General features: G+C 35.1%; 6 protein-coding genes and 1 long non-coding RNA gene across 15 annotated transcripts; 5 read left to right on the forward strand and 2 right to left on the reverse strand.

The window, feature by feature from the left end:
• Nucleotides 1–1,891: 1,891 nt before the first annotated feature.
• Nucleotides 1,892–14,686, forward strand: LOC127801623 (protein DEFECTIVE IN MERISTEM SILENCING 3-like). 5 transcript variants are annotated; one of them, XM_052336914.1, is made up of 9 exons: nt 2,319–2,465; nt 3,079–3,222; nt 5,220–5,363; nt 5,477–5,591; nt 10,803–11,040; nt 11,444–11,635; nt 11,728–12,048; nt 12,756–12,978; nt 14,100–14,686. In XM_052336914.1, exons 2-9 carry the CDS (start codon nt 3,202–3,204, stop codon nt 14,121–14,123), a joined length of 1,278 nt encoding a protein of 425 aa, XP_052192874.1. In that variant the 5' UTR covers nt 2,319–2,465; nt 3,079–3,201; the 3' UTR covers nt 14,124–14,686. The 5 variants fall into 5 exon arrangements, with proteins under 5 accessions (XP_052192866.1, XP_052192860.1, XP_052192874.1 ...); XM_052336923.1 differs by having other exon boundaries at nt 2,339–2,465; nt 3,056–3,222; XM_052336931.1 differs by having other exon boundaries at nt 2,340–2,465; nt 3,113–3,222.
• A 1,070-nt stretch (nt 14,687–15,756) lies between these two features.
• On the forward strand, nt 15,757–25,178 carry LOC127801643 (CLP protease regulatory subunit CLPX1, mitochondrial). Its single transcript, XM_052336943.1, has 15 exons — nt 15,757–16,488; nt 16,956–17,014; nt 17,352–17,452; nt 17,954–18,033; nt 19,237–19,287; nt 20,777–20,851; nt 20,960–21,037; nt 21,923–21,979; nt 22,781–22,851; nt 22,948–23,047; nt 23,230–23,334; nt 23,510–23,572; nt 23,814–23,936; nt 24,717–24,872; nt 25,004–25,178. Exons 1-15 carry the CDS (start codon nt 16,027–16,029, stop codon nt 25,070–25,072), a joined length of 1,650 nt encoding a protein of 549 aa, XP_052192903.1. The 5' UTR covers nt 15,757–16,026; the 3' UTR covers nt 25,073–25,178.
• Nucleotides 25,179–28,577: 3,399 nt separating this feature from the next.
• LOC127804671 (E3 ubiquitin-protein ligase SINAT3-like) lies at nt 28,578–46,865 on the forward strand. The gene is made up of 3 exons (XM_052341594.1): nt 28,578–29,146; nt 45,621–46,007; nt 46,298–46,865. Exons 1-3 carry the CDS (start codon nt 28,940–28,942, stop codon nt 46,658–46,660), a joined length of 957 nt encoding a protein of 318 aa, XP_052197554.1. The 5' UTR covers nt 28,578–28,939; the 3' UTR covers nt 46,661–46,865.
• On the reverse strand, nt 38,607–39,687 carry LOC127804679 (uncharacterized). Its single transcript, XM_052341607.1, has 3 exons — nt 39,397–39,687; nt 39,205–39,318; nt 38,607–39,107 (listed from the first exon to the last, which is right to left on the reverse strand). The coding sequence occupies exons 1-3, from the start codon at nt 39,541–39,543 to the stop codon at nt 39,027–39,029; spliced, it is 342 nt and encodes a 113-aa protein (XP_052197567.1). The 5' UTR covers nt 39,544–39,687; the 3' UTR covers nt 38,607–39,026.
• A 525-nt stretch (nt 46,866–47,390) lies between the features above and the next one.
• Nucleotides 47,391–49,907, reverse strand: LOC127804666 (pentatricopeptide repeat-containing protein At3g49240, mitochondrial). The gene has a single exon (XM_052341581.1). It carries the CDS (start codon nt 49,899–49,901, stop codon nt 47,835–47,837), a length of 2,067 nt encoding a protein of 688 aa, XP_052197541.1. The 5' UTR covers nt 49,902–49,907; the 3' UTR covers nt 47,391–47,834.
• Nucleotides 49,908–58,252: 8,345 nt separating this feature from the next.
• LOC127805555 (uncharacterized) lies at nt 58,253–62,382 on the forward strand. The gene is made up of 4 exons (XR_008024177.1): nt 58,253–58,510; nt 61,161–61,256; nt 61,713–61,870; nt 62,163–62,382. It is a non-coding gene; the product is annotated as an uncharacterized LOC127805555 (long non-coding RNA).
• A 3,241-nt stretch (nt 62,383–65,623) lies between these two features.
• LOC127805560 (calcineurin B-like protein 4) lies at nt 65,624–70,069 on the forward strand. 5 transcript variants are annotated; one of them, XM_052342319.1, is made up of 10 exons: nt 65,641–65,790; nt 65,918–66,376; nt 66,954–67,153; nt 67,851–67,942; nt 68,088–68,147; nt 68,460–68,568; nt 68,695–68,747; nt 69,023–69,103; nt 69,187–69,299; nt 69,649–70,069. In XM_052342319.1, exons 3-10 carry the CDS (start codon nt 67,075–67,077, stop codon nt 69,710–69,712), a joined length of 651 nt encoding a protein of 216 aa, XP_052198279.1. In that variant the 5' UTR covers nt 65,641–65,790; nt 65,918–66,376; nt 66,954–67,074; the 3' UTR covers nt 69,713–70,069. The 5 variants fall into 5 exon arrangements, with proteins under 5 accessions (XP_052198274.1, XP_052198283.1, XP_052198288.1 ...); XM_052342314.1 differs by lacking the exon at nt 65,918–66,376 and having other exon boundaries at nt 65,624–65,790; XM_052342323.1 differs by lacking the exon at nt 65,918–66,376 and having other exon boundaries at nt 65,624–65,790; nt 67,851–67,933.
• Nucleotides 70,070–71,114: the final 1,045 nt, after the last annotated feature.

Below are 71,114 nucleotides of genomic sequence, written 5' to 3' on the forward strand. Positions count from 1 at the left end.
TTGATTGATTCCATATAAAATATTGTAATAATTACACATTTTCTATGGTAAATATGTGCAATCAAACACACTCTTATTGCAGTCATGTGCAAAATGTCATTTCTTGCCACAATTGAAGCATTTCACCTTTATTATGTTCTTTCTTTTGGGGGATTGTGAACCAATCCTTTACCTTTTCTAAGGTGATTCTCAATTCTCTCAAAATGAGCATATTTGGTTTTATTTGAGACAAATTTTCCTTTATTTCCTTTATGAATAAATTTTCACTTGGACTGAGGAGCACATTTGAAGTTAGAATCCATCATATAAATGTCAGTATTAGGCTTGGAGACATCAATATGGTCCTCCTCTAGCTCTAAATGTTATGAAGCATCAACTATTATCTTGATGTTTATATTATGTGTGAGATATATTTTCCTATATTCCCAATTATGGGGTAGGGATGTTATAATAGCTTGTATTTGTTCATAAGTGAGGTTTACACTATCATTTTCATTGACCATATTGGTCATTTCTTGAAGATGTTGTCTTATATTGTGGTTTGAACATTTTTTGTATGTATCAATTTTGATACTTAGTTATCTTACATTTGCAACATAAGTCACCCCAAATTGCTTCTTAAGAGCGATTCATATTTTATTCGCTAGCTTGCATTTTATGAACTCACGTAAAATGTCATTCTTCATACTGTTAAGTAATATAATGCAAATAGTTAAATTATCTTTTTTCTAGGTATTGTAAGCTTCTATATTTTTTTTATATTGTGTAGTGGTTCATTCTACAAGTTCTACCATGACTTGATTTAGAACTTCTATTGACTCCTGTTATTCAATGAAGTATTAGATCTTTATATCCCAAATCTCATAATTGTCCCCATTAAATTTCTCTCATTTTATCAAATTAATTATGATATTTTTTAAAGATGCCATATTCAAAGGATGATCTACACGAAATATATCTCATTAATGTTCTCAATTATTGTCTAAAAACGGGTTAGAAGTTCACTATGTTCTCAATTATTACCTATATTTCAATTGTCAAAATATTATTAATTTTATTTTTCTATTCATTTCAAGAACAACATTTGAGATAATTTAATCCCACTTATTAAGGTATTATTGTAATATATTTAATTACGAATATTAAATAACTAACAATAGAACAATTCATTTCATAAAATAATTAACATATAATTTAGAAATTTGCTCTAAAAGCAAAACTAAACTAGATATATGGATTAAGTCATTACCTAATAATTTTAGTCATAAGAGAAAGAGAGTTAATAATACCATAAAGAATATACTCTAAAGCTTTAGTATTAATATTCTTAGTAATATCTATTAGAAGGTTATATGCGTACATTGCCCATATATTACATCTCTTCATTTATGCTCTCTTATAAAAACACACATTATTCATAGAAATATTTTATTTGAGAAATTTAATTCCTAAATGTTATTTGTTAATTCCTTATTATGTAACATCAATGTGGTAAATAAAGATTAAAACTTATATCACATATAATAATGATGTGTTCACATATACTTTGTCCATTTATTATTTAATAATCTTCTAATTATCTCTTTATCTTCATGATTCGAATTTTTTGAACTAGAGTTTAGATGAATTCTAAAATTTTAATTTATATTATTTTTTAAAAATAAACTAAAAAAAATAACAAACTAAGAATTTGACAAATTATGGACTCATTCATTTGAGATGTATAATTATGCCACGATGTTAACTAATACCAATTTTTTTAAATTATTCAAAAAAGTGATTGTCATTAATTAAAAATTTTTATTTAGGCCAAAAAAACGAGAAGGCGTTGGCCAAACATGCCTTTAAACCAAAAATCGGCGAACAGGGAGGGACATAAGGCCAAATATTCAAATGCCAAATAACCTAGCCAAACAGCGTTTATTCAAATCGAGAAACCCTCTTTCCTGAGAAACCCTCTTTCGGTTTCCACCGCCTTCGTCGGCTACTGCTTTTTTCTCCCGTCGTCTCCTTCACATCCGTCCGGCATCGCCGCCGCCGCCGCCTTCGTCTTCACGGAAACCACTGTCGCAGCTGTCGCCGTCGTCCTCAGTCGCAGTTGCGGAGGACAAGGCGGACATTCGCAGTCACAACCGTCGCCATAGAAGCGGGAAACCGACCGCAGTCACGAAGCTACTCGGAGAAGGCGAACGGTCGCAGCACGGAGAAGATAGATGCAGGCGGTCGTCCGGTTGGAGAAGGCAAATCAATTGGAGACGGTTAGAGAAGGCGAATCAGTCGGAGAAGGTGAATGCCCGCAGGCAATCGCAGGAGGAGAAGGCGGGCGGTCGCACTCGGTCGTCCTCACGGAGAATATGACCGTCATCGGAAACGGCACGGCCGGCTTCTCCCCCCGGCCCTTCAAACGGCCACCACCGGCTTCTCCCTTCGGTCCTTCGTCGCCGACAGCTTCCGGCCAGTCTCCGGTATTTCTCCGACGGATCTTTTTTCTGCATTTTGGTTTCTTTTCGTACATACATACAACAGAGTACTTGTACGAACTACGTATTTTTCTTTCATATACACGTATTTAATCTTGTATTGTACATACATATATATACCTACTATACATTTATACTTCCATACAGTATGAACAGAGTTATATATGTATACTGGTATGTATATATGTATTACCCGACACACACATACACACTGTTTTAACCAGAAAACAACCTTACTGCTCTGATACCAGTGTTGGGAAAATTGAACGGAAGCGGTATACAAAAAACCATAAACAAATGCAATAAAACTTACCTGTTTTCGCAGCCGAAATAAATTAGATCTTCAGGTTCAATCACTGGTTTGAAAACGAAATCATAGAGAATGGAAATCGTTTTTAACGCACAACCTAAAAGCCTAACTTCACGGAGAATGCTTTTTGAGAGTCTGCTTCTTTTCCTTCTACACAAGAAATCACAAGAGCACAATTCTCTTCACAGCCTTTCCAATTGTATAATTTGATATGTATACTAGCACACTCACGAGTATGCACATTTGATTCATCTGATGGAGGAAGTGGGTTCAACTGCAAAATTGCAGTTGTTCCTGATACTACTGCACATGGTGGTTGCAGATCCGGATCTGGACTAGAGCCCTTTATGGGTGGACTGACCCTGGTCCATACCCGTATTTATTACAGTTAGAAATCAAAGTTTATTCACCATGTTTCAGCCTAATCATCAGGTAAATCTCTCTGCAGCTTTCCTTAAGGTTTTGAATTCCTTTCTCCTGCTATCTTCAAAATTTGATCATGGAAAAGCAATGTATGATCTCTATGATTTTTTCTGTAGCTGATAAATTTTGTATATGGCATGTTTTCTCTTAAAATGTACAGCAGGTGCATTCTCTTTTCTAGTTGCTGGAGTGCAACTCCTGCTGGGTTTTAGGGCTTTGAAAATTTGTACTAGTGTTGCGTTGGTGCTATGTGTGTGTGTGTGTGTGTTACATCATTCATCTGAATTTTGGAGAGGGCTTTCTGTGTGTGTCTATGTGTATCTCTTTAACAAGAGTTGGGAGTTGGGTTTGGATGTGGGGGGTTCCATGCATGGTTATCTGTGTATACTTTTTCTTACAATAGATAATATAGTGAGACTCAAAATTGAGTATCTGTTATTGGGGAATGCAATCTTAGCTGCTAGCCTGCTAGGATCCCCTCTTTGGCTTAATTTGGGAAAAGCTGTGTTCTAATCCTGGGAACAAGCTGTTGTACTATTTTAAGCACAAAGCTCTTCAACCATTGATGGAAAGTTGGATGATGAATTGATCATATTCAGCTGAGAAGTCAGACCAACTTCTTGGGCTGAGTGACCAAAAGGTCACTCCCCGAGAAGTCAGCCTGACTCATCAAGCTAAATAACATTATCCGCCAAAGTTATGGTCCAGGGAAACAGTTAACCAGAGGTAAGGCATTTCAAAAAGCAGGATAAATGGATTCAATTATTTTTTATCAGGTTTGGCAGATAGAAAATTCAATTTAAAACCCAAGATTGCATTGCCATGGATTTGCCAAACATTACTAAAATGGTAAAAATTTAGTTGACAGATAAAGCGTGCTGCTAATGTTGAGACTGTGACAAATCTTTGGAGGGATATTTGCTTTATTAATAGCATCGTTTGGTCAATTGATGCATCAAATATGGAATTGGATGGGGGGCTATTATTTGAATACCTACATTTGATGTTGTTTGCATGATATTTTTGTGCAACTGTAGGTTTGCATTGCATGTGTTCTTATTTGCTTATTGTAAGGGAAGTAGAGTTTATAGTGAAATGGACAGAATTATCAATCATTTCTGTTTATCGGTGATTACATGCGCATGATACTCCTCCCCCACCCCCTGGTTGAAGGAAAAAGAAAAGAGTGCTGAAATAAAAGAAAAAAGATTGATATAAAAACTACTATTAGTGAAGTCAAATGACTTAGCAGATGATCAACAATTTAGTTCCTAATGTGCATTGCATCATAGCACGACTCTGGAAATGTTTGTTATAGCACTTAATTTATTCTGGACAATTTTTTCCCTCCTGACTCTCGACACTTCTATTCTTGTTGCTTGTTCATAGTTTACATGCAGTTGCCTCAAAGCAACACTTGACATTGATGATCTGGTGTTGACTGTTGGCAATATCAAGGAGAGAGTTCCTAATCATTTGTCATATACTTTCTATAAACCCACTCCCTTTTCATGGTTGGCATAAAAACAAAAAAGCATTTAGGAGGGAAAATGAAAATATCTCACACAGTACATAAAATAACATATCTGATTGATTAAACATTACACCAAAAGCAAGGAAATGCCATTGTGCTGGATGCATATCAATTTTTCAATGCAAACTGCAAAGTGAATGTGCCTGGAACTAGAGCCTCTAATTATGATCTTGTGGTGCTCGTCTTAGGAAACAGCTCTTAACTTTATTAGAGCTTTTCAAATCTAACTGATCTGTTAAGGATAAAAAGTTTTGCTGATACCCGAAGTTTCTTCAGTTATCATCTGAAAATAAAGCTTCTTAATTTTTTGAGAGCCTTGTGTTTGTGTGTTGATTAGGGCCTTCATAATTTATTTCTGTTTCTATTGATTCAACCTCCATTTGATGCTGGATGATCTTCACTATACAAGTATTATTTGGTTTAGAAGAAATAAATTGTTCCTATTAGATTCCTGATTATTTGCTTATTTCAGCTTCCCATCCATACAAGGGCTTTACCCATCCAAATTCCAACAGCACTGGAAAATGAGGGTCAGAATGCGTCCTCTCTTATTTCAAAGGATGGAATGCAAAATGGAGCTCTGTTTCGGCCAGAGACAGTTATATATACTTCTAAGGTTGTTGAGTATTATTTGGAAATTGCAGTATCACAATATTTTGATCAGTGGATGTCTGTGTTCATTTCTTATTGGTCAACTGGAGTAATTTAATGTTGCTGTAATCCCTACAGAAGCTCCAGGATGATCTAGAAATGCTGGGAAAAATGATAAAAAAGCACGAGGACAATATGAAAAGTTTAAAATCTCAGAAAAGCAGCATAGAAGAATCCATTCTAGATATACAAGGTATCTTTCTTTCTGTTTCTCATTTCATGTCACTGTTTGTGTATATCTATTTTAATGTTTAAAATACATGGTTTAGAATATCATTTTTGTTAAAAAGATATTAGATGGTTAAGTAATGAATTTGGTATTATCTATTTCTAATTTTGCTTTTGGATTTAAGTTTACCACTTGGGGTGACACAATTTCAAGCTTTACAATTTTGTCTTGATTCCTTCGTGCTAAAATCGTATGGAATAATAACTTATTCCATTGTATCTTGATTTACTAGATTAAGGAAATATATATATAATAAATCTCCTAAATAATCTCCAAGAATAACTCCTACTAACTCCTACTTTCTAGGAATAGATTTTACAATATTTAAATACTAATTTACGGATTAGTTGAGATAGATAATTGATAAATAGTTGTTGTTGATAGCCCTTATTTAGAGCCCATCTTCTCTTTATCTTCCAACACTCCCCTTCAAGCTGGTGGATAGATGTCAATCATTCCCAGCTTGCCTTTGAGTATTTCAAATCCCTGTTTTTGCATGGCTTTGGTTAATATATCAGCTTCTTGATTCTCTGTTGGTACATATGTGAGTCTTATGTCTCCTTGTACCAATTCTTGCTTGACAAAGTGTCTATCGATCCTAACATGTTTCATTCGATCGTATTGCACTGGATTATTCACAATACTGATGGCCGATCTGCTGTCACTGTAAAGAAATTTAGGAGATGTTGCTGGCATAGATAGGTCTTTCATTAACCGTTCTATCCATATTATCTCACAAATACTTTGAGCAATTGCACGATATTCAGCCTCGACACTACTTCGAGCAACTACCTGTTGTTTTTTGCTTCTCTAAGTTACCAGGTTCCCCCATAGCTTGGTACAATACCCTGATGTTGATCTACTATCTTCAATAGATCCTGCCCAATCAGAATCAGCAAAATCACAAATACTTCTATCTTGATTTTTCTTGAAGAATAGCCCTTTTCTTGGTGTTCCTTTAAGATACTTGAGAATGTGATAAGCTGCTTCCAGATGTCTCTTAGTAGGGAGATGCATATATTGGTTGATAATACTTACAACATAGGCAATGTCTGGCCTTGTATGAGATAAATAAATAAGTTTCCCTACTAAACGTTGGTACATTCCTTTATCAACTGGATACTCTTCTTTTCCTTCTTTATTCTTCCAATTTGGCTCTAGAGGAGTGCTGGTAGGTTTACACCCTAGTTTGCTTGTTTCCTTTAAAAGATCTAAGGTGTATTTTCTCTTAGTTATAAATATACTTTCCTTACTTCTCGCCACTTCCAAGCCCAAGAAATATCTCAATTCTCCAAAATCTTTTACTTCAAATGCTTCTCTCAGTTGTTGCTTTAATTTCTCTATCTCATGGTGGTTATCACCAATGATGATAATGTCATCAACATACACTATCAACATCGTTTTTCTGCCATCACTTTCTACCTTTGTAAAGAGAGCATAATCTACTTGTCCCTGCTAGTATCCCAGTTGATGTAAGGTATCACTGAATCTTTGAACCACGCCCTAGGAGATTGTTTGAGGCCATACAATGATTTTTTTAACCTGCATACCTTGCTTTTAGCATAATTTTCTTCGAAGCCTGGAGGTATTCTCAAGTATATTTCTTCTTCTAGCTCACCATTTAAGAATGCATTTTTTACATCCAGTTGATGTAATTTCCAGTCAAGGTTGGCTACCAAGGATAGTAATACCCAGATAGTATTTAGCTTGCCCACAGGAGCAAACGTTTCCTCATAGTCCAATCCCTGAGTTTGAGTGAATCCCTGAGCTACAAGTCTGGCCTCGAATTTGTCAATACTTCCATCAACTTTGTATTTTACAGTAAATATCCATTTGCTGCCCACTGTATGCTTGCCATCTGGTAAGTCCACAACTTCCCATGTTCCATTCTTTTTCAAAGCCCGCATTTCTTCCAGAACTGTAGCATTCCACCTATCATCCTGTAAGGCATGATATATATCCCTTGGAATAGCTATATTATCCAGGTTAGTAGTGAACAATTTGAATTTTGGAGACAACTTTGAATACCCCAAAAAATTAGAGATGGGGTGTTGTGTGCTGGATCTCACACCTTTCCTTAGGCCAATTGGAAGTTTAGGATCACCTGGATTATGTTCTTCATGCTCCACTCTATTTTGGATTTCAACATCACTTGAACTGTTGTTTTCTGGACTTATCACCGATGGTTCAAATGGTTTGGTATGCTGAGGATCGCGCGGTTTGCGTGAATACACTTTTAATGGTGGCTGATTTGCTGCTGGAACTATAGTGCTTTCTTTCTCTCCCCCCTTGATGGTGTAGGGTAGAGATATCAGACCCGGAACCATCAACTGTATTAGGTAGAAGATTAGGTAGAGTAGCAGGTATGAGACTGACCGGATTGCAATTATGGTCAACCTCTTTGGGGTTATTTTGGAAATATGATTGATGCTCGACAAATGAAACATCACAGGTGAATGAATTTTCGTGTAGGAGGATGATAACATTTATATCCTTGTTGTGTTGGAGAGTATCCAATAAAGATGCACTTGAGGGCTTTAGGATCCAATTTTGACTGAGGTTGATTTTGATGTATGAAAACATTGCAGCCAAAAATCTTAGGAGGAAGAGAGTTCAAGATTCTGGTATGATGGGGAAAGTTCTCAAGAAGAACATTCAAGGGTGTTTGGAATTTCAGAACTTTGGAAGGAAGTATGTTAATGAGGTAGGTTGCAGTGAGAACTGTTTCTCCCTAATAAGTATAGGGAACTGATTTTGTAAACATCAAAGCCCTGGCTGTCTCAAGGAGGTGACGGTTCTTTCGTTCTGCTACCCCATTTTGTTGAGGGTTGTATGGATAAGAGTTTTGGTGAATAATACCATGCTCGAGGAGGTATTGATTGAATTTATTTGAAAAATATTCTCGGCCATTATCAGTCCGCAAGATTTGTATAGCTGATTGAAAGGCATTTTGGACCATTTGGTGAAAACTTTTGAATAAAGAGTAGGCTTTGGATTTGTCCTTCATGAGAAATACCCAGCTAACCCTAGTATGGTCATCTATGAATGTAATGAACCATCTAGTGTTAGTGAGATTAGGAACCCTAGCTGGCCCCCACACATCACTATGAATAAAATGAAATGGTTTTGAGGGTTTATAGAGGTGATGTGGATGAGAACTCTTAGTGTGTTTTGCAAGGATACAATTCTCACACTTAAAATGCTGAATTTTATTGCTGGAAACCGATGGGTACAAAAAACGAAGATACTCAAAACTAGGATGGCCTAATCTTTGATGCCATAACATAATGTCCGAATCTGAAAATGTAGCTAAAGAAAATTGAAAGTAAGACCTATTTCCAGTAGAATGATCAGGACTTGAGATCTGGTAGAGCCCCCTGCTTTCCTCAGCATTGCCAATCATCTTCCCCGATGATATGTCCTGAAAAACACAAGAAGATTGAGAAAAAATCAGTGCGCAACCTCTTTCTCTTGTTATTTTTTTCACAGAGAGCAGGTTACATGTTAAATTGGGAATATATAGAACTAATTGTAACACTAATCCAGATATATATGTAGTCCCTCTTCCCTTAGCCATAGAGGTTGTACCATCAGCCATAATCACAGCTATTCCTTGACCACTTGGTTCAAAATTAGACAAAAGTTTAAGAGAACCTGTCATATGGTCTGTTGCTCCAGTATCTACAATCCAACTGGTAGAATTGGACATTTGAGATAATAAGGAATAGCTTTTGTTACCTGTTTTTGCAAGGGAAATAGCTGAGGGGTTTTCACCTTCTGCTTGCTGGATTTTTGTTTGACTGAGTAGGTGTTGTAAGGCTTCAATTTGGATTTCAGTTAGAGAAATATTTGTTAGCGTCCCTTTTTCAGCCTCAGTTACATATGCAGCTGGTCCTCCTCGCCTTTGATTCCTTGGTTTCCATCCTGTCGGTTTACCATGAATTTTCCAACAGGTTTCCCTAGTATGATAGGGCTTATTGCAGTGGTCACACCACTGCCTATCTTTTTGGATTTCACCCTTAGATGCTGTTGGCTTCATCCGATAAGTGTTTACGGTAGAATTTTGAGTATTTGCCTCATATAGATTGAACAAAAGCTGATAACATAACCTTTCTCCTGCTTTCTTCACGCCTTACTTCAGCAAAGGCCTCACGCAGGGATGGAAACGACTTTGTCCCGAGCAATCTTCCTCTTACTTCATCCAATTCCAAATTCAAACCATGAAGGAAATTGAAGACTTGTTCTTTCTCCACTATCTTGCTATACTTCTTGCTATCCTCTAAACATTCCCACTTGATCTCATAAAAGAGATCCATCTCTTGCCATAAGGTTGTTAGAATGTTAAAGTATGCTGTAATAGAATTAGAGCCTTGTCTGGTGGTTCGAATATTTGATCGAATTTGGAATCTTTGGGCGGTGTTCTCTAAATCAGAGTAAGTCTCCTGAATTGTTTACCATATCTCGCTTGCTGATTTGTAAAACAAATAAGTCCGTCCGATGCTACGTTCCATGGAATTAATCAGCCATGCCATGATGATGGCATTCTCGGCCTCCCACACACCGGAATTGGCTGCATCAGAGCTGGGCTTTGGGATATCCCCTGTCAGGTAGCCCTCGCATCCTCTTCCGTGGATAACCAACAACACGGATTGGAATTACTCTCTGAAGTTGGTTCCATCCAATTTGTGTTGGGTGATCTGAAGCGAGTGACTCTCAGTTGCCATTGGGTAGGTTGGAACTTGGGTGGTCCTCGTGGCCGGAAGAAGATTCAAAGCTGTGCTGGCTGATGGATTTTCTGCCATATCGCAATCAGAAGAGGCTGATATGAACTAGAGCTCCAGCGCTCAGAAGTCACAGGTAACACGCTCTGATACCATGCTAAAATTGTATGGAACAATAACTTATTCCATTGTATCTTGATTTACTAGATTAAGAAAATATATATACAATAAATTTCCTAAATAATCTCCAAGAATAACTCCTACTTTCTAGGAATAGATTTTACAATATTTAAATACTAATTTACATATTAGTTGAGATAGATAATTGATAAATAGTTGTTGTTGATAGCCCTTATCTAGAGCCCATCTTCTCTTTATCTTCCAACACTTCGCAATCATCTTTGATTGACTTTTATTTTCTCTTAATTTTTGTCCCTGACAATTATCATCTCAGTTAGTCTTGGGAAATATTATTCATCAAGTGTTCCCATGATGAATGACGAGGGTCATGCCCATGAGGAAAGTGAGGAGGAAACAGTACAAAATATATTAAAGCACGAAAAATCTGCAGCTGGTGTTTTGTGCTTGCTGAAAGCTCGTCATGGCAGTCAGGCTTCTCATCTTCTGTTGACCAAGGATGTGCTGGGCATTGTTGCTACCCTTGGACAAGTGGATGATGACAATCTCAGCAGGTTTGTTAAGGAAGTTGCAGTTGATCATATTTTTAATTGTTTACTCTGGAATATGTAAGCTGTTGATTGCTCCTATGTTCTTAGTTGCAATTGATATTGTCAGCTCTGTTTGCATGGCCATTATAAAGAACTAATTTTTCAACACCAGTTATGTATAGGGTTATCGATCTAATATCTTTATGTGGAAAGTATTCCATATATTGTTAGGTTTATGTTTATTTATTTGGGCCTACATTGATGTATTGCCAGTTCTCATGTTAAGCTGGCTCTCTAAGTCTCTGACTGTAATGTGTCATGTATTGTGTCATATTGTATGCTGGGAACTGGTACTCATGGAATCTCATTGTTAGTAGTAATCTGTAGTATACTCTGACATCCTTTTGTTTTCTAACTCTGGAACCAGACTTCTCTCGGAATACTTGGGGATGGAGACTATGTTGGCTGTTGTCTGCAAGACTTACAGCAGCGTTAAAGCTCTGGAAACATATGAAACAGATGGTTCAATAATTAAAACTTCTGGTCTCCATGGGCTTGGAGCTTCCCTTGGGAGACCTTTGGACGGTCGTTTTATTGCCATCTGTCTTGAGAATCTACAGTATGTTGCTTGTCATCTTTCTTTTTTTTTTGGCTGGCTGAAGTACTTATTTGGGGTTGGGGATAATGTAAAAAAATTTCTTTTGTTCTCAGACCATACTTTGGTGAGTTTCTGGATAATGATTCCCAGAGGAGGCTTGATCTTCTAAAGCCAAGATTACCGAATGGAGAATCCCCACCCGGCTTTCTAGGTTTTGCTGTGAATATGATAAATATCGATAATGCCAATTTATCTTGTCTCACTGCTAATGGGCACGGCCTTAGGGAGACTCTATTCTATAACCTGTTCTCCCGTCTTCAAGTTTACAGAACAAGGGCAGACATGCTACAGGCTCATCCTTGCATAAGTCATGGAGCCATATCTTTAGATGGTGGGATGCTAAAGACTACTGGTTTGTTTTCTCTTGGCAATAGGTAAGAATCTCAGCTAATAGGGAAGGATCTTTTCAATTATGGTATTATAAATCCTCTCCATGTCCTCCTCTTCAATGTATATGTTTTCTTGTAACTAAGAGATCCCCATTGTATATTTTTAACATAAGCATCCTTAAATTAAGATGCCTATCTATACCCTTTTTCTTTTCCTGTTTTTGTTGGTTTTTTTGTAACTAAGAGATCTCCGTTGTATATTTTTAACATAAACATCCTTAAATTAAGATGCCTTTCTGTACCCTTTTTCTTTTCCTATTTTTGTTGGGATAATTGGATACTCAATTAATGTTTGCTTATAAGGGAAAACTTGTTATGGCTGCTCTAAAAATATTTGTTGGGATATTAGAAGATGGTTCTACAGTGTATGGAGAAGATTGCAGTTAGTTATGATGAATACAGATTGTATTTATCAGTTGTTTGTTTGAAAGTGATATGATTGTCAAATTTGGTTAACAATTTGAAGTTTACAAGGCTTACTCTTTATGTCTAGAATTCATATAATCTCGTTCTCACTGGTGTAGAAAAAGTTAATTTGATCCCGCTTCTCACTTGCATCATTCTTGTTTACCGGACTACACACGTTAAATTTGAACTGCATCAGCATAAGCTTGTATTCCTCTTCTTATAACTGTCAATTCTAACTTTGATATTTCTTTCTGGCATTGAATTGTTCATCTATCTGATATAAGGGAAGACATAGAAGTGAAATTCCCCAAAGGCCGTGGGACGTCAAATTTGTCGAGTCATTTTGAAACTGAAAGGCAACTAAAGGAGATGACATGGAAAAAAGAGAAGGTATTGAAAGATATGCTGAGTGAACAAGCTTTACTGGAACATGCAAGGTCCAGTTTTGAGACCAAGAAACAGGAGTTTATCAAATACCTGGCAGAAAGCTCATCATATGCAACACAGGTAATCATATCTTAATTGGCAAGCATAATGGTTTACATATAAGTCTTTATTTAGTTTTACTAATATTTGACAAGCGAGCAAATAAAGGTGTTGTATATAATATGGCCATAACTTTACTTGTAACTGAGGAGGGGTAGATGAAATTGTTATCTTACATGCATTTTACATGTGAAGTCACCGTAAATTTCATGATCAGAATCAAACTCCCTGCGGACCCCACAAAAAGAGTGGGGAGGTCTTGGATGTAAGTTGTTACGTGCTTTTGTTTTCATTCTACCATCAACTTGATTCTTGCGATATGTTCTATAAAGCATGGACACTCCCAGGGCTTCCATGCTAGTGTCACTGGCTTGTAGGACACTTTGATGCCTCTGATACTTGTCAGTGTGTCCAACACTTTCTTAAATTTTTTTAAAAGGATTCAGGATGTGTACACTTCGAAGACTAAGAATTGTTAAAAGGCCTTTTTTTTTTTTTTTTGATACCCCATTTTTCTGACTTGACAATTGTGCGATTCTTTTGTTTTTTCCATGTTTTGATTGCATTACTGTTCATTTTTCACACTTCACGCTTATGTACTCTTTATCTCTTAACATTGACTAGATTGTGAGGGACGAAGAAGAAGATGACTGGACATGGGTTGATTGCTAATTAGATTAGAGTTATTCATTTGGAATTTTGGCTTATGAAATTTAAAATGCATATTTATGAGTTTGGAATATAGTTTTGATAGTTTAATATGCCATTAATATTATAAAAAATAATTTAATTAACTAACATGCCTCAACCTCGTTGTATCCTACTTTTTTAAAAAGTCATGTCACATGTCCCTGTGTCCATGGTCATGCTTCATAGAATATAGTACACATGGAATTATTCCCTTGGCGTTTTATATCAGTATTATATCTGAAAATGTCAGTACGAAACTGTATATTGAAGGTGATGAAACCATATTTGATAGGGATGCAAACGACTATGTTCATTTTTGACAGGATAGTTTACCTTCTGGGACTTGTTGATGTGAATGGCCTTATGAGCATTGCTTTATGCTTAAGGTGGTTCTATTTGTTTGATCTTATGTTTGTGATAAATTTTAAGATATTTTCTTCGTTAACATGCAGCCGCAGACATTGTCGCCAAGATGATATTGGCGTTGAAGAATGAAACTAATACATGAGAAAGTGGCCAGGATATATTTGACTTGATTCAAGCCCAGTCTTTTGTCAACTTGCATTCAATATCTTCAGGGACATTCGTTTCTGGTCCCGACAAAAAAGTGCATCTTCGTGGAGAAGCTTGGGGTACATGTCTTTTAAGTTGAATGGGAGAAACTGTTTCTTCAAATTCTCATTCTGGAGGGGCAAGATGGTTAAACCATGTGTCCTGTGTCCTGAGTACTTGCGGAAGATTCTCATGGTGGTTGATTGTCTGCTAAAGATGGAGTTTTGTGCCGAAGAACTAACTGCATGGAGCCGCAATTATTTAGTAAATACTGTGTCTAGAATTGCATCCATGATCCATGACTTCTTTTTCATGTGCAGCATAGAATCTTAGTAATCCATGTCTCTTGTTCTGTAATTTGTAGGCGTCTTAACAATGAGTACTTTTTCGTCGAAACTACCGAGTCTCAGATTTCATTCAATCAAGTAATCTTGAATCTTGATCAAGATTTTCTGCCCTTGTAAGGCGGGGCGGAGAATTCATGGTACTTCGATTTTTTCTTTTTCTTTTTTTTTCCTTTTTGGTGTCAATTTCTTCAGTTCCCATTGAAGATAAAATACTTAAAACATGATTAAAATAATTTAATTACTTAAAGATGGCATAGACGGACACATTCCTAGCCAAGAGAACATTGTCTGGATTTGGTAGTTGGGTCCTTTTAGATCGAAACAAATATGGGTCTTTGGTTAGATTATACGAACGGGCACATCTCTAGTCAAGAGAACAACGTTTGGATTAGGTAGTTGGGCCTTTTGGGTCGAAACAAATTAGACTCTTGTTATCGTTCGAGTTGTTAGTGGCTCTGCTTGTGGCAGAGGCATTAGGGATTTTCCCGATTTGGTTTTCTGCCGTTGTTTGGCTTATAAGCATTTCCAAATTAAAAAAAAAAAATTATTCTGAATCATAAGAGATTCATTATTCTCATTATTTATATTCTCAATGTGACTATTAAAAGATAATAATTTTGAATATTGTGTTACCAATTTTAACTGATTAGGATAAGGTTGATAATGAGATTCTCAAAATTAGTAAAATTCTTAATTATATGAATCTCGAGAAAACGAAATTTACCATTTTGACTGAAGTTTTTGGTGGGGTTGAACTTGATAATTAATTTTATTCTCATGACAGAGGAATTAACTCGTGGGGGCATAAACTGTTCCATGGGTCTTTATTTTAAGGCTATGATGATACCATGTCTTACTGATTGCAAAAGATGAATAGATAGACATTAAAACAAAAGATACTAGTCATTATATCGAAAATAAATTTAAAAGGACATTTATTAGTGAAATAAAATCATTTTACTCCTTATTTATGACATATGTTAAATAAGTATCACAACAACATATTAAATTTTTAGTTGTTAGTACATAAATATGACCATATCTTAATCCAATTTTGTTTTTGAGTAGATTTTGCAACTTCAAGGAGGAGACTACTGCTGGGATATTTTGTTGCTGCCAGTGCCAGCTGAAGCTCGTCTGCTTCTGCAAGCTCTCAACGGCGTCGTTTGGTTGGATTAAAGTAACTTGGGATTACCCAATTCTATTTCCAGATATTCTCAAGATCTGATGGACGTATTATTGCACACACACGATGCATCAGTGTTGTGTTTTTGCGTTTTGACATTCCTTTCCCCCACTTCAATTCCTCCTCGTTGGTCGGCAATCTCAAATTCTAACAAATACCCACTTAAATTCACCTCCAATTCTCTCAGACCCATGTCCCGATTTTCCTCCCTATCCCCTGTATGAACCCCGATACCCTTTTTTTATCGTAGTATTTTCCCTCTTCTTCCCGGAAAATCCTGCACACCCACAAACCATGGCTGTTGCGCTAAGGTCAAAGTCATCCAGATACGCCACTGCTTTCACGGCCTCTCACTTCAGATACTTCATACTCAACCACATGCACGGTGGTCGCGTTCTAGCTGCTTATTCCAATTGCAGTACCAAATTGGATGATTTCGTCGATAGGCGTAGATTTTTGCCTAGTTATGTCAAGTGTAGGAGCAAATCTGCGTATGCTTGTGAGATTTTGAATTCGTATGGCGACCCTCCTGAGGTTTGGCAGCCTCCCGGAGATGGAATTGCGGTCAGGCCTGGAGTGAAGTTGGTCCGGGTGACGGATGGCGGTGGTGGCAGCTCCGGTTTGGGAGGTGGGTATGGCTCGAAATCTAAAGATGGGTGTTGGGGAGGATCCCATTTGGGTTGTGATTTTCCAACCCCCAAAGAGATCTGTAAAGGGCTTGATAAGTTTGTAATTGGGCAGGAGAGAGCAAAGAAGGTGACTGTCATTTTGACTCCTGAATTTGAAGTTCTTAACTTTGTTTAATTAGCTGCCTTTATATTTGATTACTTATGATTTTGAATGTAAAGTGTAATCTATTTGCTTTGTGTCATATTCTAAAACTGGTTTCGATGGCCAGTTAGGTACCCTAACTCTTTGTATTCAGTCAGTGAATGTTGTTGCGGTGAAATTATGCTGTTTGCTATGATGGGCTATTTTGCCCTCATATTTTCTGATAGTGTGGCATTGAAATCATTCTGGATGCAGGGACTCAGTTTGCAGTTTCTTCCATTGAAGTAGAAAGGAATTATGTTTGTCTCTTCAGAATACTTATTTGAGTTGATTACATGTACAATGTACAGTTGCTTGATTTTTTCCAGAGTGTGGTGTCATTTAATTTGCTAACTTTTGTGTAGATAGAGTTAGTATTATACACGCTTCCTAATATTATGTCCGGATCACAGGTGCTTTCGGTGGCAGTTTACAACCACTATAAGAGGATCTCTAATGACTCTACACAGAAGTGGGTACCTTAAATTTCCATCAATTATCTTTGTTTGTTCTTTCGCTTTCATATGTTAAATCACTTGACAAAGAAATTTAGTTATTTGTCGGGGAATATTAGTACGGCAAGCATATGTAAAGCCATGTGTTGGAGTTTATGACATTGGATATCAGTTAGGCTTATTGAAAAAGAAAAAAAGAATTGATTTGGATGTGATAACCTCTCTAAAAGAGTTCACAATAACACCAAATCACCAATTGACTGCTAGGTCTTCTGTTTCTTTGTTTATAATGTTCATGGCTATGATTACATGATATTCATTTCTCACATTTGTCATTCCAACATGGAAAGTTAGGCCTGCAGAAGACTCAGCCAATGAAAAGATGGCTGCAACAGATGATGATTCAGTGGAACTTGAGAAGAGTAATGTTCTTCTAATGGGACCAACAGGCTCAGGTAATCTAATGTTCTTTATAGTTGTACGTAATGCCAGATTATTATATGCACTAAAAAACTTTTAACTAAAACTGCAATAACTGTTCGGAAGGCAGGTTATCTGAATTGATTTGGACAATTGTGAAGACCTCCACAACACCCCCCCCCCCCCCCCCCAAATAAAAAAAAAAAAAAATACCCACCCACCCACACACACATCCTCTTCCTCTTAATGTCATTATTTCACCATATTGGATTGCTGACCAAGCAGTTAATTCTCCATCTTGTTCCTTGAACATGCATCGTGATGCTAATAAGTAATAAATAAATAAATACTTGTTGGATTTTCTATCTATTCATTTTAATAAGAAGCACATACATTTTCAATTTCTTAATTTAAAACCTCTGGAGTCAGAATAGAGGAAAAATAAAGTTTTAGTTGATGGAACTGCTGTCTGGCTTACATGTTATCTTGGGTTACCATGTCCCACTCTTACACTTATAATACTGTTTCAAGGACAGGGAAGACATTACTTGCCAAAACTTTGGCACGGTTGGTGAACGTTCCTTTTGTTATTGCTGATGCAACTACGCTTACTCAGGCAAGTTGGTTGCTTGTCATCAGTCTCTTTCCGATTTTGTCATCTACTACTAGTTAGGCAAATAATAGCTTGCTAATCATGGTTTAAATTTTTGAGCTTTTGATATTACACATGTAGAGGAATAAGTGATATCTCTGACCTGCACTATGGCACAGAAATTCACTTGTTTGTTTTCTTAAGATTTAGGTGCTATTTTGCTGTATTGTAAACTTTTCTTTGGAGGACATTGAAACTGCGAGATGGAACATTTTTTCACCTGTGAAGTGTGCTTACTTCATAATTGGGCTAACCAATATGATCAACTTGGTTTATTTTTTGTTTTTGTTTTGTTTTATTTTCTTATGGTCCTTTTCTTCTTGTGATGAGTATTTACTTGGTTTGGCCTTAAATCATGCATCTCTCTCTCTCTCTCTCTCACACGCGCCCGCGCGCACACACCTGTGAGAGGAATTGGAAATAAATAATTAAATATCATTTTCAACTTCTGGTAACTTTGGATTGTCGACCTTTAACATATACAGATTAAGCTTATAGTTCTTGTTAAGAGTGAGAATGACAAGATAAAAGATAAAGTTAACCCTTTATCTAACAATTTAAGTTTTTAGATCAAGTGATCATTAATATTTTCACATGATACCAACGCAAGCAAAGGTCTTAGTTCAAACCTTACTGCTAACCCGATATTTAAATTATTGCACGTGTTTGGACCAGTTATATAGTGAAGCTTGGCGACACATGGGGATGCATGTTGAGAGAAAATAATAATATAAAAGATCAAGTTAACCCTCTTATCAAATAGCTTAAGTTTTTAGATCAGGTCATCGTTAACAATTCAACAGTAAAATACCCTATTATTTCCATTTTGAAAGTATAGAAAAAGTGTTTCAACTTTCCACAAATAACAAATTATACAGAGAGCCAACTGGAAACAAATGTCAAATTTGAATTTGGTTTGCTTCATGTACATCATGTGAGTTGTACAGATTTGGTTTGCTTGAAGTTGCCTAAAGAAAAAATGCCATCCTTCAATGTTTATAAATTAACCTTGTGGTTTTATACCCTATTTTTTCCACTTGGAAATGGAGGAAGATTAGATGATTGGTTTGGTTCTCTATTTTTGTGTGTGTGGCGTTTCTGATTTTCCGTGAGATTGGTCCTGAAAGATCTGATTTTTCTGAGTTCATGATGACATTTTTTTTGCAGGCTGGATATGTTGGGGAAGATGTGGAGTCAATATTATACAAGCTCCTTATGGTAAAGCTGCATATTCCCCCCCCCCCCCCCGGAGTGCTTTTGCCCCCTTCCCTCCCTTCTCACAACAATATATTAACCCTTAATTTCATTATGTAAGGTCGGCTGCATGAATTCTAGCTTGCCAATCTTCTGTATTTATGCTCATATCTTCAATGAGGCCTTTATAAATATTCCACCAAATTTTTGTTGGTCTTCCTCTGCCTCTTCTGTTAAAAACTTCTTCCCCTCCACCCACACCCGACCCCTTAGAGAGAGGGAGGGAGGGTTAATCCCACCAAGACCAATATAAAACAAAGGTTTCAAGATGCTGAGAAGAGAAAATCACATCAATCGCTTGTGAAACTGAGTTGTGAGTTCAAAATATGTGTGATTGAGTTTGTTTCTTTGTCAAACTCCCACTGGACTTCCAAAAATGGACTGCAATTTACTGAATGATAAACCAAAAAGAAAAATTGGAAAGAATCACTGTCTTGATTTTTGTTACTCGCTTTTACTAACTTAATCTGTGTACTTATTCAGACTTGTCCTCTAGATCTTTGCCTTTTGGACTTGCAGCACTACATCTTTTCATCTTGCACCCTTTGGTAGTCATTCTTGTGAAACCACTCCTTGTTTTCCATTCTGATTCACCTTACCCTTTCATCTTGTACTCTTTAGTAATGCTTCTTGTGAAACCTCTTAATTCTTTTCCATTTCTTTAGGATGTTGGAGTTGCTTTTAACTGATTGATCCTTTCTGATGCTATTCTCTGCACTGTTCTCAAAATTCTCATATTGTTTCTGCAATAACAACCATCACAAGCCTTAATCCCACTTGGTATGGTTGATTATATGGATACTAGATCTCCAACCATCTCTGGGTTGTATCTTTTGTAAGGCTGTTTTATCTTATGCCATATTTAAGGGTTTTCCACCAAGTTTTCTTTAATCATCCCCTTCCTCTTTTGCTACAAACTTCATTTTCATTTGCTCACCTCACAAGTGCATCTTTCTTCTTAAATGTTCAAACCATCCTAATTGCATCTTGTGCATCTTATTTTGTCTTTTCTTCTATGGCAGCATCCTCTGTAATGTCCTCATTTCAGTTACGCCTATATTTTGCATGTCTTATAATTGTAATATAGAACTGCCCTTTTAGCTTTAAAGGGATTTTACAATCGCATGAAGTGTTGAATGCACTTCTCCACTTTAACCTTCTTTCATTGATTCTGAGTAACAGTCTCATTTTATTTCTGCAATCTGCAAAATAGGGTTTCACTTTCTTTGGTAGAGTAAATGCTTTTGCAATGGTAGACAATGGAAACTATAATATTGTGTGAGACTGAAAACTGGTGCTTTTGTGTGGAGAGGAAATATGCTTCTCGCTACATTTTTATTTGGTCGGCTACTGCATATGTTCCCTTTTGATTTTCACCTTGGACATGCTTGTACCGTAATTCCTGATTGAATATGGTCTAGTGTTCTTATCCTGTTGCCTGTTGCAAACTCAGGTGGCTGACTATAATGTGGCAGCTGCCCAGCAAGGCATTGTGTATATTGATGAAGTTGACAAGATCACTAAAAAGGTATACATGGCACTATTTCTAGGATTGAGAATTATCTTTTCTTTATTTTCCAAAACTGATGTAACCTTTTTCTGAACTGGTCATGCATTTTTTATTTTCATATTACAGGCTGAGAGCCTCAATATAAGCAGAGATGTATCTGGTGAGGGTGTCCAGCAGGCTTTACTAAAAATGCTGGAAGGAACGGTAAATGTGTCTTCCACTTGACCTTAGTATAGTCTTAATTAAAAGAGGAATACTTGGTAGCCTGTTGGGCATTATGGAGGAACTGATATTTACTTGCTTCAGTCTTCTTAGAACCCATCTGTCAATAGTTATTCCAATTTTTTTTTCTATAATGATCTGGATTAGTCATGCCTGTGATGATTATTGACACAACAACGATCCTTAGCCTTTATCCCACTGGTGGATTTTGGAAGGTTATAGGCACACCCCTATGGTTGCAACCTAAAAGACCAAAATAAAAAAGTATTTGATGATTTTGCAGCAACAGCGAGAAAGTCATTACCTCCAGAAACAAGATTAACCAAGATAAAGAAGAATATTAGATAATTCCAGAGCAACAGCAAGAAAGTTATCACCTTCAGTAGCAAAATTAACTTTATTGAGATTCTTCTTGTACTTGGTTTTGAGAAACCTGTGGCAATAATTTTTTATTCATAGTGCATTGTTTTCTTTCTTCTGAGGTTCTTGAGGTGCTTACTGATTCTACTTGAGTGTAGTACTAAACTACCCAACGGGGATAAAAAAAAAATCAAAAAGAAAAAGGAGAAAAAAAAAAGCAAAATTAAAGTTTGCAAAGGGGAAACGGAATACACATAATGAAAGAAAATAATGCTAAAAGAAAAAAAGAAATTAAAAAAGGAGAGAGAACTGCAAAGTTTCTGTTCTTTTTCCCTTTAGAATTAGTCTTTGGCCACTGAAACAGAACATTAATTAACTCAACTTGATAATATATATTATCTTTTGATTCATCAAGTTTAAAATTAGTTGGCAGAGAGTTCTTGTTTTTTGAACCTAAGGTTTGCTTCAATGGTGAAGATAATTCATTATGGTGCTCTTTTGTGCCAGATAGTTAATGTTCCAGAGAAGGGCGCTAGGAAGCATCCTAGAGGCGACAATATCCAGGTACACCCGGCGCTAGTTTATTATGTAAATGAAAAGCAACAAGTTTTGGAAGAATGTGGCTACACAAAGACAACCAAACTAAACTGGAAACTCATTATGGACCTGGGATGCATGTAATTAGCTCTTTGAAGAAACAGGAAAAAGGATTTTGTAATCTTCTTGCAAGACAATATATTAGATCATATGGCATATAAATTAATGTAATACTGCAGCGAACTTTTTACAGGGAGTATAGTTAATTAACTTAATTTTGCTCAATTGATTTATGACTTCGTGAATGGAAGAATTTTCTTCGAAATCAAAACTGGTTTTACTTAAAAAAATTTGTGGCCAGAAGTTAGTGGGAAGCACTTGCTCAGGAATATCTAGGCTTATAAGGAGGAGAGCATTTTGGAATAAAAAGTTACAGAGAGTTTATTTTCCTTTTCATTTTCAGTTTTCAACTATTGTTTTAATCAGTATCAATTCATAAAGATGGGGACTTTTAAAATGAAAAATAAAGTATGTAATGAATTTGTAATTGTTTCTCTTGAATTATTAGACTCCTCTCACTTTCTATCTTCCTTGAATTTGGCTGATGAGTTTTTCTACAGTTATCCTCTTTTTTGAAACAGAATTATCTTTGTATCTCATCTTCAATAAATATCCCAATCATTTCTCTTTTTATGAGACATGATTAAGGCTATAAAGTTCAACACAAGTTCTCACCTACTGCCTATGATTTGTATGGATTATCTTACTTTTGCATCTCTGTCTAATTAATCAGTTATATATGTTTTTTGGTGTTTATAATTTTCACAGATTGACACTAAAGACATTCTCTTTATATGTGGGGGCGCCTTTATTGATTTGGAGAAAACTATCTCAGAAAGGTAATATTGTTAGGAAAAATGCTGTTTCCCCCTCTTTGGTGGTGTTAACTTTATAGAACTTTTGCAACTTCTGAGTGGTCTATAATCAAATTTCAGGCGCCAAGATTCTTCTATTGGTTTTGGTGCACCAGTCCGTGCTAACATGAGGAGCACTGGTGTTACTAGTGCTGTTGTGGCATCATCTCTACTGGAAACTGTAAGCTCACTGCAGTCTTACCAATTTCACAAGTTCTCTTTTTATGTGTAGATATGCACAATGATATACAAGAATGAAATCTAGTTTTTTACTTTTACACTGAAGATGAAAGATGTATTCTATGTGCCAATTATCATGTTCATTCTTGTTTTTTCTTTGGTATGAACTGTGATGTTTGTCAGGTAGAAAGCAGTGATCTTATTGCATATGGTTTGATACCTGAGTTCGTTGGACGATTTCCCATTCTTGTAAGTTTGTCGGCACTCACTGAGGACCAACTTGTTCAGGTATTTTTTCTGACAGTTCTGGATCAGGCATCATTTATACATGAGCCATTTATTTATGTTATTTCTTTGTCTGTTCTTATTTTTTTTTTTAAATTAATACTTTTTCTAGCTTAAATAAATGCCTATGTTAGTTCAGCTGCTTATGTGACTGCTTATCATCAACAATGTTTTATAGGTGTTAACGGAGCCAAAAAATGCTCTAGGGAAGCAGTACACAAAGATGTTTAAAATGAATGGAGTAAGTTTTTGTCAGGCCCCTCTCCTTCATACTTCCTTGCAGGGAAAAAAAAAAAGAAAACTTGTTAATGTGTTTAATTCTTGAGACTCGTGGATATGCAGCAATGGGAATTAGTCATTTGATTCCTTGTACATGTGCACCATAAGCTTTTATTGGCCTTTTTTTGGCTTAGTATAAGCTTTTATTGGTCATGTAAGAGGTGCATTTTTAAGATTTGTATTGATTCCTTGGATTTTTTCAGGTGAAGCTGCATTTCACAGAAAATGCATTGAGATTAATTGCTACAAAAGCAATATCGAAGAATACTGGAGCTCGGGGCTTAAGATCCATCTTGGAGAATATTTTGATGGATGCCATGTATGAGGTATGTCAGCTCTCTTTTGATCAAATATTCCGACTTACCTATGAAATCAGATGAGGATGGTAGTGTGGAGAATGCCTTACTTGCCAGCAAATGCTTGGATAGGTTTTGACAGTTCCTGATTACCATGCTCCAATTAAACTAAACTTAGAAGGGATAATGAATTAGATAAGCATCAGGTTCCCTCAACAATTAAGATCCATGACGATTTTTTGTTTGATTCTTGGAACACTAGAGTCAAATATTTCATTTTTTTTATTTATAAAAAAACAGTTATCCTTCATGCTGGTTGTTTTTAGGAATGGCTAAATTTTGTAGACAAAATTAATATTTTTTGGGTGAACCAATGGAATTACTTAATCACCAAGCATGGTCATAGTAAGATGGAAACAAATTGTTTATCTGGCAGAATGGTATAAGTTTTTCAGAAAGGTATCTCTTCCTAAACCTTTAGATCTAGGTAGGTACCAGATAGAGATCCCTGATAGTTCGGAAAAGAAGGGGACTGCCCATCATTCTCTTTCATACCTCATACGATGACCGCTCTGTTCCTAAATTTCCTGCTTTATGAGGTAAAAGTGATCATTCTACTAGGTCTGTCCTAAACTTTCATATTGCTTCAGTTTGTGATCAGAACTATGTAGTTTAAGCCCGTTTGTTCTTATTCTGATACCATTTTGTTCTTAAACTTATTAGCTGTCTTGCTCGGTAATTCTTATCGAGTCCCGACCTCTGTTAGTTCTTTAAATTAAGCCTTTTTTTTATCGTTTAATCTTTCTGCAGATTCCAGATGTAAGAACAGGGGACAGTATTATCGATGGAGTTGTGGTGGATGAGGAGGCTGTCGGATTAGAAGGACATGGATGTGGAGCGAAAATCCTTTATGGGAAAGATGCGTTGGCCCGCTATATTTCACAACATAAACTAAAGGACTCAGAGGTGAAAGTATACTCCAGCGGACCCAGGATCCACGCTTGTCATTCTAATGTTGCAACTTGCATGCATATATAGTATATACGAACTTGAAATAATATTCTAATGTATGGCTTTGGTTTTGGTTTTGGTTGCAGACAAGCGCGGAAGGGTCTGAGGTGGAATCCGAGGTGGAACAGGAGCTTCCTTCAATTGTTGCTTTATAACCCTCCCAGAGGCTTATTCTGATCTCGTTCATGTACAATATAAATTATATCAATTCAAATGAAACCACCATTAAAATTTAATAGATCAAAAATGAAATTATTTGTCTTTGGGTTGTTGAATTTCAAATCCAATATCAATATGCAACAGCACAGCGGCGTTCCATCTGGTAAGTGAAAATTCAATTTGGGTTCCTTTTAAGGGACTCTCTTGATGAGCCCTTGAAGAATCCTTGTGCCTTGTGGCATGTGGTCGGGTAAGCCTTGACGTGTTAAAATTATTTGTAAGTAGGGGATCTCTAAGGTCCGTCCTTTAGGCTCAATAATGGGCCGAGAGATTATTGTTTCAATTTTGTGGCATTTGTAGTTTCTCATGCCCTCCACAAATGCGTGCCCCTTTGGACTTGCTCCGTGTCCGTGAGGAATCTTTGAGTCTTGTACCCTTCAACTATGGCGCTTTAGCATCTTATTGTTTTTTTTTTTTTTTTGTGTCTTTTTCCTAAGAAAGTGAGCCCCCAATGTAACTTAAAACTTGAACAGTTCCCCTAAGAAAGAGGCCACGGGAAGGGGAGAGAGGAGATCGGAGGTAACAGGGAAGGGGTAAATTTATATTTGGGTGGGGGATATTTTTGATTTTTTGACCCCTCTTGATAAATCTCTCTGTGAGGCTCTCAGGTAAAGTAGCATTACTCCTATGTAGAGACTGAGATTGTTTAGTTGTGTGTTTGTTCTTTAGTTGGTTATTTTCTTTCTAATATAACAAATAACAAAAAAGCAGGGTCTGTCATCAATTATATTTGAATATATGGACAGCAGTTTTAATTGTTAATGTCATTTTCTAATAATTAGTAATAATAATCATTCATTGAAATAATTTTTAAGCATAAAAACAATTAATTTTAATAGTATGTTGTAAATATTAGCTATATGATTTTATAGGGGCCTGGCCCATGGGCCTGCTTGTTAGGCCCTCAGGCTGGCCCGGTTAATTTAAGATTTAATTATATGCTAGCCTACAACAATTTGGTACATACAAATTGTATTACATATTTACATACAATAAGAATAATCAATATGGTAAAAGTAAAAATGTACATGTAAAATAATGATACCATTAGAGTGTGTTTGATTGGCATGAAAAAAATATAAAAGAAAATATTTTTTAATTAAATTCTAACTTTGAGTACTTAATTGGCAACTTTTTTTCATAGAAATTATTTTTCATCCAAATACAAAAATGTTATATTTCCTTCAAAATCAAGGAAAATCAATTCTTATGGGGGATTGGTTTTGATGAGTTCTTTTTCTTTTTCATCTTGTGCAATCAAACATACCTTTATTAAAATATTTAGATGATCATCCAACAGGTGTGAGCAATGGCAATAAAGAGACATGCCCACCCCTAAATTGAAATAAAGGTTGAAAAAGTCATTTCCCATTATCACTATAACAAAAATTCATATTTCACTCGTTATTATATTATAAATAATTCACTTTAAATTATAATTTTGTCTCAAAAATTATATATATTCCAACAACACTCTCTATTATCTTCTCTATTTGATTTCCTATTTTATTTATTTATTAATAAATTTTAATTCTATTTATTTTAACATACACATAATTAAATATACAAAAACAATTACATACACAAAATTAATAATCAAATACACAAATCAATAACAAAATACACAATATCAATTATCCAATACAAAAATAAATATAAAATATAACAATAAATGAAAAAGAAGAAAAATCAATAGAGCAAAACTATAGAGAGAGAATCGAAATCTTGATTTCATTTAACTACCATAAAGACACAAGGAAGAAAAAAACATCATCACTGGTCTGTTCGTCATCGTTGTTATTGTCGTTGCTCATCACTCATATGGTGTTGATGGTTATTATGGGATGAGAGATAACGATATTGGAAATTTAGACTTGAATCACTACTGTTGACGATTTTTATGATCTTCACCAAAAATTTGGTGATGGTAAGGATTGTTGAATGTGCGATTTTGAAATTGGTTTCCTAAATCTAGCGATGACAATTGGTTTTCGAATTTCTTGTTAAGAGTTGACTAATATCTTGTAAAACTTGTGAGGTTTATTAATTATTATTCTTTAAATTCATAATTAGTGGTGTTAATAAAAGTACAACTCTACGCAACGGTAAAGCACAAGGAGTATAACATGAGTATTGGACATTTGAATCTTAGTGGCGTCTTAGTATGAAGCATTTAATACTTGGAAGGCAAGTCGCCCTCGTGGAGGTAAGGTTACGGTGTGTCCTGTTGCCCCTCTAAGGGTCTTGTCCACACAACGTGAACATGGGGTCTATAGAAAAAGGAAGTTACTTATTTAAAGCTACTCTGAATGTGTATAAATTGTAATTGCGTCAAAATTTATTTAGAGGGCGAATCAAAAGGGGGAAGTCGCTATTTTTAACAATTAATCGAGTTTAACTCAGAAACTGAGTTATTAGAAAAAAAAATAATAAAAACTATCTCAACTTGGCCCAAAATCTAGGAAAATACCCACCAGAGCCACCTGCATTAGATGGGGTAGGATACCTGCCACTGCCAGACAAGGCAAAATCTAAATTATACTTTAAATATAAAATTTATACAATGATAAAGACCGAATAGCTACAAAATTTTTTAAGTCATGGGATTTAGGGGCGTGACGGTAACATTGATGTTATTGCTGAACATTTAACTATTAATCAAAATTAGCATGATAATGACAAATTATGAGAATGGCCTAGAAACTGGCATATATATATATATATATATATTTTCATATTCAGTACCAGTAGAGGCTCATAAGGTTTATTTTTAATTTTTATGCAGCTTGGTATTAAATTAAACGCATTCAACGACCCCTACTAAACTTAACAGTATCAACAAATCAAATCTCATTATTTATTTTTATTATCAATAAAAATTCATAATCACTATTATTATTATTATTATTATTATTATTATAAGCAGGAGATATCAATTAGATTCTCATCTGCTAAGTATGAAGTGCTATTTTCGTATTTTTTGTCTAATGAAATTATTATGGACTTATTTATTTTTGGGATGGATCTGAGCTGGCGATGGAAGTGGTTATGTTTATATGTTTTTCTCATGAGTTTGTTAATTTTAAATTTAATTTACTACAATCTATAAGTTATTTAAAATTTATCTAATATAAATACAAATAATAATATATATAATGTCAGATTATGTTGCACGGAAACGAAAAACGTTTCTGATAGGCATAATAAATAGGGTCCGAAACAGGAATAAAAACCATTTCTGAAACGTTTTGAAAATAGGAAAATAACACCTATGAGGTGTTTTCATACAACATAGATGTGAGATGCAAGTTGCATAGAGGCAGACTCCTTTTTATTTAAAAAAAAAAAAATACTGATTTATGTTTATTAATTTATTCCAAAATCTTCTTAAGAAATTTGGGCTGGACATCTATTTTAAAACTTTTGAAAAATTGGAGGAGCACTAGGGGGAGAGGACAGCCGTCGGATTCCGATGAGTTTGTAGATCTGACGGTAACCGGCGGCTCTCCTAGTAGTGAAATTGAAGAGAGGGAGAGAGAGCGAAAGCGAGAGCGGGGAGAGAGAGAGGGCGATCGATTCTGAAGAAGAAGAAGAAGAACCCAGAAAAGGGTGCTTCTTTTCTTCTCTCTCTTCCATTTTCTCTCAAAATTCTTCTGAATCTCTCGGGGAAGAAGAAATTGAAAGAAAGTGGAATAAAGCAAAACCTAGCAAAAGCGCCGGAAAAAAAAATTGATTGAAATTTGAATCCCATCCATTCTTTGAGATTTGATTTGTTTGTTGGTTTCGAGGTCTGTGCAATTGCAATGGAGATAGATAGAATCGAGTGCGTATCGTCGTCGGACGGGATGGAGGACGAAGAAGTCGCCGCTTCTCACCATCCAAACAGTCATCATTTCTCCTCAAAGTCTCACAATGTGGTAATCCCATCTGGAATTGCTCCCGCAACCAGCGTCCACGAATTGCTCGAATGTCCCGTTTGCACCAATTCTATGTACCCTCCAATCCATCAGGTTTGCATTATTTGTTCCTCTAATGCTTCAATCGCTTATTCTTGTGTTGGGAATTCAGTTTTATTCTGAGTTGGCTCTGTAAGAGTAATTCTGTCAAGATGGGGGCGGCGTGTACATGATGGATTCGAGAATTTTATATTTGGGGCTTGCTTGATTGTCTTGCATGCCACATTTTTGGGGCAGCAATGTGTGGCTAGTTCTGGATCTTTCTGGTATAAATAAATTAAATTGGTTTACTAGATGCCTGGGGCAGGAATCTATCAGTAAATTAATGGAGGAATTTGGCTTTTGTGTTTGGACCGGCAACTCTTAACAAATAAAACATCAGATATTAAGTAGTTTTGGAAATTCCACATAATCTTTTGTATGTTGTAGGAGATCTCTTTGGTTTATTCAAAATTGGAATCTAGAGAGCCAAACATTTTAATCCCTAGTAAGGATATATCCATAGTTCTGATGGCCTGTTGTTATTATGTTGCTTCATTTAGTCCAGCAATCATTTAGGGTGTGTTTGATAGCATTTAGTTGGAAAAGAAAATATTTTCCAACTTGCATGGAAAACGAAAATCACTCCCCCTCTAAATGGAATTTTTCATGGAAAATAGGCCAAATGATGCTTTTAATGGTTGTACGATGGAATTCAATTCTATGGAAAATGTAGTGTGTCAAACAACAAACATGGAATTTAATTCCTTGGATGGGACATTTTCCATGTATTTTCCATGTTATCAAACGCACCCTTATTTGATACCAAAGAAAGATGGTCTTCCTGTTTTGCCGAGCATTTACATGCTCTGAGATATTCTCCTATGTTTTATTAGAAGAAGGTTGCACTGCATAAGTGACATGGTATAACTTATCAGTTGGCAACCAGATGAATAAGGGTAGATCTAATGATTTTTTAACAGGATTCCTTATACTTTTTTTGGTTGGATGGTATAAGTATCATATATGTGCCAACAGCTACAGTTATCCCACCTACAGCAGATTGTGGGATAATTGACATCCTAAATTTCCTGGGATATTTTGTCGATCTAGGACTACTTATTTTTGCCACTAGTGGGGAACTCAACCTGCCGTAGGTGGGTTCTCTGGATTGGAAATCCAATTTTACCATTTTCATTTTGCAAACAAAAATAAAACATTGTCATAAACCTTAATCCCCTACAAAGTATAACTCTGCAATTGTGTCTATCTTTTGTAAAACCATTATATCCCACATTTACAAACATAAATGAGTTCAACAACAAGAATTACAAGCCTTACTCCCACAAGATGAGGTCGGCTACAACCTACATGAATTCTAGATCTTCTGCCATTTTTATCCATGGTCCTATCTTTTGTAAGGTCATTAACAGAAATGAATAAAATGAACAGTTTGTTCCATGATGTACATGTCTCCTCTAGTTTAGAAAGCTCTATTCATAAATAAAATGAAAGTTTTCATTTATAATTATTAAAATTAAAAAACTTGAATATGATATTTCCATGACATATGTCCTCCAAGTGTCGAAATAGTGCGTGGTTCTAAATAAATTAAATAACCAGTAGGAAAAGTTTGTGTGCATACCGGACATCTGGTCAGGTGCATTAATGAGTGATAGGACAGTGGTGCAACACCTCTTGGAAGTGTTCTTGCTTTTTAGAATAAAACATGCTTCCTTTCTTAGTGGCCCTTTCACGTGTCACTTGATGGCAAGGTCTTGTGGAATCAGGTTTCCCTATTGTTTTGAAAATTAACCTCCATGCTTGCCAAACGTGAAAGCCAAGGAATAGTGATATTTAGATCCATAAACAAGTATCTAGGCCAATTACAGAAACAACACTGCATTGCTGATGGTTGATAAAAGCAAGATAAGTAAACAAATCTAAGTGCTGGTATCCATGTTAGAACGAACGTCAAGAATTCTAATAATGATTATATATATTTTTTAAATAAATAATCATAAAACTGTAATCCAACACTGTAATTCTTGTCAGCAGTGCTAATGAAGCCTGTTTTTCAATTTATTTTCATTGGATGCAGAACCTGAAGAGCATATGTTACTGTGACATGGGTCCTTCCTCCTCCCATGTGTTTACCTCATAGGGAAATCCTAAATAACTTTCCTAGTTCTATAATATTGAAACTTTTATTTGTCCTGAGATGAGTGTGTGCCCCCGCCAATTTGGGTGGTGGGTGGTGGGGTGAGGTGCAACTCAATTTGTGATAGGTGTTGGTCAACAATTTGGAGCTTCCTTTATTTATTTATTTATTTATTTTTTACACTGGGTTGAAACTTTGGATTTGCAACACAGCAAGTTCCAGTTTAGAAATAGTTTTCTATCTAACAGTTTTTGGTTGATGGTATCAGATGTTCTCGGTAAACTGTCTTGCATTTTCTAAATTATTTTGACTTTAAGTTTCCATAGTTTTTAATTGGTTTAACTAACTCCTGCGCTGCTTGGGATCCCCATTCTTGGGGATTTGGATCACATTCCTTGTGATCCCGGGACACAAAAGAACCACGATCTAGATTGTGTGATCTGGAATCTGGATCATGGTTCTAGAGGGGTAGGAGTAAATCTGGTAACTATGATTCAATCCAAAACATGAATCTTGGTCTACATATTTCTTTGAAATAAAGGGGAATTCTTGTCATGTAAGCTCTCTATTTGATGTGTTAGATATTTGAGGATTTATTTGGGAAAGGTGGTTTGTTGTTTTGGCAGTGAAAAATATGAAAGATATGCATGTTAAATTTTGTATATTCAATATATTTAAGTTTGGGCTTGTTAAATCATTTGTCTTAGATTAGTTAAAAGGCTCAGGAAGATAGTGGTCAAGGATGTATTCGGTTAGTTTATGTTAGGTTGGTTAGTATTGTAATGGTTTGTTGGTTTGTTATCTTATAATGCCCGCCCCTTGTGTATTATAAATAGGGGGTCGAGGGGGTCTCATTTGAGACACAATTGTTATTCTATCTTGAGCAAAAAAAAGATCGAGTATGTGCTGTGTGAGAGAAAAGTAGTTTGCTTTGTAATCTCAAGATTCTGTATAGCCTGTGTGAATAGGGCTGTGAGAGATCTGAGAGCAGTGCATGTAATCATCTGTTGTGTTTTCAAGAAAGTGGAGAAAGGCCAAAGACAGTCTAGACGTAGGTTCTTCATTAGAAGAACTGAACCAAGATAAAATCTCGGCTTCTTGTGTGTGTGTTTGTTCTGTTTCTATTCATTTTCTATATTCTATTTTTCTCTTTCGTGTGTGGAGAGTTTCCTACTGTTCGTGAGAGTTGAGAGATTGATTGTGTGAGGCGGAAGACTGGGATTACAATCTGGTATCAGAGCTAGTGTTGTCACCTTTCAAGAAATCAAGAAACTTGTGAAAAGGGATTTGATAAAGGCAGTTAATCATGGCTTCTTCTTCATCTGTCTCAAGGCATGACATGAGAAGTTTGATAGGCAAAACGACTTTGCCCTCTAGAAGATGAAGATGAGTGCTCTCCTCGGCAATCTTGGCCTTGAGGAGGCACTAGAGGGAGAATTGAAAATGCCCAAATCCTACACGAAAGAACAGAAGAAGGATATCCTCAAGAGAGGCTACAACACGCTGATTCTAAACCTCGATGATAAGGTTTTAAGGGAGGTGTCCAAAATGAAGACGACAACGGAGATTTGGCTTAAGCTAGAGAGTTTTTACATGACAAAGTCCCTTTCCAACCGTCTACCTAAAGACTAGATTCTTTACTTTTAAAATGCATGATAATCAAAGACTTCAAGATCACATATATGAGTTTAAAAAACTCTGTTTAGATCTTGAAAACATAGATGTGAAATATGATGATAAGGACAAGGCTTTACTCTTGCTCCATTCTTTACCTAGGTCTTATGAGACTTTGTTGATATCTTGAAACACGGTAGAGACACCTTAACACTAGAGGATGTGATAGGTGCTCTAAATTCTAAGGATTTAAGGAGCAAGGTTGAGGGAAAATCCTCCACAGGGGATGTCTTGACCGTAAGATCTATAAGCTTTAAGAGAGACTCTAGAGGTAGGGGAAAATCTAGGTCGAGGTTTAGGATGTGAAAGAACCCTATAAGATGTTACCATTGTCATGACAAAGGCCACATTAAGAGAGACTACCCCAAGAAAAAGAAAGACTTTCTTGATAAGGAGAATGTTGATGGGGGTGTAAATGCGTGTGAAATTGGGTATGACAATTTTCAGAAAAAACTAAGTCTAATGATTGGGTTAGAGACTTCGGCTTCTCTTATCACATTACCCCTAAGAAGCATTGGCTCCTTAATTATCAAGAAATAAATGAGGGAAAAGTCTTGCTAGGCAATGACCATGAGTGTACAGTATTAGGGATTGGTGATGTAAGGTTGAAAATGCATGATGGATCATATAGAACCCTTTTTGCAGTAAGACACGTTCCAGAACTCAAGAGAAACTTAATTTCTTTTGGTGAATTGGATAAGAATGGCCTTAAGGGTGCAGTATTGAAAATATCAAAGGGATCCCTAGTATGCATGAAGGTAGTGCTGCAAAATGGCATGTACCTTCTGCAAGCAACCACCTTGAGTGGTGAAGCTGCAGTGGCAAGCAACAATGTCCAAAAGCAGGCAAGGCTGTGGCATCTACAAATGTCACACATAAGTGAGCAAGGGCTCAAGGAACTTGCCAAGCAAGGTATTTTAAGGCATGGTCAAGTTATTGGACTAAGTAAATGTAAGTCTTGTATCTATGGCAAAGCTGCCAAAGTAAAGTTTAGCAAGACAACCATTCATTCATCTAAATCACCCCTAGATTATATTCACTTGGATTTGTGGGGGTTAGCTCAAACCCTAATCCATGGTGGCTCTTGATATTTCTTATCAATCATTGATGACTATTCTAGAATGTTATGGGTTTATGTCTTAAAAACAAAGGATCATACCTTTGAGGCTTTTAGGTCATGGGAAAAGATGGTAGAGAACCAAAAGGGCAGGTCTATCAAAACCATAAGAACTGATAATGAGCTTGAATTCTGCAATAGAGAGTTCAACCAAATGTGTAAGGATAGTGGGATTGTTAGACACTTGACTGCCTTGGGTAACCTTAAACAAAATGGGTTGGCCGAAAGAATGAATATGACCCTATTGGAAAGGGTAAGATGCATGCTCTTCCATGCAAATATGCTCAAATCATTTTGGGGAGAAGTAGTTTCAACTGCAGCCTATGTGATAAACAGGTCACCATCAGTTGCGATTGAATTTCAAACCCTCTATGAAAGATGGACAGGGCATAACTCATAAGCTAAGTCCAATTCACCTTGGGGTATTTGGATTCTTAGCCTATGCTCATGTGAAACAAGGCAAGCTGGAACCTAGGCCAAGAAAAGCTTATTCATAGGATACCCCACTAGTGTAAAAGGCTACAAATTATGGAACCTTGAACTAGAAGGGGCCAAGAACAATAGTCACAAGAGATGTGACATTTGATGAAGGTTCTACCATAAAATCAAGAAATAAGGAAACCCAACCAGACTTAAGGGAGAATGCTAAGTCCATAGATGTGGACATTAGAGGAGTAGTGTCTGAAAACACCCAAGAAGTATCTGAAAATGATTAGGATTTGGATGATCAGGTCCAAGAAGAGAATCAGGATCAGGACTCAACTCAATATGAGGAGAGTGAAGAAGGTAGTGATGCAGACTCCAGCCTAGGAGATTAGCCAGACACGTCGAGATACAGTGTGGCTAGGGATAGGCAGCAAAGGAGCCGAAGGCCTCCCTAGTGATATAGTTTCTCAGACTTGGTGGCATATGCACTAACATGTGCATCAGAAAGTATAGGAAATGAATCCCTCACCTATGAAGAGGTAGTGGCCTCTAAAGAATCAAGAAAGTGGATAGAAGCCATGAAGTCAGAAATTGCATCCTTAAGGAAGAACCAAACCTGGGATCTAGTTGATAAGCCAAAAGGACAACGTATAATGCGCTATAAATGGCTTTACAAAATAAAGGAAGGGGTTGGAGATAACCTTAAACCTAGGTATAAGGCTAGGTTAGTTACTAAGGGTTTTACCCAAGTTCAAGGAATAGATTTCAATGAGGTTTTCTCACCTGTTGTGAGACATACCTCAATCAAAGTGTTGTTGGCCATCACTACTCACTTAAACTTAAAATTGAAGCAAATGGATATAACAACAGCTTTCCTTCATGGAGACTTAGATGAGAGAATTTTAATGGATCAACCTAAAGGCTTTGAGTTTAGAGGAGAGGTGGAAAAGGTATGTTTGCTTAAGAAATCCCTCTATGGTATGGGCTTAAGCAGTCTCCAAGACAATGGCATAGGAAATTTGATACTGTTATGATAAAATAAGGGTATCTTAGAAGTTCCTGTGATTGTTGTGTTTATTATAAACATATCTTACCTAACATCTCAATCTAGTTGCTTCTCTATGTTGATGACACGCTCATAGCAAGTCAATCCGAGCAAAAGATTCAGCAACTAAAGCTGAGACTAAAATCTGAATTTGAGATGAAGGAATTAGGTGAAGCAAAGAAAATTCTAGGGATAGAAATCTCTAGAAGCAAACAACAAAGAAAAAATTACCTATCTCAAAAATCCTATCTAGAAAGGCTGATATCTAGGTTTGGAATGGCAAATGCTAAGGCAATGAGTGTGCCATTTACCTGCCAGTTTAAGTTGTCCTTGGATCAATCTCCCAAGGATGAAAAAAGTATGAAGGAAATGGAAAATATTCCATTCTCTAGTGCTGTGGGAAGGTTAATGTATAGTATGGTGTGCACTCGGCCTAATTTAGCTCATGCAATGAGTGTTGTAAGTCGGTTTATGGCAAATCCTGGTAAACTCCACTGGAATGCTGTAAAATGTGTATTTAGGTATTTAAAGGGCTCATATAATACTGTTTTGTCTTATGGTGGAGTAAACATAGGAGAACTAGCTAGCATCATAGGGTTCTTAGATGTAGACTATGCTGCTGATTTAGACAAGAGGAGATTCACAACCGAGTATGTTTTTAAGTTGTGGAACTCAACAATCAGTTGGAAATCAAACCTCCCAACATGTGGGGGCTTTATCTACAACTGAAGCTGAATATATAGCTATATCAAAAGCTATAAAAGAAGCTATGTGGCTTAAGGGTCTAGTTAGCGAGCTCCTAGGGTCAGATGTGAAAGCCACTTTGATGTGTGATAGTCAAGGTGTCATACATTTGTCAAAGAACCAGGCTCACCATGAAAGAACTGAGCATAAAGACGTTAGGCTCCACTTCATTAGGGAAATAATTGAAAAACAAGATGTTATACTAACCAAAGTTTTAGGTGAAGAGAATGCAGCTAACATGTTTACAAAAGCTGTACCTATTGCAAAGCTAAAGTATTGCATGAAGAAACTACAGGTAACTCAAGATGCTAAGTAAAGAAAATCATGGTTGTATGGGAGGGTGCAGGTAGCAATCTTGAGGAAGCCTAATCTAACTCAAATGGGTGGAGAATTTGTTAAATCATTTGTCTTAGATTAGTTAAAAGGCTTGGGAGGATAGTGGTTAGGGATGCATTTGGTTAGTTAGTTTTTGTTAGGTTGGTTAGTATTGTAATGGTTTGTTGGTTTGTTATCTTGTAATGTCCGCCCCTTCTGTTTCTATTCATTTTCTATATTCTGTTTTTCTTTTTCGTGTGTGGAGAGTTTCCTACTGTTCGTGAGAGTTGAGAGATTGATTGTGTGAGGCGGAAGACTGAGATTACGTGGCTTTTTCTAGAAATTATAATGAAGTCTAAGATTGGATTATTTTATGTTTTTCTAATTTTTCTTTGGTAATAAATAGTTAGGGTTAAGCTTTAATTAGGGTCTATCTGATTACTTCACTGACAAAGTTACTTGAGCTTGGCACTCTCTTCTAATATTATAGCAGTGACCCATTTCGTGTATGGGATTTAGTACAACTGGTAGAGAGAGTTTATTTACATTAATTTTGTGCAGCTGAACCCACCTAGTGGGATTAAGGCTTGTGGTTGGTCTTTTTGTGTAAAGTTGATGTCCGAGATGTACATTTACCTATCATGTCATGCGCTATCCAAAACTATTATATTTTTTATACAACCAGATTTTGTCCAATTGAAATTCTCATTTCATTGGGTCTATCAAGAGGTTATTCTCATCTTGTCATTTACACAGTTTATTTGTGTGGATAAGAAGACTTTGTGTATTGGCAGGAATCATCAAAGATTACTTGTATAATAAAAACCAACATTTAGGAGGGTTTGTGCATGAAAGATTCTCAGGGATGTGAAGCTATGTAAATAGTTTTGTGTTTGAAAGTCTTCTAGGCATGGAAGCCGTGTGGGTACTTTTATGCATGGACTCTTGGAGTTCCAAATATTTTAGGATTTTATTTATTGCTGTTGATAATCATTTTATTTTATTATAAATTGGAAATGAGAAGAATTAAGAGGAAAAGACTAGAGAAGCTAGATTAATACTTACTTTTGGGGGGGGGGGGGGGGGGAGCGGACCAAAAGAAGCTGCTATAGTAATGCCATGTAGGATTTTTCTTAAAATTTTTAAGGAATTAGATTTATTCTTTAGAGGGCTAAGCAACCGCCTATATTGCTATATGTATGCTAGCAATCAGCCAATGTTCTACCTGGTAAAAGAACAGACTTTAAATGCAATATAAGTTTATTAGATCAATAATATATAGGGATATTATCTTTGTGTTTCATATAAGCCTATAGTTATCAAGGTAAATCCTTAGGGTGGAAGATGAGTGACAATCTAAGCACATGCACTCTGGAAATAGTTTATCTTTTAAATAAAATGTTGTATCACTACAAGAATTTCGGGTTTTAGTGACGGAATATTTCTGTTGCTGAAGCCCAAAAATCTGTTGTTAAATCAGTTTAGCGATAGATTAGCGATGGAATACATTCGTCTCTGAAGTGCTCGTCGCTAAATTTTAGTAGCGACATATTTGTCGCCAATTTAGTGACGAAAAATTTTTCGTCGCTAATTGTAATTTTTTTAAACTTTAGCAACAGAAATTTCCAATGCTTTATAATTAAACGATGGAATTTTCTGTCACTAAAGTAGAAAAAATATAAATAAAAAAATTAAAATTTAATTTTAGCGACAGAATTTTCCATTGCTAAAAAACAGTAAAAAATAAAAAAATATATAACATAAATTACATTTCTGACGGAAAATTCCGTCTCTAAATATATCAAAAAATAAAAAATATTCTATAGGGACTAATTCTATTGTTAAAATAAATATATTTTTTATTTTTTATTATAATTAATTATTAAATTAATCTAAATAATCTAAAATAATTTTAATTCTATTATAAATTAAAACAAGAATTATTATAGAAATTATAAAATTTATATTTATAAAATAAAAATTAATAGTCAAACAAAATATTAATAAAAAGTAAAATATCATCCTACTTGTTACATCAAAATAACTACGAAACATATTGTCATCCTGACTATTAATTTTCATAATCGTCTAGATAACAAAATATTAATGTCATCCTGATTGTTACATCAAAATAACTATGGAATATAATCATTTGAAACATTTCCAGCATTAGGCGAGTCAGGCTAGGGAGTCAACTGTGGATGAGAAGAAGAAGAAGAAGGAAACATGCCATGAATAGATGTAGCAAGTTGTTCAATCAAAGCTCGCATTTCAAACATCTATTGTTGAAAGTCGTTCAACTCCAAAGCTTGTGAGTTTATCTTCTCTGTCATTTCTTGTATGGTGGCATTTTCCTATGGCCAGATAAGATAGTAAATGAGCTGCCGATGATGGGAAACTTCGATTGGGATAAGGATCCCATGCCGTAAATCCTCTTCTTCTTGTTTTTCCCGCCCGCAGTCTGGATGAATATCTAGTCGCAATCTGGCTCAACTGGCTGATCAGATCCCTCATCCGATTGAGTTGCTTGCTCCAGCAATTGTCCGTACGTTGCCTACGACAGTTTAACGAAAAAAAATAAAATTAATTACGAATATTAAAATTTACGTTAATTATAAAATTGACATTATTTACAATAAAAAAAAACTTACAGCAATGCTCGCAGAACATCTGTCGACATACGTCCTCTCTCCTTCTTCAGTTTTTTTTGAATGAGTTCGTTCAAAAACTTCAATCAACGTGGGCTCTCTCCCAAACTCCCCTTTCTAAAAAAAATGATACATAATAATTTTAATAATAAAATTTTACAAATATTAACAAATTAAATAATTTAAATTTCTTACAATTCGTCTCTTATGCTCCATTAAAGATATGGAGCCCTTAATGTGGCGGGAAGGACCGGCACCAGGGCCACCCGTCTCACTCAACCGATTCAGCGACGCTTGTGTAGACCATTTCTTAAAAGCTTCATCTTGTTCCCACTTCTGCATCCAACGATCCCATATATCATCTGGCACAAAACTAACGATATACGACTGTCATACAAAGAGGTCAAATGATGATCAACAATAGGGGTGTGCGCGGTGCAGTTTGGTCGGTCTGAACCGTTTTCAGCACGCCAAACCGTTGGTGCGATTTTCTGACCAAACCAGACCGCGGTCTAGTTTGGTGCGATTTACCATGGTTTGAAAATTTGGTACAAGTGAGCCTTAAAACCACTAAAAATGCTATTTAAAAATGGTAAATAAGGACACAAATATTGGTAAATAAAGGCAATCAAAAGTAAATAAATAAGAGCAGAAAATAAAGACGAAATAATATAATTCAAGATACAACATTGAAAGCAGCTAGGTCTTCGCTGCCAGGTACATGGAACGGTCCTCGTTGGTGAGATCGGTGAATCGCTTCGGCCCCAGCTATGTCTCGTAGATAGCTTTAGTTCCCCTTCGGTCCTCTCATCTGCCGTAGCTGGCAGTGGAACTATGGGCGTGGTTTGCCAACGATAATCCGAGGACGAGGAGAAAGAGAAAGCAAAAGAGAAGACTATGGAAGGGTGCAACAGCAGGGGCGATCGGATGATTTGGATTGGGGGGAACTGTGGAAGGGTACGGCGCTAGGGTAGGGTGCAGAGTGCGATTGCAGGGGCTAGGCCGCTGAGGTGCTAAGGGATTTGCGATTGCAAGGGTTGGGGTGCCGATTAGGGTTGCATGGGTGGAGGAGGGGGCTTTGGGGGTGGCTTTTATAACAATAATTTTTTATAATTTTTTTTTTTTATTTTCTTGGGTGGTTCGGTTTAAAACCAAACTGCCAACTGTATAAACCGCGAGGTTTGCGGTTTGTACAGCGTCCAAATCGTTTTCAACTACAAAAATAAAAAATCGACCGGGCCGGTCTGATTTGGTTCGGTCTGGTCAGTTTCCGCGGTGCACCGATTTTTTTGAACACCCCTAATCAACAAAACAACGAAGAGCTTGACGCACGAATATGAGCATTTAGAGAGTTTAGATAATACTTCCATAAAAAATAATGAGACATTTCGTGAATTTATTTTAAAAATAGTTTATTTATAATAAAAATTGCATGTTCGAGTTAAGTTTTAATAACCATTATTATATATTGAATTTACACTATTATTGTTAAGATACAATAATGATTTTTTTTTTATTTGAGATAATGTCTCGATTAAGATGTAAGAGAGTTATCTCTTGGCGTTTCCGAGAGGCTTGCAAAGAGAAAAATAAGTTTAGGGCTCGAGTCAAATCACTTGTAAATATTTTGATTCATAAGTCAATCTTTGTGTTCAAAGTGAAATTATAATTTCACTAAAATTGTGACATATATTAACGTAGCATTAAGTTCTCTTATTTATAGAGAGCAAGGGACTAACAAAGTAATCCCTAGACTCCTTTCTAATACAATCCCCCGATATTCATTTTTGAGATTTCTAAAATTTAGAATAATCAAAACTTTAACAATATTATGGTTTTTAAACTTTTTATTTATTTTTCAAATGCAGTGTTTGTTTACGAATTTAACAATATTATGATTTTTAAAATTAATATATTTATTTAAATTTTATAAATTAATTTTTTTATATTCACCTCATGTTTAAATGTATATTTAATTTTTTAAATATATTTATACATTAATATATTTCATTTTTTATATAATTTAAATATTTATATATTTAAATATTCATCTCAAGTTTAAATATTTATAAATTAATTAACTAAAAAATAAAAAAAAAATTAAAATTTGCGACGGATTAACAGAGATGGATTCTCCATTTCTGTTGCTAAAAGTAATTTTGTATTTTTTTAATTCTTTTTGTTATTTAAACAAATATTAAAATTATTATTTTTATTTTTAATTTTAGCGACGAATTAATATTTCCATCGCTACAAATAGCAACAGAAAAATATTTCCGTTGCTAAATTTTAATAAATAAAAAATAAAGTTAAATTTTAATTTAGCGACGGAATTGGTTTTCCATCACTAAACTTAACGACGAAATTAATTTTCCCTTACTAAAATTAACGACAAAATTAATTTTCGGTAGCTAAATAAAAAATTAAATTTATTTATTTTTCTTATTAAAATTTCATGACGGATTTTAGCGACGGAAATATTAATCCGTCGCTAAAAATTTAAGAATTTTTTAGTTTTTATTGTTTTAATTATTTTAGCGACGGAGTAATATTCCGTCGCTGTTCTGTTGCAAAATAGCGAATGACATATCCGTCACTAAAAATCCGTCACTAAATCCCGGATTTCTCGTAGTGTATCATGTAGGGTACCATGTTGGATGATGACATTCGGGAAATACTTCCAAACATTATTTTGCAAATCAGTAACTGGTTTCCAGACTGGTTTGGGTGGCTGCAAAAATCAACAGGCGAAAAATCAGCTGGTTGAACTGGTGAACCAGCCAGTTCAGCTGATTATCTTTTTTTTTTTTTTTACTTTAATTTTTTATTTTTAATTCTAAGTCATAATTTTATTTTTATTAATGAATTAGTTTGAAACCTAGTTCAATTGGTGGGCTTTCCACTTTCTCAGTTTGAGACCTTTTCAAAAATTTGCTTCTAAATACCAGTCTGACACTTATTCAAGGGTCATATTATTTTTAAAGCATACTAGGAACTAGGGTCCATAGTATGTGTGTTACTCAAACAAATTGGACCCATGTTACAAGTTTAAAAGAATAAGTTGAAAACTAATTAGTACATAGAGGTTAACATGGATCTATTTCAATCATTGCTTCTTCCTCTAGATGTTTAATTTCAAAAACTGTAAATCCCAAAATTTTTAACATGTTAATAAATCTTTATGGGTGGGTATTAGGATTTTTTTTTCACATGCATGTAGAATATACACAAGTTTCAACTTGCTTGTTAATAGATTTTTGCCAAGTTATTAATAGACCTTTATTGATAGATACAAGATCTTTTCTTTTGTACATATGTAGAATGTGAAATATTCATATTATTTTAACACAATACAACAGCATACTAAGCCTTTATTCCACTATGTGTGGTTGCTATATGAATTCTAGCTCTCCATTTATTTCTATCCATGGCTGTACCTTCTATAAGACCACCTTACGATTAATATCTTCATCTACTTTTTTTGCTAAATACTTATTTCATTTGATCCACTCTCCCTACTAGAGCTTTTATTAGTCTTCTTCTCATATGATTAAACTATCTTAATCGTGTTTTACATATCTTATCCTCAATAGAAGCCACTCTAATCTTATGATGAATAACTTCATTTCTAATTATATATTTTCTTGTGTAGATGCATATTCATCTTAGTTGCTCATATTTTTCACGTATTGGGGCTTTATTGTCCAATATTTTGTGCCATACAACAAAGTTAGTCTTATAATCGTTTTATAAGATTTTCCTTTTAGTTTTAATGTAATTTTACTATCACGTATAATATCAGATGCATGTTTTCATTTTAACCATCTAGCCTTAATATGGGTAACATCCCTCATTAATTGATCTAAGATATCTGAATTGATCTATTTTGGTATTGACTTTATCTTCTAGTTTTACCATAGCATCATTGACACTTATATTTTTTTTAAACTTACATTTCATATATTTAGTTTTCACTCCACTTAACTTAAAACCTTTAGATTCTAAAGTGGTTGCTCATATATCTTGAGCTTAGTATTCATGCCATCTTTTGTCTCATCCACCAACACAATGTTGTGTGCAAATAGCAGGTACCACAACACCTTTTCCTCGATATACTTTGTGATTTTTGCGAGGGCCAATAGTTAAGAGCTTAATGCAGATCCTTGATGTAATCCCATGTTTCTACCTGATAATACATATATTTGATAACCTGTATATAAGTAATTCAGACACATTTTTTCTATAAAACACTCCATAAGATTTCTCTAGAAATTGTCATAAGCTTATTCTAGATCTATAAACATCATATGTAATTCTTTTGTTTATCTCTATCCTTTTCCGTTAGGTGCCTCACCAAATATATAATTATGCTTGACCTACCTGACATCGAACCAAATTTCTTTTTGCGACACCTTGGTTTTTCTTCTCCATCTTTTCTCATTCACTTCATCCCAAAGTTCCATCATGTGCCTCATTAGCTCGTTTTCTTTATAATTTCCATAAATTTGTGCATTTCCTTTATTTTTGTAAATAGGCATTAAAGTGCTTTTCCTCCACTCATTTAACATCCTTTTCTTATTCAAGAATCACATTAAATAATTTTGTCAAAAAATGTCCTCTTCCCCCGTGCATTTCCATGCTCCTATCAGTTGTATTTTATTTGGTCAAATTGTTTTGCTATTCTTTATTGTTTTCAATGTTTGCTTTATTTCTTTTTAAAATTTAAGTATATAGAACACGTAATTCCTATTTATTTAAGAGTTACTAAGAGCCCAACACAATGCTTATTTCAAGAAATACTCCTTCCATTTTAAGCATTTCCCCCTCATTGATTGCCCCCTCATTTACTTATACTTTTTGGTTTTGTCTTTTAAGCATTTCATTTGACTTAAATCCATTGGTTCTTTCTCCCTTGCTTTAGCTAGTTTATATATATCCCTCTATCTTTTATATCAAGTTGTGGTGTAAATTTCCATAAGCTTTTGACTTTGGTTCACTAATTGCGTGTTTTGCTTATTTTTTGGCCAAACTCTACCCTCTTTAGGATTTTTCATCATGGCATTTATGAAAAGACTTGTAGCAGGTTCTCTTGTTCCTCTTCATTCCATCACTAAGGCTCTTTTTGATTTGAGACTTTTCCCTTTGACCGTTATTGTGTTGTTTCAAATAGCAGTAGCCATTTCACTCCACATTTTGTTAGCTCTCATTCTACACTCCAATTTCTTCTGTCATTCGCTAGTCCCTTTGAAATGGTTTGTTTTTCAAGTTTTATTACCTCTGATTATTGGACTTAATTTTTTGTTATTTTTTCTCCAACCTTTTGATATGGACATTAATGACTTTCCGATCCTCACAATATAAGCAATCACCTTGCCACAAAAGCAAGTAGCCCGACATAAAACTTGTTCAAACCCCCATAGCTATACATGTATATGATCAGACCAATCTTATAAAATAGTCAGTGTTCATTTCTTTTGTCTACGCTTGATTTATCAAACTTAGATTAGTTTGTTAAAAATAAATTATTGCTTATAAAATTAATCAGACTCAGACGTAAAATTGTTACTCAAGTTCATGTTGGTGCATTTACATAAAAACATCAATTTTTCCATACAGTGGTTATATATGAAGCGCACACAACCTAAACTTGTTAAATAACTTGAATTGTCTTAGTTATGAGGTTGAAATGTTTCAACTACATATTATTTCTTCAAGTGTGGAAATATTTTTTATTTAATTCTAGAAATGTACTAGAATCTCTGAAAAAATTCAAATTAATAACTAAGAAGATTTAATGAAAATTTATAAGCATTTTTGAGATTGCAAAGCAGGGCCTCGTGCATTGGGGACGTATCCTTTTGAGATGTATTCTTTAGCATCCTTGATTATTAAATTGAATTTGAGATATTTGAGTTGGTTGAAAGTTTTAGTTTGTTCTTGTTCTTCTTTTTAGTTCTGCATATTAACATACTAGACATGACTTGCTTTCTGACTAGGCTTATTCCCCGTCTGCCATAGAAGAACAATTATATCTCCTGCTATATAAGTCATTATCTATAGTATGTGGATGCTTATTGGTTATGTTCCAGTCTTACAGTCCCAGGACCCCCATAATAAATTATTTCCTAAGTCAATGTAAGTTTGAGATATTTTTTAGTTATGCAAAATTTGCCTGGCTGACGTGGCTCTTTGTTCATGCATTCTTTTGACATCTTCTCAGATTTTATTATTTTTTCCCCTGGTTTTTGTAGTTAAATCCAACTTTTGGAACTGGATGGTATAGATTTGGGATATGACGTAAACAGAAAATAGAATTAATAAGTTTACCCATATGCCCTATTCTTTGGGGCAAAGAAAAATTCTTGGTGTTTAGTTGCTGTATACCGCCGCAATTTTGTGACAAATATTACATCTTGCAGTGTCACAACGGACATACATTGTGTTCCACCTGTAAAACGAGAGTACACAACCGCTGCCCGACTTGCAGGCAGGAGCTTGGAGATATTCGGTGCCTGGCACTGGAGAAAGTAGCAGAAGCGCTTGAATTGCCCTGCAAGTATTTTTCCTTGGGATGCCCCGAAATATTTCCATATTACAGCAAGCTCAAGCATGAGGCAGTGTGTAACTTCAGACCATACAACTGCCCGTATGCTGGTTCAGAGTGCTCTGTAACTGGTGATATCCCTTTTCTGGTTACGCATCTGAGAGATGACCATAAGGTGGATATGCACACAGGATTCACATTCAATCATCGTTATGTAAAATCCAATCCCCGTGAAGTAGAAAATGCTACTTGGATGCTAACGGTAAGTGTTGATTTCCCAATTGGAAAATGGTTGTAGAATAAAACCATGTTTAGTCTTTTTTCTTTTTTACACACATCTTAAAAAAACAATTATGGGTTAGATATGGATCGAGCCTGGTCTTTTACCCTTGAGGGCTCTGTGATGTACAACACACATATTTAGTGGCTTATTGTGTGGTTTTGCCATCTGATCAGTGGGCATGATGTTCTATTCTTTAGAAGGAGAAAATGATGAGAAAATCGTAGGCTAAGAACAACGATCCTTGCTCATTCCACTGCTTCTGTTGTCAGGTTTTCCATTGTTTTGGCCAATATTTCTGCCTCCACTTTGAAGCATTTCAGCTTGGCATGGCTCCCGTGTACATGGCATTCCTCCGATTCATGGGTGACGAAAACGAAGCCCGGAATTACAGCTACAGCCTGGAGGTTGGGGCAAATGGCAGGAAGCTTATATGGGAGGGCACCCCGCGGAGCATCCGGGATAGCCACCGGAAGGTGAGGGACAGCCATGACGGTCTGATCATCCAGAGAAACATGGCACTCTTCTTTTCTGGTGGGGACAGGAAAGAGCTGAAGCTGAGAGTGACAGGGAGGATATGGAAGGAGCAGCAGAACCCGGATGGTGGAGTGTGCATACCAAACCTCTGCAGCTGAGGCAAAGTGTTGCTTTTATGAGAAGACATTTTTAATGATTTGTGTGTGTGTGTGAGAGTCCCATGTTGTTCCTGTGCCATGTTGTGTGCTGGAAAGCTTGACCAACTGTTGACAAAATTCTCTCAGCTTCTTATAAATTGTTTTAAAGAGTCTTCCTCTCTGTTGTCTTGTCTTGAGTTCTGACGCTTAAGGCTTCATTTCTACATATGCACATCTCTGCTGATTTCTACTAATTTACACACTCTTCTCAAACCCTCAAGTAGATTGTGCCCAGGCTCACCCCTTACTGCTAATTCATTACCAGGCATCTGCTTTACAGCATAAGACCCATAGCGGAGAGCTAAAGATCCATGGTTTCTTTTGTTCTCCACGTTTTCATTTTGCAGCAACATAATTAGCGAGCGTCGTTTTGATTTTCTTGTCGTTCAAAAGAAAGAAATGCAAAGACAGAGACCCCCTAGGATACTTGTTTATTTTTAACGTTCGATTGTGTTGTTCCCTTAAATCATGAAAGAACTATATATTAACTGAAGGATAATGGCAAGCAAATGCAACATAAGAATCAGCAATTCTAATTGTCATATTGTTATCTTATTTGCCTGCCCACATTATCCAATCAACTCAGGAACATTAAAATTCCAGATGCAGTTTATCATCACACGACCACTTAAAATAGTTAAAGTTAATAACGGGAGGGAATGGGAGGGTATCATGTAATTATATGCTCCTATTACTTAAAGTTGACTGATTTTCAAGTCTCCAATTGAATGCAAAGAATTTCCTTGTAGTCGCAATAAATCTACAATATGAAAATCTAGACGTCTAGAATCAAGACACAGAGAATACAAGTTCCAGACAAGATCAAAACGGGCTAATCATTACCATATTTGACAATCACCAGAATTCCACTTGCTTCCACAGATGACAGTGACACTTTATCAGTTACATTGCAATAAATCTTTATCCGAGAATTTCATTAAGCTTCCACTGAGAGGTCCACTATCATAACACATATAGAAGCCAACCATCGTATGATCATTTCCATCTGATTACATCCCATAGGACGAGAGAAACAGATAGACTCTGGTTTATACCTTAAAATCCTTTAATCTAGGAAAAGGAATGCAAAAAGATAGCCTTTTCTCCACAAATAATCCCCAAATGAATCACTTCCTTAAGCTGTTACCTGGGTACTTGTGACATCAATTTTATCCTGTTCACCCAAATTCTCACCTTTAATGGCTTGTTCTTCCGCAACTGCATCTGCAACATTCTCTTCTTTGCCTGTTTCCACCTCTATATTCGTAGAGGCGGTCTCAGCGGCATTTCCAGTTGCATCTGTAGATTTCTCCTCGCCTTCCTTGTTCCCAAATAACTTCGATGGTATCAAAGAAGAGATAGCAGCTCTTGAACTAGCCTTAGCTTTTTCAGCTTCCTCTGCCTCTTTAGCTGCAGCCTCAGCCTTCTCCCTCTTTACCTCTTCCATAAGCTTGACAAGGTCCTCTTCCCTACCTTCCTTGCTCAATTCTCCTCTAACAAATTCTTGCAACTCGGCACTAAATTCAAGGCCCTCATCCCTCAATAGACCACCAACCATTTTAAGCACCTCATCAGCCTTCCCAATATCAAACAACGCCTTCATCACAAATGTATAGCTTGCATCATCCATCTTCAGCTTACCAACCATCAAATCATAGAATGATTTTGCCTCATCAACCTTCCCCACTTTAACTAGCCCCTCAACCAATTTGTTATAAACTCCCAAGTTGGGCCTCAGCTTAGAATCCACCATTGTTCTAAAATATCCAGCAGCAGCATCTGGTCGATTCTCTTTAAAGCAAGTATCCATCAACAAAACAAAAGTAAACTCATCCGGGTTAACCCCTTTCTCACCCATCCCCCTGTAAAGCTCCTCTGCTTCCCCCAACATCCCATTGCCACACAACTGTTCGATCAAATTATTGTAAGACAAGGTGTCTGGCCTACACCTCTTCTCGCCCATGGTATTGAAAACCTCAATTGCATCCTTAAATCTCCCTTGCGCACAATACCCATCCACCATCACATTATAGCTTCCCAGGTTCACAGTTAGCTTCCCAGGCGGATTATGTTCCGAGAGCATTCTATCAAACAGTTGGAGTGCCTCATCAAATTTCCCATTCTTGCACAATGCCTCCAAAACCGAATTGTACGCAACAGCACTCATCTTAATCTTTGAATTCTCACCCACCGTCTTCTCGTAACACTCCATGGCCTCCTCCTCCATTCCTCTCAAGAAATACCCCTTCATCAAGTCCCCATACACAACCCCGTCCGAAACAAACCCTCCCAATTTCTCTTCCAATTCATTATAAAGAGAAAAAACGCCATCAGGATTAGAATTCTTAACCTCACCCCGCATCAGATAATGATAAACAATCGGATCAGCTTCGAAACCCTTCGACAGCATCTCATCCTTCAGCTCCAACGCCCTCTCGACCTTGTTATTATCAACCAGGCCTTTGATTAGGATCCGATAAGTGGTCGGCGAGGGGTTGAAAGGCGCGTCATTGATCAGCTGCTTGTAGTGCTCCAAGGCGGTGTCTGTTTTCCGGCAGTCCATATAGGCGTTGATGAGGAGGTTGTGAGTAACGACATTGGCTGCCACGCCGGCCTGCGTTATGAAGCGATGGAGGGAGAGGAGCTCGGCGTAGCGCGACTGACGGAGGAGCGCCGCCATCACGGCGTTGCAGGTGAAGATCGTCGGCCGGCAGTTCGAGTAGATCGAGTGCCGCGTGAGCAGCGCGGCTTCCTCCAAATCGTTCTCGCGGATGAGAGTGAGGATCCGGTTGTGGAGGTTGAGGCGGTTTCCGGTGAGGACCGAGACGGTTTCGGGGACTTTGGGAGCGTTAGGGTTGGGAGGAGCGCGGGGCGGCTGTTGCTGTTGTTGCGGTGGCGGTTGGGATTGCCGGAGAGAGTTGAGAGGGGGTTCGATGCGGAGGCGGCGCTTGCGGCGGCGGCGTTCCGCGGCGGCTTCTTCCGGGGTGGCAAAAGAGAGAAACCGGAGAGAGACGAACGGCAGCGGCGGGTGGCTGCGGCGGTAGGGTTTGATGACGGTTTTGAGGTGGGCGAAGAAGGAGGGCTTGGAAAGAGCCATGGCAGCAGCAGCAGAATGGAGAGAAACGAGAGGCAGCGGCTGCGTGATAGGGTTTTGAAAGGGCTTAAAGGATTTGGGAAGGCCTTGTTTGGATACCAATATCATTTCGGAAACAAAATTTTCAACCGAGAGAGCGAGAGAGCGATGAGAAAATGGGTAAATTACACCCCAACCCCTCTGATTTAGAAAATTTGCAGGAAAATTCTTTGCGAATTGCGATTTAAAAATATTGTTGATGGGTCCTTGTTTGTGCATTTTTAGTTTCCATAAGCCTTTAATTAAAAATAAGTTGTATTTGATATTATATTAGAATTATTATAAAATATTAAAATAACTCATGGGAATTTGTGCCAAAATAATAATCAAAATTACAAAAATTTAGAAAGAATTTAATAAGACTGTATAGGATTGTGGAAAAGGAAAATTATACTTTGTTTACAAAAGAAAAGACAAGACCCAAATGCCAATGGAGTTTTGAGTGCGGTTTCCCCTTTATCCTGAGAAAATTTAATTCTAATTCTTTTTCACAAAGTTCAGTTAGAAGAAAAAAAATAAAAATTCGATGAAAATGGGCCATGGTTTCAGTTGTCAGTGAGATTTGGGCTTGGGCTGAATCAAAATTTTGACAGTCCAAGCCCTTCTGATATTCTGAATGTCCATTTACAAAGATGGCTTAATTAATTCTTCTTCTATTGTATTTGTATAGTATACCCAACTCAACTCAACTCCACTCCCCCCAAACAAGGCACGCATTTTGTTAATTACTCACGAATTATTAATAGGGTGGTTGTCTATGAATCAAATTGGTTTGAATTTTAAGGTTAATCTTCACCTTAATCAATTATGAATGGGTTTATTATATCTTTAGATCCACCTAATCTCAAAACATAATCAAACTAACATAAATCAATTAAATTCAAATTATATATGGCTTCCAATTTCTATAAAATGGTATGGAATTTCTAAAACATTAATGATATGAAACAAAATAATTACAAATAACCATTTGTAAAAATCTCAAAACCTGAAACAACATCTTTTGTCATTTGTTGTTTGTTGAGACAAATAGTTTTAACAAACATGGGTTTGGTCGATGGATGTATTAAGATTGATTTTAGATTTTAAGACGAACATATATAAATACACATTTACAATTATAAAATTAAAAAAAGTTAAACACTTAAAAAAGTTACACTTACAAGTATAATTTTTTTTATAAAATAATATTAGTTATTAAAATATTTATAGAGGTTTGATTATTTATGAAATTGTAATTCATTAGATACATCAATCAATCTTATGAAAATTACTAATTTCTTGTTGTAATTTTATTTATTTCTAGATTCTAATATTGTTTGCTAAAGCACTTTGATTGTTTGGATTTTTTATTATATGATTTTATTTATTCATTTTTCTTTGTTCAGATAATTATTATTTATTTATCTATTTCAGTTATTTTTTAGAGAGTACTATTTGTCATTCGCTGCATTAATTAACCAATACTGTAGCATTTCAAAAATTTGAAAACAAGTAAAAATAATTAATTTTGGTATTTGAGGATATGTTAGAATATTTGATGATTTTTGAGAAAATATTTATTTATGATATTTTGAAGAAATATGAAATTAAGGTGATTAATTAAATTAATTGAAAGTATTTATGAAAATAATAAAATAAAATATAAATAATAATAATAATAATAAAATAAATGTGTAAATTATATTAATTTAATTTAAATGAATGAATTAATATATAAATATATATATATATAGGTATAGGTGCGGAGGGGGCATCAATTTGTAAAATCAGATGGGAGAAAAAGGGAGCCCAAACATTATATATATATATATATATGTATGTGTGGACGCGTGGCGCGTTGAGGGTCGTCGAAAATTGCCTTGGCCTCCAAGCTCTTGGCTGTGTCATTTATAAGGCCAATTCGGTCATTCCAGAAACCCACTTCGGGCAAAGCAAAGGAAGAAAATAAAAAAGGAAAGATGAGAGGAATGAGAGAAATAAAGGAGAAGAAGAAGGAGGCACACGACAGCTAAGGAATAAAAGGAAAAAGAGAAGAAAGGTGAAGAAAATAAAGGATTTTTGAGGTTATTCAGTGTTTAAAAATATTTTGGTAAGTGGGTTAAATTATTAGAGGTGTTATATATGCAAATCATAGATTTTTCACGATTGGATTATGTTCATTATGCGGTTAAATTTAATTAATTTGAGCCGTTAACTTGTTATTTTATGTAGAACGCTTTACTTCGTATCGGGATCGTAGAAAAGTCAAAAATTAACCATTTTCAGGCAAGCTCCTAACCCTCTCTTCGCATTATTTATTTCTCGTGAAAGTTTTCGAGGTTTCTTATATTCAAAACACTCTCTCACCTTGATTCGGTTCCACGCATTAATAATAATACTCCGCGTTGCAACCACCCTATGATTTATATGTTATTAATGAGGTTATTGTTGATGGAATAAGTTAAGCAAAGATATCTTAGTGTCTTTCATTTTGACCGTTACGGAGCTTTGTATCGCTCTATTTTGCTTGGGAATGATGTCGAACCCATTGGGGCCAGGTTTTTAGAAGAATTGATTATGGTTTAATGGGGTTATGTTAATAATTTGTTATGAATGTGGAGATGGTTTTCTGTGTATGAGAAGAGATGAGAACATGAATGACATAATGGTGTCTATGCTGTTATGGATAAAGTGAGCGAAGTGATGAGTTTAAGTGACTAAGTTTAATGTTGTCTATGTGTGTCTTAAGGGTATGGGTACAAAGCCACTGACTGTTGACCGCAGGTCATGGCAGTTGATGGCTGGATGTATGGGCGCCAGTCATCGGTTGTTACGATAAATGCTAAACGGGCCAGAAGAGCTAGTACTCTAGATTCCCGCCTTGACTTGTGTATATCATGATGTGTGTGCTGCATAGGGATTGTGTTGCATTCACTTGGGGACATGATTTGTATGTGATGAGATGTATGAGCATTTGCATGACCCGGTTGGTCTAAGAGCCAACTTGGGTATCCTAGGTGAGCCGGTGTATTTAGAACATATTGCATGTGTGAATTCTTATGTGCGGGCGTAGCATAGCCTGATACTTGGTTTATGGGAGCCTTGTCATCACGTTTATACTACAAAAGCCGTTGTATTTCTTATTTGTTACATGGTGAGAATGTGCGTTTTAGGTGATAAGTATGGATGTTAGCGTGGTCACGGTAAGATCTTGGGGTGAGACCCACGGTGGCGTGGTCCACGATAAGACCTTGGGGTGAGACCCACGGCAACATAAGACCTTGGGGTGAGACCCACAGCAACTTAAAGACCTTGGGGTGAAACCCACGACAACAAAGTATGTTGTGAGCGACAGGAATGGACATGTAAAGGAAATGGTATGGAATGGTAGCCTATAGAAGGCTGCCTATAGGTATGTATGTTGGACTTGGGTGCCAGTGTGTGTTTTATGTGGGCCCCAATGACCATTTATGTGAGATTTATTATATGTTTGTGCATCTAGAAATAAGACAGGTATTGAGCATGGCATGATATGACCTTGCATTATCATGATTTGTATGGGGTGTCATGGGAAGAGTCATATCCTAAACCTATAGCCTTCCTTTCATGAGCTTACTGAGTCTCACGACTCACGTTTGCTTTACATCATTCCAGGTTAGGGATTCGTCTGTGATAGCAAGTTCATTCAGCGGGATTTGGGTCCAGGCCGTCGTGTCATGGTAGCAAGTGTAGAGCTCTCCCAAAACTAGATCCTGGGTGTCATTGTACGTGTGTTAAAGTTAATGTTTTATGTTTGAGATATATGTATATTATGTAAGCCAAATGGGCTCACAGTGATCGGCTGTGTAATAACGATTATGAAATGTGATATAAAAGAAAGATTATGACTTAAATAAGGGTTGTGCGTGAGTTGTAGTCGTATTATTGTTCGGTATCATTTTAGTAATGATCCTCTCACGGATCCTCTTTGTATACGAGGAGGCGGGCCGTTACAAACACTATATGATTTGTCTTTTTTTTGTATTATTTTTTGGTTATTTTCTTTAACGTGTTATGAATGTTTGTTTCAAATAAGAAATTATGGTGTGTTTCATTGCCAAAAAAAAAAAAAATGGCATTTTCTATTGTATTTATTATTATTATTATTATTATTATTATTTCCTTCAACGTGTTACAAATGTTTCTTAAAAATTGTTTTTTCTTAATTTTTGAGAAAAATATGACATTTTAATACTTAAAATAAAAAACAAATTTTATAGAAAAAGTTACTAATCAAACAAGTAAAATTAAAATTTAATTAAAAAATATTTTTTTGAACATATTTTTCATACCAATCAAACACACAAATCTTAAAGGGTAAACACTAAAACAACCAGCTAGTTTGCCACCAACTGAGACAACCACACCAACTTCATTCTCCATCTTACTTCCTGCCTTCAGCTTCAAACAAGGAGAGTCTATAAGTTAGTCTTATTTGTTATTACTTCATTTATCTACTATTCTGTTATAATATTAGAAAGAATTGGAACTATTGTATTTACAATATATAAATTAAAAAATCTGAAATTATACATATATACAAGAAATGTGAGTTTTTATAAATATCAGAAGGACAATTTAAGTTCTAAATAACAACTGTCACATATAAGGGCGAGGGGGCGGGCGCTTAGGGTGGTCCAATGGTAATAAAAGGTGTGCTTTTGTGAAATGATGTTATATTACATGTCTCAATCATCAAAGTCTTCTAAATGCACAAATTGGCAAGCTGAAAATGACGATCCACTTGTTAATAGGATAAGAGGAGAGTCAAACATGTAGCATAAAGTCCAAGAAAATTTTTGAGCTGAAAGCAATCTTTCTTTTTGTCTTCGTCGACTTGCTTTGCTTCAATACCCTAATCTAATTTATATGTTGTAGATGCCTACATAGATATAGGTGTGGCCTCCATTACTGTTGGACCACTCCACCCGTGATATATTTCTCAACCTTGTCCCTCTGGTTGTCCGTTGCTCCCTGTACTTACTCTCCCTTATCTCTAAGCTTTTCCTTATTCATTTTGCTTTCCTCTTTGAACTTCAATCACATGGATGTAAATTGGAGGAAGTCTCTTCCCTTGCAAGGATTTTAAAAATAGCCAATTGGACAAGATAGCATTAGAATAAACAATGGACGCTAACAGTTTGTTTGAATTTGGATGGAATATCATGGTCGAATTATTATCTAATTTTGTGTCTGTATGGCATTCAAATCTTATGGGTAGAAGGTATAAAAATATTCATGTACATCATCTAGCATTTTGAATTTTCAAAACATCTTTAACCTAAAAAAAGTGGAACTATTAAACACTAATTTGACACTGATTAGAGATAATTTAAAAGTGTGAAATGCGCACATAATGACATGACATAAGCAATATAATATGATATCCATACAGTCTAATAAACTAGAAAAATTAAATCTCTTATTTTTTTTCTCTTTTTTTCATTGTTATGTCCCTCTACAAAAACAAAAATGACGAAAGAGGAGTCCAAAACGAACACGGAAACAAAATTGTCAGATCCCATTAATCCAAACAAGATTGTGAGAATAGTTCCAAACCCAAATGACTCACCAAGCTCTCACCCCAAACCTCTCTGACAAATAGCTCCAAAACCACATCGATTTTTCCACATGCTTTCTAAGGGATATCAATTTTAGGGAAAATATTGTCTATAAATCCTTACTAAACGTATTATCTAGCGCGTGCTTTTATACAATTTGTTGGCTAGATAAAAAGATATTTAATAATTTTTTTTTTAAAATAGGTATTTTTATAACTTATGCCTGGCTATGTAGGGGGTATTATTTCACGTAGGTGATGGCTAAAATATAGAGCTATTTTTATGTCTACTTGTATACTTATTAATGATATGTGATTTATATTTGTATCATAATTATTTTTATTTATGCTCGTATCAATATCTTGTATATTAATAATAAAATATATGTTCATGAGCAATTCGTTCATGGAAATTAAGGCATACCAAATCATCCTTCGAATCCTAATGACATACCAAGGATATGCTTCAGAGTTGCAACATATAAAAAAATCAAGTAGGTGACTTCACCCCCCCCCCCCCCCCCCCAAAAAAAAAAAAAAAAAAAATTAATTAATTAAGTGGAAAACGCTAAATTGAGGTGAAGAAAATGATGGAATGGACTTAGATATATCTGAATTTTAAAATGAAACTGAGATAAGTGAATCGAGATGGATTCAAATTAAGAAATAGCAGTTCTTTTTTCTGTTATTTTCATTCTCAAGAAATAGCAGCGTTTTGTGACTAAGTCACACGTACGTATTGCATCCAAAAGTCAGGCATATGCTTGCTTGTATTTTCTTCACCTATCCCGCAATTTGCTCACCATTTTTTTAATATATATTTTATATTAATCCTAATTTAAAATTCGAATTGAAGCGTGTAGCTATGAACTCCTCCCACACGGGCGCAACACCCCAACAAAACCATGCACCCACCCACCCCCGCGGGCATGGCACCCCAACCTATCCGTGCACCCCCATGTAACACCCTAATCCCGATAGATACTAACATTCTCCAATCTCCATCTCTTGTCTCTTTGAGATAGAGCGATGTGTGTCCCTTTTAATGGTGCCGGTCATCTCTTCGTCCCTTCTCTCTCCCTCCACTATCTCTCATCGATGACAAAGACGACGACGTTGATAGCCCTTTCGATAAGTTTTTCAATTATTTCTATTTTACATCGAAATTTAAATTTATTAAAACTTAATCATTAAATACTTTTAATTTTTGGGTATATGGGTCATCTTAGTTGGGGGATCGGATGATCAATTCCTATCATTAAAATCATTGGGCAACAACAAGGTCAAACTAATGTTCAGTCTCTTAGTTATTTTGTGTTTTAGTTCGATTTTTTATTCAGTTATTACGATTTAGGTGTCGGTTAGTTTAGTTTGTTAGAATTAATTGATGATTTAATTCCATTATTACATATGATTCAATTTTGTTTGATTCGATTCATAATTTGATTATAAGTAATTGCACACACCTAAACCATTCAAGAGGAATCACTCCTAAAGCTTTGTATGCTGGTGTTGTATATTATTGTGTGTTCAGGCTGGTGCGTTGATAAAGTAGTATCTATAATAATAATTGAATATTGTGTTGTATTTTTTAATATTAAAACTATTTTATTGTTATGTTATAGATGACAGCGTTTTTTATGTCCAAAAATCTATATTTCATATCTAACACATATCAACCTCTCAAAATTTTCAAACTAGCATATCTAATCAGCATAGGCACATGCAACAGTGATTCTGAATTACCTTTATTACCACTTATAACACTATAATATATATATTTTTTAATTAAAGATGCTAGTTAAATGATAATTTATAAATTTGTGAAATCAAATAATATATATATATATATATAAAATTTTCCCAATAGACCACCAACATAGAAGAATTACGTTGCGAAACAAACATAACCCAAATTTCAACTTCATATACTACAATCTGCCTATCTCATAACTTGTATTATATAATAGCTGATGAGGAGTGACGTGTATTATTATTATGCACATGCATTTTAAAAAGTAAAAAATTTGAAATATAAATTTGTTGCGTTTGCTTGATAGCTATAGTACAATTTTTACCTTTTTTTTTTTTGTTGAAAAAACATTAAACAAATTAAGATTTTGTATAATGATATTGGTACACAAAATGTTATATAACCACAACCTTCTAAATATGTGAATGTAATTGCATGCAAGTGAATAATATTAATTAATGAATTGATTTCTTTATATTTACGTCTCTTTTTAGCAAGAGTCAACCGTATTTAAAGTCATGAAATGACAAGATTATTGACTTGATAAGTATTTTAATGAGTATATATCACTACAACAAAAACAGGCATTAACGACAAAAAATTAGCGACGACATTAGTTTTGGTCGTTAATGTAGTACTATTAACGACTAAATATAAATCCCGTCGTTATAAAATAACTTTTAACGACAGGCAAAATAAGTCGTCGTTAATATACCATTTTCCCGTCGTTATTGACTAAAATTTTTAATTCTAACCTTGAAATAAAAAAAAAAAAATTATTAAGATTTAAGTATTACTTATATAAATAATTTCAATATAATTATATTTTTTTGTAAATGTACAAATTATTATTTTACTAATTATCATAATCATAAATTATTATTATTCCATATTTTAGATTATTATTTTATTAGTTATCATAATCATAAATTATTTTATTTTTATCAATTAAATAATTAATAATTATTTTCATAAATTATTTTATTTTTATTAATTAAATAATTAATAATATTATTTGTATAAATTATTATTTTTTATTTAACAAATAAATATTAAAAAAAAAAAACCAAAAACGTGGGCTACTCCCGCCGTATCCCTCTCTCTCCCTCTCCCTCTCCCTCTCCCCTCCTCCTTCCCCAAATTGCCAAATCCCTAAATCTAACCCTAACTCACCCCCTATCTCTCTCTCTCTCTCTCTATCTGTGAAGTACTCCCGCAATCGACCTATTCGCCGTTGCCTCTGCCTTTGGTTGCTGCCGCTGCCTCCGCCTCCGGTTGCCGCCGCCTCCAGCTCGATCGGGCTTCGCCTCCGCGTCCACTGCTGCTAGATCCACCTCAAAGAAGGTATATGTATATATATATATATATTCTGTGTGTGTATATGTAGTCTGCGTGTATATATATTCTGTGTGTATATGTATTATGTGTATATATGTATTCTGCGTATGTATATGTATTCTGTGTGTGTATATGTATTCTGTGTGAGTATATGTATATGTATATATATGTGTGTATGTATTACAGAGTTACATATTTGGGAATATATGTGTGTATATGTATTACAGAGTATATGGTGATATATGTGTGTATATATATTCTGTGTGAGTATTTAAGTGATTCTTAGGTCCTGTTATATGCATCGGCGTTTACTTGTGGTGAAATGTGCATTGGATATTGAAGCCACTCATATTGTTAGACATTAGTTTGATATTAATATGTCAAAAAAATATTGTTAATAGATGAATATAATACAAGTATATCCATTAATGTGATAGGTATAAATGATAGAAAAGGTAGAACATGGTATCCTGCTATTGACGTATACAGTGGTTAAGATTCTAGAATTTTTTTAAGTTTACAGAATTGACCCATGGCTATAAGAAAATAAATTAAATTAAGACGGAAATTTTGCCCTTTTTGGTTATTTGGTAGGGACGATTTTTGATGAACTTTGATAATGCCAAACCCTTGATCTTGAAGATGAAAAACACTAAATTGTAGAAAAATTGTGAATTTGTTCAAGAAACCACATTTCAAGTTTTTTATTCGTAAGGATTTTGAACTCTGTTAACTATTTTCTTTTAAACCAACCCCACTCACTGAATAGGTTTTTGAACTCAAAGATATACTCCTTAACAGTCATTCTATTCTATTTGAGTGTGAAAATTTTCGTGTAGGTATACTCCTTGCTTTCATGTGCTCCCAAGGGCTAAGTCTTGGCTTGCCCTGTCATGCATTCAACTCTTTCACCGTTGAAGTGCAAGTCTCTTCATCTAAGTTTCACAAAAGCACTTTCATATTTTCACCCATCGGCATCCATTCAAAATACTAGTTAATTTCCTAATCCAAATAATCTTCAGCATGCTCCCCCATTCAATTCAAGGGCATGTGACAACTGCTCTTCCAATTTGCCTCCTGCCACGATTAGTAGGTATAACATAATAGAAGGAGTTTTCATCTCCTTGATTCCTAGTTCATCTTCCAGACCACCTTTCAGTATGTCCAAAGGATCATGATCACATTCCAAATTCTCCATACAGGTTCCAACAGTTTCTGTCGCTGTAAAGTTTTAATAATTCATGATAAAACTTCAATCATACATCATCTCAGCCAATTTTGTAAGTTGGGCTTGGTTTCCTCTTCCACGTACTCTACCATGCTCAACCATGGCTTAAAATTTAAAATTTTAATGCAGCCTTAAGTTCTCTTTCACTTTGATACCAACTTGACATAGTGTGGAAGTATAAGAGCCAAAAATAGCAAAACAGGAGCTAAAATCAAATAGAGAATAAAGCTGGAATGAGAATAACAGGGTTTAGAGTTTGTAAACCTCTTTGTGTTTTTTTTTACCAATTTCCATCACCAAATGGTATAAGGGGACCAAGCTTTGGAAGATGCCAATAGACCCTATCCACAGCTACAATATGGCAAATAAACTTCAATACGGACAATGACTGCACATATACAAGTCCATATATACACATATCTCTAGAAATCCCATGCTTGGCTTCTTCTTCGTTTATTGTTATGAATCTTTGCATCACTTTGAGCCAATGACTGGGTGCCACCTAGAGTTTCCCATCGCCACTTATCTAGGGCCATGTCCATGTGATCACATAAACCACACATGCACCCCCCTGGAAATTATTGTTGCTGCTTTAAATTCTGATGCATCTAAGTTATTTATGATCTGTTTCATTCCTTCTCTTAATAAGCTACAGACAACTGCAAAACATAACATAAAAAGGTTAGGAGTTAAGCATTGTAGTTTTAGGTCTATTGATGACGAAAGTTTGTCAATGCATTTTCCATCTTATTAATTCCAGTTTCCATCTTATCTCCTGTCAATACCCATATTTTTATTCCAGCTTAAGGGAAGAAATTTAGATATAATTATGTTTATGCCTTTTAAATTCTCTTTACCTTTTTTAAGTTTCAATTAATATATAGTCAACAATAATGCAATCCCAATATTTTACTTCATTGCATTTAATTAAGCTGACAATTTCTCTGTCAATTAAAAATGTTATTATACTAACAATAATGGAGTTCTATTAGACATATTCCTCGCTCAATTATATATAGAGATTGGACCCAGGACTTCCGCTCTCATCATGTAACGCTTAGAAGTTGTATCTACTCTGCAATTCTTTATTGCTTCCATGTTTTGTAGAGCTTAATGCAAGGTCTGGTCTGATATGGTCTTGTCTTGTCTTGATAGGTTTGGGCTAATTTTAGGTTAGGGACAATTGCTTACTCTTAGCTTGCTGAATTCTATACATATACTTGCTTCAACTGCTATTTGCCAAAAGTTTTAACTTTTTGAATTATTAATATATATGTAAAGAATACTAATATAAGAGCTTTGTTTCTTTTAGGTTGGTTGATATATATATATATATATGTACATGAATACTGGTAGTGTTTTTATTCCATATTCTTGTTCTGGGTAATTTAATCTATCTCTAATACTATCAATTTTTGTTATATCTAGTACGATGGATAAGAATTGGATGCAATTGGATGATAGACTTTCTGACCAATATGTTAATGGAGTTGATAATTATTTGTGATACCAACATTGTTCGAGGTATGTATCCTGTGAGTGATAGGATTTAATCACTCCCTCCGGGTGGTGGGTAATCACCCATTTTTTTAAATTTTGAATGCTTAGTATTATATGTATCCTGTGAGTGATAGGATTTAATCACTCCCTCCGGGTGGTGGGTGATCACCCATTTTTTTAAATTTTGAATGTTTAGTATTATATGTATCCTGTGAGTGATAGGATTTAATCACTCCCTCCGGGTGGTGGGTGATCACCCATTATTTTTTATTATTAATGCTTAGTACTATATATATCCTGTGAGTGATAGGATTTAATCACTCCCTCCGGGTGGTGGGTGATCACCTATTTTTTAAAATTTTTAATGCTTAATACTATATGTATCTTGTGAGTGATAAGATTTAATATGTAACGACTCGTCTAGTGAGCCTTAGATGTTAATTATATTTTTATATAGTGTGTTGTATGTGGGTTTGTTAGATGCCAAAAGTAAGTTATGGGTGAATAAAAGGTTAAATGGCGCAAAATACTACGACGTGTACACCATTGATGAGAAGAGAAATCAAGTGGGTCCAGTAGACATTGAGAGAGAGCAATGGAGAGATTTCATGCATTGGTTGAGCTCACCTGAGTTTCAGGTATACTACACTTGAAGGGTGTTTGCTTTATTATATTTGTATTTATAATATAATCCACTTATAATTGATGTAATCCACTTATAATTGAAAAAAGTTTCAAATTCTTCTTCATAAATCCTAACACAATCTACTCTATATTTAAGGGTTTTTATGTTTTGGTACATTTTAGTGATTGTATGTTATGTAGTTTGTGATGGAGACGTTTTGGGGTTTGTTAATTCTATTTCTAATATTTTATAAAAAAAACATGAACATTTCTTTGACTCTAATTTCATATATTTTTTTTTTGTAGGTCAATGAGATAACAAGACTTTAAAGGAAGCAACTGTTGTCTTGCAGTACATGAATAGTTTTATGACTATATATAGTGTTTTGTTGTACATTAGTTTTGAATAGTATATATGATTGTTAAAGTGTTATTTTTAGTTAAATATCTTTTTTGGTGTACATCTTTGAATAGTATATACAATTGTCAAAGTGTTATTTTTAGTTGAACATATTTTTTGGTGTAATTTGTTGGCAATTAACACTTATATATATACTACTTTTGATGTGTAAATCCTAATGGATAATGTTTACTTTGGTTTTATTTGAATGACATGTTTAATTTTATGAGTGTTATTCTAATTTGATATGGATAATGATATATAAGTTTGGTGGTTTATATCAAAACAAGATGTTTTTGTCATGACTAACAATTGTTTTCATACTATTAAAAAAAATAAAAAATAAAAAAAATAAAAAAATATTTTTTTTTAACGATAGGAATCATACCGTCGCTAATTGTTCACATTATTAACGAGAGGAAATATTATCGTTATTGGTTTGTGTTTTGATAACTAAAACTTATTTTTAACGATAGGAATCATATGGTCGCTAATTGTTAAGATTATTAACGACGGGAAATATTGTCGTTATTGGGTTATAATTTGGTAGTTAATAATTATTTTTAACGACGGGAATCATACGGTTGTTAATACAATTAACGACGGGTTTATCATTCCCGTCGTTAAAGACTTTTATCCTCGGAGGCAATAACGACGACCGACGACAGGAAAATTCCCGTCGTTACAACTTTTTAACGACCGGAAATCAACTTTCAACGACTGATTTTCCCGTCGTTAAAACCCGTTTTTCTTGTAGTGTATAGATAACTTAAAGTTGATAAGTAATGAATGCCTTGATGATTAAGTCAAACTCCCTCTTAATTATTAACAAATATATTATTTCTCTTGATCTTGTATCAATATAATATATAAATACTATTAATCAATTATTTAATGTACGTGGTCTTAAGTTATTGCGTGTACAATAAAAGCTGCATTACTATTATATCATATAAGTACAGAAGAAAAGGTGTTAATAAGTTGTATCATATAAGTATATATGAAAATGGCGTTACTGTTATATTATTATTTTTAATGCAAGATGGTGTCAACGTATGATTCTTGACACAAAGTGGACCCCTCAAAAGATTTGGGCAGGATTACAGCATAAAGAAAGAAATTAATCAACTTTGCAGTGATTGATGACTCCAGTTAGAGTTACAGGCGACCAAAACAAGTCTCTATCCCTCTCAATAGACAGTAGATTCTCTCTTTACAAATTAAGTGGGGTCTTGCTCGCAAAAGATCTTTGAATATATTTTTATAAGAAATTTTTTAAATTTGGCCAAAATTTACTAATTTAACCTAATTTTGTGCTTTTAATAAATTTGATGCATTCTTAGAAAGTGTGTTTATGAGTTGAATTAACTAGTTCCAATTTTACATAAATTTGAACTCAAATAAAATCTTACTAAATTCTTATATATATATATATAACCCTACTAAATTAAAATCATGCCTCCCATAAGTGAAATGTTGAATAAAGTATCATAGTTAATCTCGCCAAAGAATAAACTCTGATTTATATAGTAGTATTATATAACTGCTAGCTTCACATGTATATATATATATATAATTATATCTTAGTGAAGCTCGGATGGAGTTCATAAATCTAAATCTATGCCCATTTTTCCTTTATTTTTTTTGACACCAACATTTCTGATATGTCACAAGGTAAAGTTTATTATAACATTAAAATGTCAAAATAATTTTTTAATTTAAAATGATAACATGCGAAAGATCGAGAGACCATTAGGATCTCTCAAAGACTGAAAGACTAGGAAAATGTAATGGTCTTTTAAATATCAAAGGCTAAAAAATCCATACAATATCTCGATACCACCAAAGGACTATTATTGTTCACTAGGGATCCTAACCTATAAATTTCTCTCTGATTGGGTGGGAGGGAGGAGATCCCGAGTAAAACACAAACAAAATAATTTTGATATTCAAAAATCTCTCCGAGAGTTCTGCGAAAAAGATAAGTATTATCTATAAAAATCTTAATCCTAATAAATTTCAAAATATCTATCATACTTATCACAAAGTCACATACTTTTCTGTAAATAGATAAACTCTCATTTAAAAAAAAAATACACATCTGATATTGATTTCAATATTGTATTTAAGTTTTTAGTGAAGTCTAATGTCTAACTTTAAGTATGGAAGTGTTTGTGCAAAACTGTTATGTGTCATCTGATTTTTTTTTTTTTTTGCAAAGTGTAAGCAACTTGAGAACAATATTTCCAATAAATAAATTCTATTTGCATTTAGATTAGAAATGCTGTCAAACCATTTAAATTATGCAAGAAAGAGAACAATCATCAGATGAATTATAATAACCTGTTTGTGCTTTCAAAATCTATAAGAATCCTAATCAATGGATAATATGTATTATTTTCATCAAATTTTTAGATGTTAAAATTATTTTATTTGCACTTTAGCCTAAACCCTCCTACCTCCCCCAACTCAAGAAATTTTTTTAATACAAACTTGGAGCTGGAGCTTTATTTATTGTCCCCGGTAAAAATCTCCTAGAGAGCAATACTTTTGTATGTTACCAACTTAAGCTAAAAAATATTTTCAACTTTTTTAATAGACTTTTAATTATATCACATCAATTTGGATAAACATAATTTCGAATTTGCCAAAAAGCAACGCACATGAGTCCCGTGTTGCTACTCCCACGGGAATTGCAACTAACAAATTAGGAAGGGTGGATGGCTAAAGCAAGAGGGCCATTCATCTGGAAAAGCCTTCCCCGGAAATGTCATCAAATAGTGACTTGTTGGAATCATTGACTATTCTAACAAGGGTGAGCTGTTAAGCTCCTTTCAAGCTGTCTTCCTTTATCATACCTGTCCTTTGTTGGGGCAACAAATTAATCAATGTCCAAATCAAGATGACATGCTACAAAAATCGTCCATATAATTTATTGATATTGTAAATTGAATTAATCTAGCTATATGTTAGGATATATATTTAGAAGTATACATACCTACTTCTTCTAAATATGAAAAAATAAAATCATAGGCCTGCCCGTAATTCGTAAGCATGACCCAAACCACGCATGTAAGGTGTTTTTCGTTGAATATTTTATTTATTTAATTTAAATTTAAAAAAAGTAATATGAAAAAATATGATATAGATAAAAATAAAAAATAAATAAATAAATGATTCCTTGATCAGGTCCGGAGAATGGATCCCTATTTGGCACAAATTTTGGTCAAGGTTCTAAAATAAAAAGGCACGTGTGTTTGATCAATAAAATTAGAAAAATAATAAAAATTATAAAATACATACGATAAGATTAAGATAGACAAAAAATAATTTCATAAAAATGAAATAATTTATGCTAAAATTAGTAGTATACCTCCCACTCCCAGGACCAGGAGAGGCTCGAAAGTCCATAACAGACGCACACAGCCGTCGGAGGAAGCAAGCCCGCAACTACAATGGAACCAACGAGAAATTTGGTGGACTGACCTCAGCCGTAAAGAAATCAAAAGATCAAGAACATCCCAATCTAGGCAGGTTTGTTCTTCTCTTGAGCCGTGATTAAGGTTCTTGTTCTGAATGCTTGCTTGCATTCATCAAGCATTTCTGGGTTTGGGTTAGAGTTATTCTTTTACCTTTTTTCTGGTACTGCATGCAAGCTCAGTTTTGGTTGCTGAGAAAACGCAAGAAAAGGGAAGAATCTCTGACTGCTTGGGTTCCAAGGATTCCAAACCACCCGAAACTTCAGGCTTTCTGTTGCGCCTTTGGGAGAACCATTTCCATATCTCTCTTTCTTCCTCCGTCAATGAATGAATACATTTGGAAAAGAAAAGGATGATCCTGTTATGAACCTTTCTGTCTGTTTCAATCCAGTGTTTCAGAAATGATTGGGGGAGGAATGACTTCTATTTCTCAATCATCTTTTGCTTATCATCATTTTGAATCTCCTGATCAGGACTTCATTTGTTGGGTTGCTGGATGTAAGCTAAATATTTATAGGCAATCATACCAATCTTTCAATTGGGGATCAGCATGTGTCATTTTCTGGATTCTCCATAGGAGATTTCATGCTCTGTATGGTTGGTTATGCACAAAGTTTGAAGAATTTCATTGTTAACTGATGGTGAGTTAAGCAACAGGTTTGATAGTTCCATGGTGACCTAGAAAAGAAAATAACAATGAAATTCGATCCCAAATTAAACTGGGCATGTTTTATTTATTTGTTTACATGATCCTTGTCTTGTTGAAGGATTCTGAAATTGGCACCCCTTTCTGTTTTCTCTTCAATGTGTGTATGTTGTAAATAAGGGAGTAATGTTGGGTTATACAGTTCAGTTAGTTTATTCAGCCCGCATTCTAGTTCTGTATCTTATTTACGTATGCACTTATATGCATATTACATGGCAAATTCTGTAAATATTGGTCTGTGTGAGCAGGCGCGTGACATAGAACACATGCCACTCAGTTAGATGGGTTGCTCGAGTTCTGTAGGACTTCTTAGATAAACAATAGCCTTAAAGTAGCAAATGTTTGGATCATAATTGGGAGACTCTTAGTGTTTTCCCTGATAAAACTTGTTTTGTTTAAGATTTTGACTGATGGCTATTTATTGTTGTAAACTTGATGTTATCTGCACGATTTGATTTGATTTAATTAGTCAATTAATATTGTCTGGAAATATGCTGTGTATTGTATTACAGTTTTGGAGAAAAGCTTGTCCTGTTGAGAAAGCAGCATACTTAATTGTCAGTAGCAGGTGGCTTCTCGGAGAAATATTTGTAGCGTTATATTATATTTTCAAGATAATATCTGCGTACTTTAATGGGTGGCTGCTTCGCAAAGAACATCAAGCGGGCACCTGGGTTCGAGAAGCCTACTGTTCTGGCAGCTGAAACACCTTGTGAGTACTCATGAAGTCACAGATGTATTATTTTGAAATCAGATATATAGGTTCCATTTGCTTATCCTTCATGTTTAAATTCTATCGCTTTTGCTTCAGAAACACCTCATTCGTACAGATGAAGTCAGAGATGAACTCTTTTGAAAACAGTGATTTAGGTTTCATTTGCTTAATTCCAGGTTGTGAACAACATTACTTGGCCGCCCTCCCATCAGCCTTCTCTATAAGCATGCATCAAGGATTTTAATCTTTTTCTTTAAAGGTTCACATTCTGTGGTTAACTTGACAATAAATCTTCACTTTGTACTGTCGAGGTATGCATGTGTAAAAGTCATTTTTAGTTAAAATATGCTACGACGAGAGTTCATTGGTTAGTACACAATTACAGGGTACAGACATTAAAACTGAAATATGGTCTGTTTGAACAATAAAACAATCACAAATCCAGTAAGAGGACAATTGTTCTTAGGTTAGGCCACGGAGAACAAGGGTCAAGACCTAATTTTTTCATTTCTAGGATATCGTATGGAAGTTACAGTTGCTCAGTGCGTGTAACTTGCAAATTAGTCACTCAAGTAACTATAGTTATCATGCTTATAGTATTTGATTATGATCATGGATTGCCTGCTCTGGAATTGAATTGCGAAATACTGGTCATTGAATTTCGTGTATCTAACATTTTCTTTCATATTTTCAGTTACTGTGAGTGAAGTTGAGGCCTTGTATGAGCTATTTAAAAAAGTAAGCAGTTCCATTTTTGACGATGGGCTTATTCACAAGGTATGTTATGTAAGTCAACTTGTAACATGCTATTGGTTAATTGTATGGATGAATTTACTTACAAGTTGAGAACTACAAACTGAATCTGATATTTAGTCACTATATGAAGTTTAAGAGAAATACCACGTGTTGATCCTTCCAATCTGATCATCAGGAAGAATTCCAGCTTGCACTGTTCAGGCACAGAACCAGAAGGAATCTCTTTGCCGACAGGGTTTGTTTTTATAAATACTTGTAATTCTTGTATGTTGAATTTAGATGCAATATTTACAGTTTAGTAAACTTCATGTGTGTTTGTTCTTGGGATTTTTATACTGTGTAATTCCAATCTTACCATCATCCATTTTGTGATGTTGGTATTACTATCTGTTGTTATGCCCGTGATTCTAATCTAAATTATCGATGCTCCAATTTCTCATGCTATGTGATGTACCATGCAGCATGAGACTAGGAAGTTACATTATCACAATATGAAACAATCATTTTCGGTAACTAATATTTGCATCTATATATAACATATATACAGCTATTTGACTTGTTCGATCTCAAATGCAATGGGGTTATTGAGTTTGGAGAATTTGTTCGTTCATTAGGTGTTTTTCACCCAAATGCACCTGTTGCAGACAAAATTTCTTGTAAGATTCAATAATCTATATCTCTAGGTTTAATTTTGTTCTGAAATTTGTTTCAACCTGAACTCTGTTATGAAAGTCTTTTTCGATTTGATTTAGTTGGTGTCTTAAGTTTCCTCTCTTTTGCAGTTGCATTTAGATTGTATGATCTGCGACAAACTGGCTATATTGAGCGAGAGGAGGCAAGTGATGCAAGCTATTCTCTCCTAGTTCCATTCCCCTACTTTTACGTTGCAAAAAGCAGATCTCTGTGTGCGTGTGCTTTTTTCTTTTCTGTTAAGACCTTGTTGATGACACCATTTTATGTTTGCTAATTCGGGATTTAGATTTTAAATGTATCTAACAGCAGATTATATAGACTTTGGAGATTATTTGCAGTGGACAAGGATTTGTCTTCACTCTTCAGCATTACCAACTCTTATATAATGCTAATATTTTAATTCTTATTCTTTGGCAGTTGAAGGAGATGGTGCTGGCCCTGTTACATGAATCCGACCTATTTCTTCCAGACCATGTTGTTGAAACTATTGTCGATAAGGTGCCAACGCTCCTGCCTAGTCTATTTACTGACCTTACATGCTTATTATTCCAATATGTGCTAAAATTTCTCTCGTCTGATAGACATTCACAGATGCAGATACAAAAGGAGATGGACTGATCGATCAAGAAGAGTGGAAAGAATTTGTGTCAAAGAATCCGTCTCTGATCAAGAACATGACTCTTCCTTATTTAAAGTGGGTAGCAATCTTAGTTGCAATTTCATGTCACTTAGTTTCAATCGAACTAATCCGTAGCTTACCAGCAATTTTGGATTTTATGATCGTTACTTGCATGTTTTTTGCAGCTTCCGTAGTTTTCTGCATATTTATGTTTCCTGGACAACCATACTTTTTCTCTTCATTTACAAACCAATAGCGATTAGTTAAGCCATCCCTGCAGAACTTGCACATAGACAGAAGCAAGTCGAGGCTGTCAAACATGAGTCTTGGAATCATTTTTTCCATAATCTTTAATGCTTTTCACGACATATATAAATTGATTACAGCAGCTCGTTTACTAATACTGTGTTTCATTTTTCTTTAGGGATATAACTTTAGCATTCCCCAGCTTCGTGGTGAGGTCCGAAATTGAAGATTCAGAAGTTTAGGCGTACAAATTACACACGGAGAGTTGTTTCCCTAGTCTCCTTGGATCGGGCCGGAGAACATCTTAAGGGACTTATTTCCAGGGCTCCGGCAATGCGAAGACGATTATGCCATGTACATAGAAAACTTATCTACTGGAAACACGATCACGAACCTAGAACTTATCTACTGCACTGTTCTGTCGTCTACTAAACTGTTCAGACCGATGCGATGGGCGCATCGAAGCAGACTTCTTCCTTTCTGTCCGCAGTTGTATACAAGTTTTGTCCATCAGCCTTCTACCCTTCTAGAAGTAGTATTTCTTTTGTAAAAGAAACAAAAATAATATAATAGTAATAATAACACCTTGTTGTGTAGAACCATTTCTGTTGAGTTAATTGTCTTTGTTAATGTTGCCGAATGGAGCTTCATAAACAACAGAAATAAAGCTGTACTGGTTGCACGGTTGTGGCCTGTTTGGCCATTTCCGTTCAATTGTTTGCTAATCTTGATGGCCCTTGCACATTTATGTCCTCTTCATTCTATAGTAATAAGTGATTTTTCAAGAACCGGAATTTTATAGTAATGCTACATCATTTATTATGGCTAAGGTAAATTCTAAAAATCATATGGTAATCCGTATAATTTGGCAAATCATGACCATTGGTGACACCAAAAGCTAACGCATGGCTCAAGCATGGGATAATCTTGAAACGAAGTTTAAGGATTGAAATTTCATTCCCTTGCTACGAGTTGAAATTGATTATTAAATGTTGTTTTGACTAAATTGTACTCACATTTTATATATTTTGCCACATTCCTATAAAAAAAAATTTAGTCTCATATATGATTTTTGAGATTTTTATTGTTTAATTTGTTGACTTAGACATCTTCTCTGTTATTATGGTTATTATTTAAAGTTAATTTAATTTAACTAAACTAAAATTAACTAATAACAAAATAAAAATAAAAAAAAACTAAAAAATTTGTTGCTAGATAGATCTTGTGTTACCAGTGAAGCAATGGTTATAAGTCGAATAAATCCCATCAACAATGACAATTACAACTAAAATCTTTGTTGTCTAAAATAAAATAGATTATAAATCATAAAACTTGCCACTAGAGAGAAAAAGATGGAAATGATATAATAGAAACAATCAATCTCATAAGAAGAAAGAAGTATCGATTAATGTTATGAAATTGATTGTTTTTACGACATCTATCTTATCTATATCTTTCTTTTGTCTTTTTGAATTGCATTTTTAGAATTATAATGAGATAAAAAAGAGAATATAGTGGGGTATAATAGTGACAGTGACACTGATAATGGCAGGCAACGACATTATATTGGCTATGAAAAAAGTTTTCATGGCTTATAATAGAGAGATAAAAATTGAAAAATAAAATAGACTAATTAAAGTAAAA

Source organism: Diospyros lotus, chromosome 1 (genome assembly GCF_014633365.1).
Source record: "Diospyros lotus cultivar Yz01 chromosome 1, ASM1463336v1, whole genome shotgun sequence".
Classification (NCBI taxonomy): domain Eukaryota; kingdom Viridiplantae; phylum Streptophyta; class Magnoliopsida; order Ericales; family Ebenaceae; genus Diospyros; species Diospyros lotus.

Coding starts and splice junctions, on each gene's coding strand:
- LOC127801623 (XM_052336900.1), top strand. CDS start 2,214: ATGCAGGCGGTCGTCCGGTTGGAGAAGGCAAATCAATTGGAGACGGTT. Junction 5,592..10,802: donor ATCCATTCTAGATATACAAG/GTATCTTTCTTT, acceptor TTATCATCTCAG/TTAGTCTTGGGAAATATTAT. Junction 11,636..11,727: donor ATCTGTCTTGAGAATCTACA/GTATGTTGCTTG, acceptor TTTTGTTCTCAG/ACCATACTTTGGTGAGTTTC.
- LOC127801643 (XM_052336943.1), top strand. CDS start 16,027: ATGGCTGTTGCGCTAAGGTCAAAGTCATCCAGATACGCCACTGCTTTC. Junction 17,453..17,953: donor AATGGGACCAACAGGCTCAG/GTAATCTAATGT, acceptor TTTCAAGGACAG/GGAAGACATTACTTGCCAAA. Junction 20,852..20,959: donor TTGACAAGATCACTAAAAAG/GTATACATGGCA, acceptor TTCATATTACAG/GCTGAGAGCCTCAATATAAG.
- LOC127804671 (XM_052341594.1), top strand. CDS start 28,940: ATGGAGATAGATAGAATCGAGTGCGTATCGTCGTCGGACGGGATGGAG. Junction 29,147..45,620: donor TGTACCCTCCAATCCATCAG/GTTTGCATTATT, acceptor TACATCTTGCAG/TGTCACAACGGACATACATT. Junction 46,008..46,297: donor ATGCTACTTGGATGCTAACG/GTAAGTGTTGAT, acceptor TTCTGTTGTCAG/GTTTTCCATTGTTTTGGCCA.
- LOC127804679 (XM_052341607.1), bottom strand. CDS start 39,543: ATGCAGAAGTGGGAACAAGATGAAGCTTTTAAGAAATGGTCTACACAA. Junction 39,319..39,396: donor TGGAGCATAAGAGACGAATT/GTAAGAAATTTA, acceptor CATTTTTTTTAG/AAAGGGGAGTTTGGGAGAGA. Junction 39,108..39,204: donor GATGTTCTGCGAGCATTGCT/GTAAGTTTTTTT, acceptor AAACTGTCGTAG/GCAACGTACGGACAATTGCT.
- LOC127804666 (XM_052341581.1), bottom strand. CDS start 49,901: ATGATATTGGTATCCAAACAAGGCCTTCCCAAATCCTTTAAGCCCTTT.
- LOC127805560 (XM_052342314.1), top strand. CDS start 67,075: ATGGGTGGCTGCTTCGCAAAGAACATCAAGCGGGCACCTGGGTTCGAG. Junction 67,943..68,087: donor TTATTCACAAGGTATGTTAT/GTAAGTCAACTT, acceptor TCTGATCATCAG/GAAGAATTCCAGCTTGCACT. Junction 68,148..68,459: donor GGAATCTCTTTGCCGACAGG/GTTTGTTTTTAT, acceptor ACATATATACAG/CTATTTGACTTGTTCGATCT.